This window comes from Zea mays, chromosome 1 (assembly GCF_902167145.1).
Source record: "Zea mays cultivar B73 chromosome 1, Zm-B73-REFERENCE-NAM-5.0, whole genome shotgun sequence".
Taxonomy (NCBI): Eukaryota; Viridiplantae; Streptophyta; class Magnoliopsida; order Poales; family Poaceae; genus Zea; species Zea mays.
Genome location: NC_050096.1, coordinates 52,719,459 through 52,790,384, shown reverse-complemented (window position 1 = coordinate 52,790,384; position 70,926 = coordinate 52,719,459). Strand labels below are relative to the sequence as shown.

Sequence of the window (70,926 nt, the reverse complement as noted above, 5' to 3'; positions counted from 1 at the left end):
CCGCACGTGCTCCTCGTGCTCCCCTCCCGCTGCGCATGTGCGGCTGTCTCGGTCGTCGCGACCGGTCCCAGCCCACACCCACTACCACGGCGGCACCACCAGTCCAGCACCACGGCACGCTTGTCCGCGGTGAAAAGGCGCAGAGTCGTTGATGCCATCGCAGTACTAAGGAATAACGCTGGCTCGGCTCCCAAAGGGTCATCTTGACGTGATTACAGCAGAAAGAAGAAGAAAAAAATGTTTTCCTCTGAAAGCCTCGGTAGTTAAAGTCCAGCATATATTCTGACGTGGTTTTGATATTACTAGCACTAAATAAACTCGTTGACATTTGGACATACTAAACATTTGCTGCAGTCAACTATGCGCGGCGGCAGTACTATCACTACCTGCTGCTACTACAACCCAGCTAGCCAACCAGAAATCAGAGTCAGCTTGCACGACGGGACACCGACGGCCAAGATTCCACAGACGTGCAGCTAGGCGCCTACGCCTATAGCGACTGGCGATGGCGTCCCCTCGGCCTCCGCCCCACTATTTGCATCCAGCGCATAGGTTTCGCTCCGTTACGGTAATCCATATAGGTTAGAGTAGAGTAATTCGGTATACATAGTTTTTAAGCTAAATTCTATACCGACTCATCTCAACCCACCCTTGATAAAAACAAGCTGAAATAGACCCCATCAGCGGAGAGTGAGACGAAACATGATTTTGACAGGTGTTTGACTCTCAACCTCGGTTCGTTAGCAACTCGATTATGATAGCACTGTTTAATTTGGTAAGGAGTCAGGACGCTGGGTGGTACTACGGTACTACTCCTACGTGCGAGGATGAGTACGAAAGCAAAGCCTTTGATACCACAAGTTTTCTGGAAAACGAAACAGGCTGCGGTCAACCCCGGTTTTGGCAGAGGCCCTGGTACGGTGGTACCGTACGTACGTATCATGTCGTGCCGGCCGGGGACCTGGACTCGCTAGGAGGGTCCGGCAGCACACGTCTTGCAAATGCGCCTTGTGCAGCAGGAGTATGCCACGCGCTGCTGGCAACCCCCTGGTGCTGCTGAGCTCCTAATAATCCCTTTCTGAATAGACTGTCAGAAAGACAGCACACCGGGAGACCTATGCAGGGAGGTAAGGTTCTGCTGTACTGTAGCGATATATCCTAAAAAATCTGCCGAGATTTCAGTGCCCTCCGTCAGCTTGCACGGTCAATCGGTCATGGACAACAACGCCGCAGCCGGGAATACTTGTGGAGAACAGCTTTCGAGTGCCACTAGCCTACAGCACATCTGTAACTGCAGGATGCTGATTGCTGAGTGGATAGACATAGATAGTATTTCAGTTTTGCAAGAGTTAATCTTAAGGACCGAATTAGGCCATAAAACCAAATTTTTGTTTGCTCCAAACATTCTTAGATTGCTTTCTTAAATTTTATCCAAGCCCTTAAGATAGTAAAAATGGCAAATGATTAGTTCACGGGCCAAATAGTGTCTGGACATTATTCTCTGTGATTGACCGACCAACACGGTGGAACACTCAAATCAGCAAGAGACTAAGGACAACACCGAAAACCGAAAAATATTGATCTTAACTCCAATCAAGATGAAGAGCACACAAGTAAATATATCTCAAACCAACTGATCGTTTTGGCTGGCGCCTGGCGCGAAGAAAAGAAGAGCGACGAGTGACAAACCACGTGTCCGTATTCTACGTCGATGCAAGAATCGTCAATGTTGAACAGGTCAATCTTACCATGGACTGGCAAAATGTTTTTTTCTTCGCACTTATCCAGCAGGGTCCAGAAAGAAACTATGACGTCCCGACTCGACTCTCTACGCGAGGTACTCCATCTCCATCGGTTTGCATACATACGGAGGGATAATGTAGTTTTTATTATCACGTGATCGCGACAAAAGATCGAAGCTCTGTCGTCAAATCCAACCTTGTTGCTAGGGTTCTTCAGTGCCTCAACGGATGACGCTGACGCCAGCCAGGCGGCGCAATGGCGCAAAAGCACGACTGGAGACGCGCGGCACCGACGAAATAACAGACGGTCAGTGTCCAAGTCGCTTCTGCGTGTGGGCCCCTATTGTTCTGTTTACTGCTCCACCTTTCACCACTAGTAACAGTTAACACCACGTCCACGTGTGAAATATATATAGCCTTGTGTGCCAATTATTGGTCTACAGAGTGGACGATGTTGCCAGTGCCGCGGGACTGACTGCTTGTCAGTGGTTCTCACTCACCGATGCAAAAAAAAAAAAAAAAAACTGATTTAACACAACTATTGGTCGCAACTTCCTTTGGCTCTATAACGATGTACACGCATATAGATGAGTACGAATGGTTGAGCGTCGAACAGACGCTAATACTCGCGGGCCGGGGTGTAACAATAATATGTTCTATAACTTGGTCCGAATTTTAGGTCGAGGCCCGGAAGGACACGCCGCAGCCACACCCACAGCCCCACGCACTCGCGTGGTGGACAAGCCTGCCTGGCCGCTTTCCCCGCCGGCCCGCCCGTCTCCCTCCGGCTGCCTCTGGACCCTCCCCACTGCCCGCGACGCCGAACTCTTTCCTCGGTGTCGGCAGGCCGCGGCAGCTGTTCATTTCGCGTCACTTTTTTCCCATTCCATCTTCCGGTTGACACAACTACAAATGCAAACCTTTCTTCTGAAACCAATTTTTTTCCCTCACGAGGCCATACAAAAATGTTTTTGGTCTCTCAATAGACTCGCAAGCGCATGGACAGATAACAGCGCGCAGTTTCTCATTATAGGCTATCGTCTCTCTCGTAACCATCTTCTTCCTTCTTTCGCAGTACCATCCAGGCCACCGTCCATCTCCCCGCTCGCCGTCTACCACTGCTCGGCCGAACCGATCTTTTTCTGTTTTTTTTTCTTCTACAAATTGCGCTGAGCTACATTGACACAATATATACATTGCAGAATCCCCACTCAGTGGATGAAGTTGGCTATTAAGTAGTCACTCTTACTTAATTGTTGTTTTCTAAGGAAGGAGTTCACCGTTAAAATCATGTAAGGGTGACACTTGCTATCCAATCATGCCCGTGCCACTTAGGCCGTGGATTTGTTCCGATGATGCGTATATCAAACCATTCAAGCCCTTACGAAATTATATTCTGACAATTTGCTTATTTTATATCATATTGTTTAGCCCGTTTTTTTGCTTTATTTTGTATTGTCTATACTTATATAATTATGATAGCTGAATAATATATTTAATTACAAATTCAAACTATACCAAGTTTATGTTATAGCAATAAAAAAATATTAGCTGAATTGCTGGTAAAAATAATGTTTGAATCTTGATACGATATTTGTACCTTACGAAAAATGAACGGGGAAGTAACAATTATTTACCCGGAAGAAACACTTATTTTACCGTGTCTTCTTCCTTGAAGCCGTGAGTTTTTTTATTACCCGGTAATTTATTGGCTAGCTTCCATGGCGCAGCGCCCCAAAGAAAACTCTTTAAATCGTTATCCACTGCTTTGAGATGAAAACTCACATGCCACTTGCCACAATCCTGCCCAAATGGAGCAGGCCAAGTGTGCGGGTTCTCTGAGCAACTGCCAGGCGGTTGCACGTTGTGGCAAAGTGATACCGCTTGGCGTTGGCAGCCGTGCGCCCGTGCTGCTGCCCGGCCGGCTGTCCCCCGCGGATCAGGCAGGCAGGCAGGCACGTGCCCGCATCGGTGGACCGTTCAGTAACGCGGATTCCAGATTCCACTCTCGTTTTTACCACGAATTCACGAAACCCTGGGGGTGGGGGTTCCAGTTTTACTGTCTATCTGGATGGCGTTTCGTCCCGCGGCTCGTCTACGTTCAGTGCTCAGATAAGCTTGGGTTTGCTCAGATAATCCAGTGGAGATCCCATGTTCCCCATGCAGCTTTGCTGACTGGGCGATGGCTCCATGACCACCTTTTTTTTTGGAGTGGCAGTTTTGGTCGGTTCATGCACACACATGCGTCGGAGGTCCAGATCTCATTGTTCACAACCCGGTTATTTTTTTTGGTTGCCCTAAACCGAAGGTGAGTTTCCCGGCTGGCAACCCAACCGACGCTGGGCCGTCGATCTTGGTTCCACAGCGTGTGCACAGCCGTCGACGGCTGGTAACCACTCGCTCGCGTCCTGTGCACTGTTTATTTTTTTTGGGGGGATAGAAATTCACATGCCGCTTGCCGTCATCTTTAAAAGCGCGCGGAGTGCAGGTTAAGTGTGTGTGCAGGTTCTCCGAACACGCAGCGGGAAAAACCGAGCGCGAGCCAACCATTTGCCAATGCCAACTTGGCCGCCGTGCTCCCCGCCGATCGGTCAGGCTGTTTCCTGTGTGTGGACTAGAGCTCGTTTCGTTTAAACAAAACTCTGTGGTTCCAGTTTGCGCGTCCCGGTCCCGGCGTCCCGTGTAGTGCGTCGGGACGACTCCAATCCGCTGCCTGGGCCGTGTCTCCTTGCTCGATCGGCTACGTTTAGGTTCAGAAGAAGAGCTTCAGTCGTTCGAGTGCTGTTGCGGATGATGATCTAGCTAGTGGAGAGATCCGGCCGTGTTCACCGCTTCACGTCTCTAGCTTTGCTGATCAGGACGTGCTTCAAGATCCGATCCATTTTGGCCATTTGAAGGATCAGGTTACACGTTCTCCAAGCAGTGGCCGTCATTGACCTCTTTGGAGCAGTAGAAGTTCCGTCATATGTACACGTGCAAGGGGTCTCATCGAAGCAAAGCATATTCCGTCGCAGCAGATTCGTTCAACATAACCACGGTATGGGGCTTAATAAGAAACTGCAATCGGGTGCGATGTCATCCATCTATCCTTGGTGCTCAACCATAAGCCTCGTTCCCGTTAGCTAGGTCCTCTTTGGAACAGGGCATCTTGTAGTATCTTTGATAAGGCCATCGTGACAGATGTGAGACTAGAGTATACTTTGGCCCTGCAAACGACTTGTCTCGCTCTGCACGGGCCATTCGAGCTCGTCCAAGTGTATAGTGCCGTTTGGTTCACATATTAGTAACGTAACGAGTAACTAATAACGTAAAATTATGTTTGTTTAAGTTCAACCGTAATTAGAGATGTCAATGGGGACCCGATACCCGCCAACCCATGGGGAATTCCCCTATTAGGGTACGGGTATGGGACAAAAATTGTCCCCATGAGTATGGATATGGGACAAAATCTCCACCCATTGGGTAAACGGGTATGGGTTTGGGAAGCAATAATCCGAACCCGATTACCCATGGGTATTTCATATATGTACATCTGTCGGCGTTTCGAGACCGGGGGGGTCTCTGAGCCGACGAGTGAGTGTGCCGCGTGCCCCAGCCCAGATGGGTCGAGCGCGTGGGCGAGCGCGAAGGGGGGAGAGCGAGGTGGCCGGAGACGGGCGTGAGAGAGGTGGAAATCCCGCGGCCTTCGTGTTCGTCCCGCGCCCAGGTCGGGTGCGCTTGCAGTAGGGGGTTACAAGCGTCCACGCGGGTGAGGGAAGCGAGCGGCCCCAAGAGAGCGCCTGTCCCGTCCTCGTCCCCGCGCGGCCAACCTTCTCTAAGAAGGCTCTGGTCCTTCCTTTTATAGGCGTAAGGAGAGGATCCAGGTGTACAATGGGGGTGTAGCAGAGTGCTACGTGTCTAGCGGAGGGAGAGCTAGCGCCCTAAGTACATGCCAATGTGGCAGCCGGAGAGATCTTGGCACTCTGCTGGCGTGATGCCGTGGCTGTCGGAGGAGCAATGGAGCTTGACGGAGGGACAGCTGTCGGAGCGGTCGAGTCCTTGCTGACGTCCTCCTGCTTCCGTAAGAGAGCTGAGAGCCGCCGTCGTCACAGGGCACGCGGGGCGCCATCATTGCCTATCTGGCGGAGCTAGCCAGATGGGACACCGGTCTTGTTCTCTGCGGCCCGAGTCGGCTCGGGGTAGGGTGATGATGGCGCTCCCTGTTGACGTGGCGGGCCCGCGCCCGAGGCCGGGCGACGTGGGGGCTCCTCCGAAGCTAGGGTCGAGTCTGTCTTCCATTGCCGAGGCCGAGCCCGAGCCCCTAGGTCGGGCGAGGCGGAGGTTGTTCGGCAGAGGCCAGAGCGGAGTCCGAGCCCTGGGGTCGGGCGAAGCGGAGTTCGTCGTCTTCCGGGGCTGAGCCTGAGTCCGAGCCCTGGGTCGGACGGAGCGGAGTTCGCCGTCTTCCGGGTCTTAGCCCGAGTCCGAGCCCTGGGTCGGGCGGAGCGGAGTTCGCCGTCTTCCGGGTCTTAGCCCGAGTCCGAGCCCTGGGTCGGGCGGAGCGGAGTTCGCCGTCTTCCGGGTCTTAGCCCGAGTCCGAGCCCTGGGTCGGGCGGAGCGGAGTTCGCCGTCTTCCGGGTCTTAGCCCGAGTCCGAGCCCTGGGTCGGGCGGAGCGGAGTTTCCTATGGCGCCTTTGGCAAGGCCTGACTGCCTGTCAGACTCACTCTGTCGAGTGGCACTGCAGTCGGAGTGGCGCAGGCGCCGCTGTCCTTCTGTCAGACCGGTCAGTGGAGCAGCGAAGTGACGGCGGTCACTTCGGCTCTGCCGGGGGGGGCGCGCGTCAGGATAAAGGTGTCAGGCCACCTTTGCGTTAAATGCCCCTGCGACTCGGTCGGTCGGTGTGGCGATTTAGTCAGGGTTGCTTCTCAGCGAAGGCAAGGCCTCGGGCGAGCCGGAGATATGTCCGCCGTTAAAGGGGGGCCTCGGGCGAGACGGAAATCCCTCGGGGTCGGCTGCCCTTGTCCGAGGCTAGGCTCGGGCGAGGCGTGATCGAGTCACTCGTATGGACTGATCTCTGACTTAATCGCACCCATCAGGCCTTTGCAGCTTTATGCTGATGGGGGTTACCAGCTGAGAATTAGGCGTCTTGAGGGTACCCCTAATTATGGTCCCCGACAGTAGCCCCCGAGCCTCGAAGGGAGTGTTAGCACTCGCTTGGAGGCTTTCGTCGCACTTTTTTGCAAGGGGACCAGCCTTTCTCGGTTGCATTTTGTTCCGGTGGGTGCGTGCGAGCGCACCCGCCAGGTGTAGCCCCCGAGGCCTCAGAGGAGTGGTTTCACTCCTTCGAGGTCTTAATGCCTTGCGTAATGCTTCGGCTGGTCTGGTTGTTCCCTCATGCGAACTGGCCGTAGCCCGGGTGCACGGTCGGGGCCCAAGTTCTCGGGCTGGTATGTTGACGCTGTCAACGGTTCGGCCGGAGCCGGGTTTGCGAGAGCAGCCCCCGAGCCTCCGCACAGGGCGAGAGGGCGATCAGGGACAAACTCGGCTTTTTTACATACGCCCCTACGTCGCCTTTCCGCAAGGAGGAGGGGGGGAGAGCGCCATGTTACCCTCGATGGGCACCGAACATGGTGTCTCCGGTGAGCTGCAAGCGGGTAATCCGAGTGAACGTCCGTGCCCCGTTCGTTGGGGGTCGGCTAGGGGCCCAGAGGCACGCCCAAAAGTACCTGCGGGTGATCTGCCGGACCCGGCCCCCTGGCGACGGGGTCCGAGGGCTCGATGCCTCCCTCCGATGGGATTCCGTTACAAGATCGCTCCCGCTGGTCTCGGAAATGTCCTAGGGTACCTCGGGAGCGCAGCCCGAGCCTTGGTTATGTATCAAACGTACCCCTGGTCATCCCTCGCTCGGCGTCTGAGGCGACTGTGAACCCTTCGGGGGCCAGCCTTCGAACCCCTGATCAGTAATGGGCGCGGAGCCCGAGTAGCCTGAGGCGGCCGTGGAGCCCTTCGGGGGGCCGGCCTTCGAACCTCTGACCAGTAGTGGGTGTAGGGCCCACGCGATCTGAGGCGACTGTTGAACCCCTCGGAGGGCCAGTCTTCGAACCTCTGATCAGTAGGGGGGGCTCGGAGCCCGGTTCCTTCACAGGGAAGGATCCTTTTCGGGGTATCCCCCTTTCCCGGTCCCTGTTGCAAGAGATAGAGAAAGAGGAAAAAAAGGAAAAGGATACGAAATCGAACGACGTGGCGTACCTTTTCTTGGCGCGGTTATTACGGCGAAGGCGAAGCGTCGCCCGCTTCTCCTGCCAGTGGAGCCGCCTGTCCCGCCGCGGAGTTAATGCGACGGGGCGAGTGGTTGGCGGGGCGGCCGTTGCGCGTGCGCGAGCCGTTCGAGGAACGGACCACGGGCGCGTCGTCTTCACGCCGTGAGGGGAGGCTCTCCTGCTGCCCCTGGATGGGACGTGAGTCTGGCTGACGACGTGACCGCTGCTCCCGCCCGCCTGCCACCGTCATTACTGTCGGCCCGCTTTCGGCTGCATTGACCGTCGCGCCAGGCTGGCGCCGCTGGGTCGTGCGCTGGGCTGCCTCGAGTCGCGGTATTGGTTCCGCAACCGAAGAGGCGCGGTGGTGGCGCAAGTGGCGGTTCAGTTGCTTGCATGCAGCATCTGGCGAGCCGGTTGCGTGACACGTGGGCCTGGGCCTCCGTGCAGGCGTGTTGGGAGTCGGAGAAGCGCGTCCACCTGGCGCGGTTGCATGCCGCCTGCATGGCTGCCCGTCCCTTCCGCCCGTTGGTCTGGGCAAAAGTGGGGGGTCGCTTGTAACCGCTGGGCGGTTGTGTGCGCCACGCGCGGCGGTTTGGCTTCTTCTACTCTGAGCCGGTTTGCATGACATGCGGGACCCAGCCCCCGCGCCGCAGGGGAGGGCCTTGGAGCGTGTTGGAGAAGACTCAGCCCGTGACGTTTGAGGGCGCACGTAGGGAGAGTTGCCTTTAAAAGGAGGGTGACCCCTTTCGGAAGGCGACCATGTCTTCTTCCTCCCTTATGCGTCGTGTCTTTCCATCTTCCAAGCCCCCGGATGGAGGGTACCCGCCGTCTTTCCGCCTCATCGTTGGAGGAACGCAACTCCATGGGAGTTGGTACCTTTCAGCCATCGTTCGGCTTCAAGGATTTTCATCATGCAGCCCGGTTGCACCCCTCCACCGGCGGTCACCCAAGATGGCGACCTCCGGCTTGATGGTGGGGGAAAGCGAGCCGGGCTGCGGCCTCTGCCCCTCCCTCAGCCTCAAGGATTTTCATCACCAGGGCTGGGGAGGGGAGTGTGCCGAGTTGAGGTCGGCCCCCGCGTGGGTGGCGGCCCGCTCCTTCACTCAGTGATCGGAGGGAAGGACGGTCGTCGTCCGTGGCGCTGGCAGCTGCACCGTGCCTGGCTCTCGGACGCGAGTGGCTTCGGAGCCGCTCGCGGCGCCGGCGTCCGACACGGCAGCTTGAAGAGGTTCTTCTGCCGGCGAGATAGCCAAGGCCGGCCACGGACCGACCTTCAACTTTGCGGCCTTCTGTCCGTCCTTGCCTCACAAGTTTTGGCATGGGCGGGGGCCTCCTGGCAGCAGCATCCGCCCTGAGGTCAGTGCTGCTGCTGTTCGACCCCCCGGAGCAGAAGTCACCGTCGTCGCCGCTGCTGGAGCAGGTGACGGCGCGCCGTTCGTCGGTCTTCCGTTGCTCCGCAGGCCTTCCCCCATGGAGTGGGGTTGTTCGTACCTGCGGAGGGGGAACCGGAGTTCCGTTTGTAATGGCACTTTGAATGCCAGTGTTTTTGTTCATTGTGGCTGTCGAGGCCTGAACATGTATGTAATTTCGGCACGGAGCCGTGTTTTTTTTCTCATTTTCGAGCACTAAGTCTCGCCTGTTGATTATCTGAACCGCTTCACCAAGCATGAGTCGCCCCGTGTCAAGGTGACGAGTGAGGTATCCGTATCCCGGAGGCGTAGGAGTCCCTCGGCTCGATCGACCTTGTTGTCTGAGGCTCCTCTAGCTTAGTTAAAGGGACCCCTTGGCCGCACTTCGATGAGCCGAGGCCAGGGGTAGCGATATCAGCACGAACAGAGGCGGAGTTGGCTCGAAAATGGAAACCTGGTTGGCCGGAGCCTAGCCGGGTTGTCCGTCAGCGGGACCGACGCCGGAGTTGACCAGCCGAGGCCTCGGGTCGGGTTGGCGCCCTTGGAAGATGATTGGCCGAGGCCCCTGAGGCAACCGGCCGAGCCGCCTGCTCGGGCCGGATTCCCGGAGAAGTCCCTGGACCGCGTCGTCGTCCGAGGCTGGGTCGGTCCTCGCTGAAGGTGTCGTCGATGCCGAGGGTGTTACAGCCCCCCTCCAGCGTGAAGACCCGAGCCTGCAGGATCAGATCGCCTTGTAGCGTGTGCCTTCTGCGGCCGCTGAGGCCAGAAAACACACCCTCGCTGCGTTGTAAAGCTGCGTCTCCTTTCCTCTTATTTCGAGCATCTGGACTTTTTTGTCGGTAACAGGGATGTTTGTGCGAGCGAGAGTTGCTTCTCGCGGAAGGTGATGAGTGAGGTATCCGTATCCCGGAGGCGTGGGAGTCCCTTGGCTCGGTCGGCCTTGCCGCTTATGCGTACTTTCACCCGTCCATGAGGCCCTGTCTCCGACTCAGTCGTGAAGGCTCGAAGGATCCGCTTCGGCAGAAGAGCTTCCGAACGTAAAGACTTGTTCGGTCCGCGGGATCACTTTATCCGAACGCGAGTTACTTATCGCAGAAGGTGATGAGTGAGGTATCCGTATCCCGGAGGCGTAGGAGTCCCTCGGCTCGGTCAGCCTTGGCTGCTTACGTGTACTCCGTCGTTTCCAGGATCCGCTTTTTGAAGTAGTCAAAAAGCACGAAAGAAATTCTGCTAAAAAGAGATCTTTTTTCGAGGAAAATTTCGACGCAGAGGGGGTCTCCCCCCTTTTAGCCCCCGAGGGAGGGTCGGGCTTTGCCGAGGCGAGGCCGACCCTTCCTTGATGACTAAACTTTTGCGTGGGCGCGAGGTATATGAACAACTTGAAAACATCTTAAGGGTAGAAGCGACGTAGCTGTTTGATGTTCCAAGCGTTGCCGTAGATCTCGCCTTGATTGTTGGCCAGCTTGTATGTTCCGGGCTTCAGAACTTTGGCGATGACGAATGGCCCCTCCCAGGGGGGCGTGAGCTTGTGCCTCCCTCGGGCGTCTTGCCGCAGCCGAAGCACCAGGTCGCCCACCCGGAGGTCTCGGGGCCGGACCCCTCGGGCGTGGTAGCGTCGCAGGGACTGCTGGTACCGCGCCGAGTGTAGTAAGGCCTTGTCCCGAGCCTCTTCCAGCTGGTCCAGCGATTCTTCTCGGCTAGCTTGGTTGCTTTGATCGTTGTAGGCCCTCGTCCTCGGGGAGCCGTATTCCAGGTCAGTGGGCAAGATGGCCTCGGCCCCGTAGACCAGGAAGAACGGCGTGAAACCCATGGCTCGGCTTGGCGTTGTCCTCAGGCTCCAGATCACCGAGGGGAGTTCCTTCATCCATCGCTTGCCGAACTTGTTGAGGTCGTTGTAAATCCGGGGCTTGAGCCCTTGTAGAATCATGCCGTTGGCACGCTCTACTTGCCCATTCGACATGGGATGAGCCACGGCGGCCCAGTCCACCCGGATGTGGTGATCCTCGCAAAAATCCAAGAATTTTTTGCCGGTGAACTGGGTACCGTTGTCGGTGATGATGGAGTTTGGGACCCCGAAGCGATGGATGATGTTGGTGAAGAACGCCACCCGCCTGCTCGGACCTGATGCTGTTCAGGGGTCGGACCTCGATCCACTTGGAGAATTTGTCGATGGCGACCAGCAGGTGCGTGTAGCCCCCGGGCGCCTTTTGCAAGGGACCGACGAGGTCCAGACCCCATACAGCAAATGGCCAGGTGATGGGTATCGTCTGCAGAGCCTGAGCGGGCAGGTGGGTCTGCTTCGCATAGAATTGGCACCCTTCGCAGGTGCGGACAATTCTAGTGGCGTCAGCCACCGCCGTTGGCCAGTAGAAGCCTTGCCGGAAAACATTCCCGACAAGGGCTCGAGGCGCTGCATGATGGCCGCAAGCCCCCGAGTGTATTTCTCGCAGGAGTTCCTGTCCTTCGGCGATGGAGATGCATCGCTGGAGCATGCCCGAGGGGTTGCGGTGGTAGAGCTCCTCCTCATCGCCCAGCAAGACGAACGACTTGGCGCGTCGCGCTACCCGCCGAGCCTCGGCTTGGTCGAGGGGTAGCTCTCCTCGGCGGAGATATTGTAGGTACGGGGTCTGCCAATTTCGATCAGGCGTGGCCCCGCTCTCCTCCTCCTCGACGTGCAGTACCTCGCGCTCGGGGGCCGAGGGTGCCTCGGGCTGAACCGAGGGCACCTCGGGCTGTGCCGAGGGTGCCTCGGGCTCGGGCGTGTCGTCGATCTTGACGGAGGGTTGATGCAGATCCCGGGAGAAGACGTCCGGGGGAACCGTTGTTCGCCCCGAGGCTATTTTAGCCAGCTCGTCTGCAGTCTCGTTGTAGCGCCGAGCGATGTGGTTGAGCTCGAGCCCGTAGAACTTGTCTTCCATGCGCCGAACCTCATCGCAGTAGGCCTCCATCTTCGGGTCGCGGCAGTGGGAGTTCTTCATGACTTGGTCGATGACGAGCTGCGAGTCACCGCGGGCGTCGAGGCGTCTGACCCCTAGCTCGATGGCGATCCGCAACCCGTTGACTAGAGCCTCGTACTCAGCCACATTGTTGGACGCCGGGAAGTGGAGGCGTAGCACGTAGCGTAGGTGCTTCCCGAGGGGCGAGATGAAGAGCAGGCCCGCGCCGGCTCTCGTCTTCATCAGCGACCCGTCGAAAAACATGGTCCAGAGCTCCGGTTGGATCGGAGCCGTCGGCAGCTGGGTGTCGACCCATTCGGCTACGAAGTCCGCCAACACCTGGGACTTGATGGCCTTCCGAGGGGCGAACGAGATCGTTTCGCCCATGATTTCCACCGCCCACTTTGCGATCCTGCCCGAGGCCTCTCGGCACTGGATGATCTCCCCCAGGGGGAAGGATGACACCACAGTTACCGGATGAGACTCGAAGTAATGTCGCAACTTCCGCCTCGTCAGGATCACTGCATACAGCAGCTTCTGAACTTGTGGGTAGCGGATCTTGGTCTCGGACAGTACCTCGCTGACGAAGTAGACTAGCCTCTGAACGGGCAATGCATGCCCTTCTTCTTGCCTCTCAACCACAATCGCGGCGCTAACCACCTGAGTGGTCGCGGTGACGTAGACCAAGAGGGCTTCTCCATCAGCTGGGGGCACCAAGATGGGCGCCTTTGTAAGGAGCGCCTTCAGGTTCCCGAGAGCTTCCTCGGCCTCAGGGGTCCAAGCGAAACACTCGGTCTTCCTTAAGAGGCGGTACAGAGGCAGACCTCTTTCGCCGAGGCGTGAAATGAAGCGGCTCAGGGCCGCGAGACATCCCATGACCCTCTGTACGCCTTTTAAGTCCTTGATGGGCCCCATGCTGGTGATAGCTGCGATCTTCTTCGGGTTGGCTTCGATGCCTCGCTCGGAGACGATGAACCCCAGGAGCATGCCCCGGGGCACCCCGAAGACACACTTCTCAGGATTGAGCTTGACTCCTTTCGCCTTGAGACATCGGAATGTCACTTCAAGGTCGGAGAGGAGGTCGGAAGCCTTCCTTGTCTTGACTACGATGTCGTCGACGTAGGCCTCGACTGTGCGACCGATGTGTTCGCCGAACACATGGTTCATGCACCGCTGGTACGTCGCGCCCGCATTCCTCAAACCGAACGGCATGGTGACATAGCAGTACATGCCGAAGGGCGTGATGAAAGAAGTCACGAGCTGGTCGGACTCCTTCATCCGGATTTGGTGATACCCTGAGTAGGCATCGAGGAAGGACAGGGTTTCGCACCCAGCAGTGGAATCCACGATTTGATCGATGCGAGGTAGAGGGTAGGGAACCTTCGGACATGCTTTGTTGAGACCAGTGTAGTCTACACACATCCGTCATTTCCCCCCTTTCTTCCTCACAAGCACAGGGTTGGCAAGCCATTCGGGATGGAATACCTCTTTGATGAACTCTGCTGCCATTAGCTTGTGGATCTCCTCGCCTATCACTCTGCGCTTCTCCTCGTCGAATCGGCGCAGAGGCTGCCTGACGGGTCGGGCTCCGGCCCGAATATCCAGCGAGTGCTCGGCGACATCCCTCGGTATGTCGGGCATGTCCGAGGGACTCCACGCAAAGACGTCGGCGTTTGCGCGGAGAAAGTCGACGAGCACTGCTTCCTATTTGGGGTCGAGCCCGGAACCAATCCGGATCTGCTTGGAGGTGTCGCCACTGGGGTCGAGAGGGACGGCCTTAACCGTCTCCGCTGGCTCGAAGTTGCCGGCATGACGCTTCACGTCTGGCACCTCTTTGGAGAGGTTCTCCAGGTCGGCGATGAGGGCCTCGGACTCGGCGAGGGCCTCGGCGTACTCCACGCACTCCACGTCGCATTCGAACGCGTGTTTGTACGTGGGGCCGACGGTGATGACCCCGTTGGGGCCCGGCATCTTGAGCTTCAGGTAGGTGTAGTTGGGGACGGCCATGGACTTCACGTAGCATGGCCTCCCCAGTACCGCGTGGTAGCTTCCTCGGAACCCGACCACCTCGAACGTCAAGGTCTCCCTTCGGAAGTTGGAGGGCGTTCCGAAGCAGACGGGAAGGTCGAGTCGTCCGAGGGGCTGGACGCGCTTCCCAGGGATGATCCCGTGGAAGGGCGCAGCGCCTGCCCGGACGGAGGACAGATCGACGCGCAAGAGCCTGAGGGTCTCGGCGTAGATGATGTTGAGGCAGCTGCCTCCGTCCATCAGGACCTTGGTGAGCCTGACGTCGCCGACGATGGGGTCGACGACGAGCGGGTATTTCCCCGGGCTCGGCACGTGGTCGGGGTGGTCAGCTTGGTCGAAGGTGATGGGCTTGCCGGACCAGTCTAGGTAGACTGGCGCCGCCACCTTCACCGAGTAGACCTCCCGGCGCTCTTGCTTGCGATGCCGAGCCGAGGCATTCGCCGCATGCCCACCGTAGATCATGAAGCAGTCGCGGACCTCGGGGTACTCTCCTGCTTGGTGATCTTCCTTCTTGTCGTCGTCGCGGGCCCTGCCACCCTCTGCGGGCGGCCCAGCCCTGTGGAAGTGGCGTCGAAGCATGACGCACTCCTCGAGGGTGTGCTTGACGGGCCCCTGATGGTAGGGGCACGGCTCCTTGAGCATCTTGTCGAAGAGGTTAGCACCTCCGGGGAGCTTCCGAGGGTTCTTGTACTCGGCGGCGGCGACAAGGTCCGCGTCGGCGGCATCGCGTTTCGATTGCGACTTCTTCTTGCCTTTCTTCTTGGCGCCGCGCGGAGTAGACGCCTCGGGAGCCTCTTCCGATGGGCGGCCCTGGGGCTGCTTGTCCTTTCGGAAGATAGCCTCGACCGCCTCCTCGCCAGAGGCGAACTTGGTGGCGATGTCCATCAGCTCGCTCGCCCTGGTGGGGGTCTTGCGACCCAACTTACTCACCAGGTCGCGGCAGGTGGTGCCGGCAAGGAACGCGCCGATGACATCCGAGTCGGTGATGTTGGGCAGCTCGGTGCGCTGCTTCGAGAATCGCCGGATGTAGTCCCGGAGCGACTCTCCCGACTGTTGCTGGCAGCTTCGGAGGTCCCAGGAATTCCCGGGGCGCACGTACGTGCCTTGGAAATTGCCGGCGAAGGCTTGGACCAAGTCATCCCAGTTGGAGATCTGCCCCGGAGGCAGGTGCTCCAACCAGGCGCGAGCAGTGTCGGAGAGGAACAGGGGGAGGTTGCGGATGATGAGGTTGTCGTCGTCCGTTCCACCCAGTTGGCAGGCCAGGCGGTAGTCTGCGAGCCACAGTTCCGGCCTCGTTTCCCCCGAGTACTTTGTGATAGTAGTCGGGGGTCAGAACCGGGTCGGGAACGGCGCCCGTCGGATGGCCCGACTGAAGGCCTGCGGACCGGGTGGTTCGGGCGAGGGACTCCGATCCTCCCCGCTGTCGTAGCGCCCCCCACGCCTAGGGTGGTAGCCTCGGCGCACCCTTTCGTCGAGGTGGGCTCGACGGTTGCGACGATGGTGCTCGTTGCCGAGGTGGCCCGGGGCCGCAGGCGCGGTGTTGCGCGTGCGCCCGGTGTAGACCGAGGCTTCCCGCATGAATCGGGAAGTCGCGGCGTGAGGTTCTGAGGGGTATCCCTGCCTTCGGGAGGCAGTGCTCTCGGCCCGTTGGGCCGCAGCGCCTTCCAGGAGATTCTTGAGCTCTCCCTGGATTCGCCGACCCTCGGTGGTTGATGGCTCCGGCATCGTGCGGAGGAGCATCGCGGCGGCTGCCAGGTTCTGACCGACCCCACTGGATGCGGGTGGCGGTCTGACCCTGACGTCATTGGCGACGCGGTGCTGGAAACCCTGGGGCAGGTGACGTATTTCTCCGGCCGGGGGTTGGCCCGCCCATACCTGCCCGACGTCACGGCGGATCGTCTCAAGCGCTCCTGTTCCCTCGTCGAGCCTGGCCTGCGCCCCGCGGACTTGCTCGAGCTGTGGGTCGTGACCCCCCGCCGGAACGGGGACCACAGCTAGCTCCCGCGGGATGTCGGCGCGAGGCACCGGCCTAGGAAGATCACCGTCCTCCGGCATGCCAAGATGGTTGCCTTCGGAGGGATCCCCTAGCTCGACGTGGAAACATTCGCGGCTTGGGCCGCAGTCCTCGTCGTCAAGGCTGCGGCTACCATCGGAACAGTCGGAGAGGCAGTAGTCACATGCGGTCATGAAGTCCCGCATGGCACTGGGGTTGCCAAATCCAGAGAAATCCCAACAGATGCTGGGATCGTCATCTTCCTCGGACCCAGAGGGCCCGTAGGTCGAGACGTCCGTCAATCGGTACCAAGACGACCGCATACGAAACCTCAGTGGGGTTGCACTCGCCTCAATGAGAGCGCCCGCCAAAGCGAGGTCGCTAGGCGGGTTGAGGCCGAGTCGAAATGACGTAGGATGGGAATTAGTCAGTACCTTTTGGTCGACGCGGAGCGACGTAGTCACATCGGGGACTGGTTGCACTGTCGTCTCAGGTACGAGGGCGACGTCCTGCAAGCTCTCCGCGAGTGCGCTGGCGTCGTCCACTTGCTCAGGATTGGCGTGTTGCGGGGGGACGACGCTCGCCTTTGTCTCGAACGCGAGGTCGACGCCCGGCGTGCCCTCCGTTGGGGCGCTGGGGACGTCGATTTGCTCGACAGCCGACGAAGCGCGGCCTCCTGCTTGGCCTTGGTTGCCCCGCCTCCTCCTCCGTTGGCGGGGGAGAGGACGGGGCGAGCTCGAATGTTGTTCTTCCACCACGCGGGGAAGATGTCGTCGATTCCGCCGCCGGCGGTCGGGTTGTCGGCCGCCATTGTCGTTGTCGCGCGACGGTGGAAGGAGTATCATGTCATAGCTGCTGTCGAAGGACATGAACTCAAGACTCCCGAAACGGAGCACCGTCCCGGGCCGGAGAGGTTGCTGGAGACTGCCCATCTGGAGCTTGACGGGAAGCTGTTCGTCAGCACGCAGCAGGCCCCTACCTGGCGCGCCAACTGTCGGCGTTTCGAGACCGAGGGGTCCCTGAGCCGACGAGTGAGTGTGTCGCGTGCCCCAGCCCAGATGGGTCGAGCGCGTGGGCGAGCGCGAAGGGGGGAGAGCGAGGTGGCCGGAGACGGGCGTGAGAGAGGTGGAAATCCCGCGGCCTTCGTGTTCGTCCCACGCCCAGGTCGGGTGCGCTTGCAGTAGGGGGTTACAAGCGTCCACGCGGGTGAAGGAAGCGAGCGGCCCCAAGAGAGCGCCTGTCCCGTCCTCGTCCCCGCGCGGCCAACCTTCTCTAAGAAGGCCCTGGTCCTTCCTTTTATAGGCGTAAGGAGAGGATCCAGGTGTACAATGGGGGTGTAGCAGAGTGCTACGTGTCTAACGGAGGGAGAGCTAGCGCCCTAAGTACATGCCAATGTGGCAGCCGGAGAGATCTTGGCACCCTGCTGGCGTGATGTCGTGGCTGTCGGAGGAGCAACGGAGGTTGTTCGGCAGAGGCCAGAGCGGAGTCCGAGCCCTGGGGTCGGGCGAAGCGGAGTTCGTCGTCTTCCGGGGCTGAGCCTGAGTCCGAGCCCTGGGTCGGACGGAGCGGAGTTCGCCGTCTTCCGGGTCTTAGCCCGAGTCCGAGCCCTGGGTCGGGCGGAGCGGAGTTCGCCGTCTTCCGGGTCTTAGCCCGAGTCCGAGCCCTGGGTCGGGCGGAGCGGAGTTCGCCGTCTTCCGGGTCTTAGCCCGAGTCCGAGCCCTGGGTCGGGCGGAGCGGAGTTTCCTATGGCGCCTTTGGCAAGGCCTGACTGCCTGTCAGACTCACTCTGTCGAGTGGCACTGCAGTCGGAGTGGCGCAGGCGCCGCTGTCCTTCTGTCAGACCGGTCAGTGGAGCAGCGAAGTGACGGCGGTCACTTCGGCTCTGCCGGGGGGGCGCGCGTCAGGATAAAGGTGTCAGGCCACCTTTGCGTTAAATGCCCCTGCGACTCGGTCGGTCGGTGTGGCGATTTAGTCAGGGTTGCTTCTCAGCGAAGGCAAGGCCTCGGGCGAGCCGGAGATATGTCCGCCGTTAAAGGGGGGCCTCGGGCGAGACGGAAATCCCTCGGGGTCGGCTGCCCTTGTCCGAGGCTAGGCTCGGGCGAGGCGTGATCGAGTCACTCGTATGGACTGATCCCTGACTTAATCGCACCCATCAGGCCTTTGCAGCTTTATGCTGATGGGGGTTACCAGCTGAGAATTAGGCGTCTTGAGGGTACCCCTAATTATGGTCCCCGACAACATCTGTCGTGTTTGTATGAATGAGTTGAGGTCGAGCCGACCACCAAGCCCAGCACGACAGTGCACCAGGCCCCAGGTCCTAGCCCAACAAGGCAACTAGCAGACTAGCAAAAAACAAAACCCTAAAATAATCAGCCATATGCTACGCCCTGCCCAGACGACGGTGACGACCATGAATTCTCAGGCGCCAACGAACTCAGATGGTGACCAAGAAAGGTGAGCAAACTCCATTTCTCCATTTCTTATATCGGTCTCGAAGTACTTATTTCTTTTCTGATGGATGGATGAATGGATCATGGTTCATGAATGAGTGCTTGCCGATGTAGTGATGTCTGAAATCTAGATTGTTTGTGCTACATGTTAGTACCTAGTTATCCCTTAATTGGGGATGGGGACCCATTGGGGACCCGAAACCCGAATGGGTATGGGTATGGGATGAGTTTTGTACCCATGATGGGTATGAGGATGGGTATGGGGATGGATCAAACATGACGGGGATGGGTATGAGATGCTATAACCCGGTGGGGAATTCCCCATTGACATCTCTAACCGTAATCGAATACCACACTAGAAATGAATACCGGCCTATTCAAACTTGTTACCGGTATTCGAGTGTGAATCATTACCGTTACCATTTACGTTACATTTCGTAAACCAAACGACACATGTCTTGTCCCGGGATGGCAACATGCCATGAAACCCACTAGCTCAGCAGCCCATGTGATGGAAGGCTAGTACTACTTCGTAAGCGGTTTTCTTCATTTTTTTGAAAAATATTTCTTAAAATAATAACATAGTATTTTTATGTCAAAACTAACTTGTTTGCCTATATTAATCTTACTGACATGGTCAAACAATGCTACAAACTACTCTGCCTGACGAGGAAGACCTACAAGTGTGGCAGATCAGCCATGCGCTATGCACTAGTAGTCTAGTATTGACCACTATCGCACATATAATGTAGGGTGTTATCTCATGCTAAGAGTCCACACATGTATAAATCCTCGAATCTTCTATGCATTTACCTTCAGTTCACGGTCTCGCAACCTATCACATAAATTCACCGTTCGAATAATCCTCAACAATGGTTACACCTCTCTTTTGAGGTACCTTCTCTATAATCATCGCTGTTCTCTTTAGATAATCTGAATCGATGCTATCATTAGTAGCGATCCTTTCTTCCTCATGTTCCTCTCACTCGTCCTGCTCGTATAACCCCACATCAAAGTCATTGTTGACAATGCCTCCTGAACACCACATTGATTCATCAAACCGCCATTGGAGAAGGATGAAGTGGCTCCTATGTCAACTGATTGTCCAATACCATATTGATTGGTATTCTGTCTATATCAACCTTGCATGTCATTCATCAAATCCAACACCATCAAAGGACCACAAATCATCCTCCCTATATCCATTCTTCGCCAAAACGTCAAGCAATATCACATTTGATCCTTGCACTACCATTTTGTAGTGCAATCAATGACCATCATTGTGCAATGGCATTAAATAGAAAGGGAATTTCTGTCTTAGCCCCTCCATTTCTCTGGTCACCGAACCAGCACCATGACTAGTTTGAGAGCGAGAAAAAACGAAGTAGATTGGAAGGATTAAAATTATTTCTTATTCAAAATTGAATAATAAGACAATTTTAGTCTCTCCAATCTAGCTTCGATTTTCTCTCTCCCAAATAGCTTTAAGGCTGAATGCCGGGCCTGCATGCTGTAACGCAACTGCACAACACTGTCACCCCGATTCGGCCTGCTTCCTGTGGATTCGTGACGCGCGAAATACTGTTTGAGTTCGTGGGCCGTGGCCGTGGGGGCGAGGGCTTTGTGACTGGATGGATTGGTTCTAGTGTCCTATACTCTTTTCTTTTGAAAATTTACGATACTATTCGTAGTATCGAATTGAAGGATTGTTCTTACTCGAGATATAATTTTATTTTTACTTGTGTTTTTAAAGTTTGCACGCATGTCCATCACTTTTTGAAATGAATAGACAGTCTACCCATATTTCATTATCAGCACTCGGTGAAAAAAAGACTTTCGTACCTTTATATCGTCTTTTAATCAATCTACTTTCTGTAAATTCGTGCTCACTTTGATATGAAAGTTTTAAATATAAGTATGACAATAATCTGACCATAAATTTATAAATACATATTTGTTAAATCTAAAAATATTTTAAAACCGGCGAAAAATAAACTAGATTTGATATTAAATTTTGAAAAAATAATAATAAAATTTTAGCTATGATTAATTTTTTGTGAATTATATGAAAAACTAAAATCGCATCCATGCACCCGAGGGTGCGGCGGAAGGGTTGAACCAGTCACGTGGTCGTCAATTTAGGCAAAGAACAAACAGGGCAATCAATCAGTTGGAGCAGACGGCAGGCCGACGAACGTAGCCAGCTCATTAGCCTCAAGCTCGACAGCGAGAATCCACCCGCCGGCGAGCCCCACTGGGCGCGGCCAGGACAGCCACGGGCGAGAGACAGGTCACACGACGGTGCCACCAGCGGCCAGTCCCGTATGCAGTACCCTTGCGGCCTTGCGGGCCGTGCCATACGGACACACGCACCCCGGCACCAGCAGAGGAAAAGGAAGCTCGTCGTCGTCGGTCGTCGTCACACGTAGCCCGTGTACGCGCGGCGAGCCGCATGGAGGGAGGGCCTCCAGCCAGCCTGCGTGTCGTAGAAACGGCGCCGGGGCGCGCGAGGCATCAACCGCCGCGTGCCCGCAAGCCGCCTTTCAACGATTTCACGCGTCTCGGCACGTCAGACGCCCGCGCTTTTGCGTCCTGCGGCTGTCGGCCGGGACGTTCGCATCTATCGCCGCTGTGCTGATTTGATGTTTGCCTGGCCTGGGTCCGGGGCCGGCTGGGGGCTGGCGCCGCGATCAGCCAAAAAGGCATTTTCACAGCAACTGGGTACGGACGTTGATGGCATGGACGGGACGCCCGAATTGATTCCATCACCGGCGGAACGCGTGTGTACATTTACACCTGTACAGATGCGCGGCAGCTCTACGGTGCGTGGTGCCGAGAGCGCCGTGCCGCCTACGAGAGTTACAGCAGCAGCGTGGAGAGGATGACGACGAGACAGCCGCGCGAGAGAGCAGCCACCATGTACGGCCGTCTCGAGGCCCCCGGACCGCCGTTCGCGGCCGCCGTTGCCGGTGTGGTCGACGGCGCGTCGGACCCTGCGGTGAGAGATCTTGTCAGTGCCGACATCTTTGGCAGGACGCGCGCGCGTGGGGGAGGGGGTTGATTAGTCCACTGCTTTTGTTACCAGTGCAGCAGTGCACAGTATCGCAAGGTTTCACGACGTACAAATACAATCCAGCCAATATAATGTAGTTTTTATTAGCTACGCCTACAAATACAATACAACCAATAGACAGTATCGCAAGCTTTGAGGTACCGTACCCGAGAGAATCTAGTCTAGGCAGGCAAATCACGCAGAGTTGACAAGATAGTTCCCTAGAGTACCTACGACGCCTTCAAAGTTGTTTATTAATCGGTCGCTAATTCCCACCAGGCAGAGGCAGGCAGCCCACATCATTGTAGAACGCGAGCTTATCGAAAACCGGCAGACCAGAGCGCGCCGTGTAGTGTAAGTACGTACCTGAGTCCATCGGCGCGTCCGCGGCGGCTCCGCCCGGCGGCTCGGCGACGGGCATGCCGAGCGCGGCGCAGAGCCTGGGCGGAGGCGCGTCCACGCGGCAGATGGTGGGCAGCGCGAGCGCGCGCACGGTGTCGACGCGGACGCCGTTCCCGGCCAGGAGCGCGCACAGGCAGGCGGCGTCGTCGCCGCCCACGACGGCCGCGAGCGCCCCGCAGCAGCCCTTCTCCGGGCGCGTCAGCGCGCTGCGGCGCTCCACGTACGTCAGGCACGGCGTCAGGTTCAGCAGCGCGCCCGCGCAGTCCAGCGACGACGACGGCGCGGGGGCGCCCGCCGGCGGTGCTGATATCTGCGCGCTCCCTCGCGGCAGCAGGGCCAGCAGCGCCGCCGCCACGGCGAGGACGACCAGCGCCGCGGGTGGCGCCGTTAGTAGAGCCATGGCGTCGCCGTCGCCGTCGCTGCTTCTTGGGATTCCTGCTTTCCGGAGGAGGCTGTGGTCTGTGCTCTGTTTGACATGTGGGGAAGGGATGGGGAGATCACTGCTCAGCGTGCGCCTGTGTGTCCATTTGTGCGTCAGTGCTCCGCTGGGTATTACTGGCCCAAACCCATACCCGCGAAGAAAAAATACGCCCGCTAAAAAACTCATACCCATAACGGATATAAAATTTTGCCCAAACTCATACCCATGCGGGTTTCGGGTACCCAACGGGTTTCCCATACCCACTAAGATCAACATAAAAAATAATTCATCATGTAAATAACAATTAATACATTAAGAAGCTAGGATAAAAGGAACAAGTAATAACTAATTTTAGCTTAAAATCTGTTACATGAAGTTTATTTCAATTAGAACATATTCAATTAATAATATTATGAGACATATTTATAAGGAATGATGATTTTAAGGCGGGTTTTAAAAACCCATGGGTTTGCGGGTATGAGTAGTGGAAGAACAAACCCATGCCCACGTACCCGTTGGGTTTCCATTTGAACCCATTAACAAACCCATGTATATAGAAATTGACTCAAATCCATACCCTAATAGAGCAAAAACCCACCGGGTTTCGGGTAGCGGGTACTCATTGCCATCTCTAGTCTGTGCTCGTGTGTAGGCCGAGCGAGTGATGGGGATGTCTGGGCAACGCTAAGCTGGGTTGTCGTGACGATAGCGTTCTTGCCTAACGGCCAACGGTTGGGAAATGGTAGGGCCATGACAAGCCGCTCCCTCCAATAAACCTTGCCGCCGTAGCTGTGTCCTAAACAAACATTGCCGTAACGCTTTGCAAACCCAAGTTAATCAATTATGTTCCTTGGGAACACACAAGGGTATGCAAGTCCTCTTTTGAGTCCAGCCATCAGGGAAAAAAACTACACCATTGAGCATAAGGATCGTCAAGGCACGATAGCGCCATGATTGTAGGATCCGATTCCGCTTAGCACGTACACACAAGTAGGGATGAAAACGGTCGGAAACAGTCGGTAAACACTAAAACCATTACCGTTTTCATATTTTTTATCGGAAACAAAATCGAAAACGGTAACTCCGGAAACGGAAACGATATCGGTATTTCGAAAACATCGGAAACGAAAGTTCGGTGCGGAAAATACACCGGTAACGGTCGAAATCTAAAATACGATCGGTAAACATATCAAACTTCACAATAAAACAAAATTGACAAAAGATCATAAATACCACAAGTTCACAATTCATGATATAACAAGTTCACAAGGATCACAAATTTATAATATAAAAAGTTTACAAAGATCACAAGTTCACAATATAACAAGTTCATAAAGATCACAAGTTCACAGACTCAAAGTTCACAATTCACAATATCCACTCGATTTAGTTGACATGGCATGCTTACTCATGAAATATTTTTTCCTCACATAAAGGTTTTTTTCATAGCCTCACAAGAAAACCCTAAAATCTAGTGTGTGAAAAAGACAGACTGTCGGCTCTCTATCATTATATATTACTAATACATAACATATGCATAGAAAATGGTGGATTCGTTCGAGAGACCAAATCGTTAATCTCAACTGCCTTCCAACAACATCTAACCCTAAATAAATCTTAAAGCGTCCAAAAAATACAAAAATAAGTAATCCTTATCCAAAAATGTATAGGCGATGCGAAAAAATCACATGCTGGAAAATTCCGAAAAAAATTCCGAGACACAATTCCGGAAATTTCCGAGAGACAATTCCGGTAATTTCCGACAAAAACAGGTAACCGATGGAAACGGTCGGTAAAACACCACGCCGATTCCGTACCGATTCCGATAGAAAATTCCGAAAACCGATTCCGTTTTCGAAAAATACCGTTACCGGTGAATCCGATCGAAAAATTTCGAAATCGGTTTCCGGAATTCCGAAAAATTCCAAAACCGTTTTCATCCCTACACACAAGGGGCTTGTTTGGCATTCAGCTGCTCTAAAAATAGCTCCGGCTTCGACACTAAAAATAGCTCCACCAGAGCTATTTTTTATAAATCGTTTCGTAAACCAACTCCTCCAATACTTTTTTTATCTAACATATGACTCAAATGTCTAGTGCCTTTGGTAGACATTTGTACGTACACGTCTTATGCATACTGACATACTGTACGCCACTGATGGTGAGCTCGAGCATACTGCACACGTTCTCGTTTGTGGATTTTCCACTTCATCATACAGTGTCATACTGATCCTGGCGAGGGGCGACGTGTGGGAGGTGATGGAGCTATAGTGCCCGTGGATGGCGAGGAGATCATGGGCGAGGGGCAGCGTGTGGGAGGTGACGATATCGGCCCTGTTTGTTTCGGTTTCCAGCAGCTTTTGATGCGGACTGTCAAACGCTCAGCTTTTCAGCCAGCTTTTATAAAATTCGTTGGGAGCAAAAACCATCCAAAATCAATATAAACACATAATCGGTTGAGTCGTTGTAATAGTAGGAATCCGTCACTTTCTAGATCCTAAGCCATATGAACAATTTTATCTTCCTCCACACGTAATTCTAATGATACTCAGATTCACCCCACAGTCAGATTCTCCCCACAATCAGATTTTCAGAAAAACTGTTTAGAAAAAAGCTGAACCAAACAGGCCCGATGGAGCGGCAGACTGCGCTGTGCTCCGACCGGCAGAAGCTCAAGGAACGACAGACGTGTTGCCAAGCGGACACCTGGTGCCGGAGCCATTCGAAGCCATATTTTTGGGCTCTCGCTCTCGCCCTCAAAATGGCTATCGTTCTCATTGAGCTCCTTCACATTCAGCTCCTGTCGTGGAGCCATTTTTTACAGCGCATTTAAGAGGGCTCTAGCAAAACCGAAGCCGCTCAAAAGCCCTCCTAAATGTTCGGTGTACCTGACTATCCGGTGCGTAGGCTGGCGCCTCAACAAACTGACCGCTCTCGGGAAAAACCTTGGGCGTCGCGACTAAAATTCACCAGACTGTACGGTGGGCCAGTCGCGCACCTGGCCAACGGTCGGCCGCCCGATCAACGTACGGCACGTGTGCCTGGCCAACGGTCACCAGGCGGCATCAGACTGTCTAATGCGCCGCTGGACCACTAAATTTGGAGTTCATATGAAAAAATATGAAATAAACAAGTTTTGAAGTTTAAAATATGAAATTAGGTCTAATTTTGTAATTTTTTAAAAGCACAGGGGGCTGTTTAAAAGAAATCAGGGGTCTGCACGCTAAAACTCGGGACAACAGGTTAATTCTCTAAAACCCGAGGGTCTCTTAAGCTAAAGTTACACGCGAAGGGGTACGGGGTGGTCTCGGCCATTGGATCAGCGAGCAACGGCCAGGATTAGATCCGCAGACGCGCGCACAGGCGCGACTGACAGGCAGGGACGGTTGTCAACGACCAGAGGGAAACTGCGGGCTGACTAGTCGGGCCCAGCGCTAGGGGCGCAGGCACTGACTGGCAGGCCTAGGGACAAGGCGCGCAGGTGCGAACCGGTACTCGGTGATCTATACCGCGCGATCAGGATCAGACGGTGGAGATCAACACCGGTAAGGTTTTACGGATGAGGGCAGTGCCGCTCGACTCCGCGGCGAGGTCTCGCCGGAGACGAGGGGGATGGCCACGGCGGGGCTCCAGTGGTTTGGGGAATAGCTCGAGCGTGCTCAGGGTGATCTGGCGAACCCAGCCATGGGCGCAAAACCGGCATGGGGGCAACAGAGGGCACAGAATACGGCGCGGATCAACTCCGGCAAAGAATTTCGCAGGCACTAGGCGGTACTTGGCGCAATAAAGGTATGGGTAGGTTGCTCACCTCGAGGGCGAGCTCCGGAGCGCTTGGGGAACGACGGGGATGCGGTAGAGTCTCAGGTCGACGGCGGCGAACTCCGACTGCACGGGGAAGACTCCGGTGAACGAGGACCAAACAAACCAGAGGGGTTAGGGGCGAACCGAGGGGTGTCCCGAGCTACTGGTGGTGTGGCGGAGCTTACCGAGGAAACGGGTGCGACAAAGGCTCAACGCCGGTCGCGGAACGTGCGGTGAACTTCGGTGAGCGGCGGCAGACGACCTTGTTGCGTGCGCAGGGCGAGAGAGCTCGGCTGGAGGTACAAATGTACGGGGGGGCGAGCGGTGTTGCGGGCTTCTAAAGAGGCACGGGCGTGAGAACGTGGCCAGAGAACGCGCGGTCGTGGGCGCGTCCACGGTGGGGGGGGGGCGTGGGCGAGAGGTTAGGGACGGTCGAGGGGGCTGATGGGTGGGATCCACGGGGCAGCGAGAGGGAAATCCACAAAAGGGCGGTCAACACTGACGGAAAGGGCCCACCACATAGTGGGAAAGAAGGGGCGCAAGCGCAAGAGAATCGGCGCCGACAGGACTGGCCCACCGGGCAGCGGGAGGGAGAGAGGGGAGAGAGCGCTTCCCCGCCGGTCAGCGCGGTCGGGCGCTGGCGCGCGCGGGGGTGGTTGGGTCGGCCTGGGCTAGCTGTGCCGAATTGAGTTTTTATCTTTTTAGGGAATTTCTAATGTCTTTTCTATTTATTTTCTCTAGGGTTTTCAATTCAAATTCAAACTAAGTTTCAAATTCAAACTAAATCAAACATGTGTAACAATTCAAAGAATATTTGAGGCTCAACATGATGCAACACTTCATGACTCATATGGTTTTGACAAAATAAAATAAATAATACTCCACTAATTAAGCTAAGTCTAACAAAAGAAAAAGAGAGAAACTAGAGAGTGAGAGAAGAGTAACACCTGAATTTGGTTGATAATTAGAAAGAAATTTTATACCCCAAATTCAGGGTGTTACAACTTTATATTATGGGTGGAAACATTTTATATCCATAGGTTTAGATGAGTTTGTAGTGATGGTATGCTCCGTGGGCATTTACCCATTCGGGTTCAATTAGTAACTCACCGATCAAGTGTTCACCAAGTCACCAATATGCCTGCTAATGGTGAGACATAGACCAACCGTTCACCGAGAGACCTAGACACAGACGGACAGACCCAAAGGCCAAAGGTCCAGAGCGCTCGACCTAGGCGAGTGGGTGACTGCTTCAACCACGAGCGCAGCGCGGCGGCGACGCCATCTCCCACGGATGTAGCTTCGTCTCCTTCCCGTTCGCTGTCGTCGACGCCATCATCCACGGGCACAGCGCGACGCCGCTCCATACCGAGTCTGTGGGCCTGACACCAGGGGAGTCGCCCTCCAGCCCTCGCCCGGCTGCCCCTGCCTATGCCCCTCGGCTCCGACCACCGAGTTTTGGCCAAGTCGCCAATCGCTCAGCCATTCAGCCATGTAAGCATGCGAGAGATTAAGCTTCCTTTCATCACCTGCTTCTTTAATTTATGGCATCTCGAGTAGTCTGGTAAATTGGCATTTATGCCTAATCTGCTTGCGTCGGACGCCTGATACCTCTGTTGTATGATTTACCCAAACTTCTATGTTGTCTGCTTTAATTAGTGCTTTCAATTCTAGCGTTCTTTTCTCGATCTGTAGTTCTGTTCTTTTTTGGACGAGCTCGAATCTTGCATTATATATAGGAGTAAGTATGGAATAAAGCTAGGTGCCACACATTTTGTTTGTTGCTTATAAGAAATGCTTAATCATGTTTCTAAGTGCATCTGTTTAGCCTCTCATTGGGTATATGCATTTCTTTATTTTACTTACTAGAGCATTAAGATTTCTGCGTAGCTTTTATGCAGTCTAGCATCTAACTAGTTCATCTATGTAATCAATATGTAGTTATTATACAATTTGGCAAGTTCTGATAGATGGCTTATAGTTATATATTGCATACGATGTTGCTTATGGCATGCATTTTAATACCTATATTGTATCAATAGCGGTGAATGAGTATTTTGAATGCCCCTCCGCTTCCTAGCCTTTTTGTATGTTTATCCTTGTTAATTGAATTGTTAACTTTGTTTAGTTTTCTTTTAAACATAGATGGATTTAGGGGTATGTGAGGGTTCAAGTACTAATATCACCTCGGATTACCATTCGGTGCAAATGTCAACCAGAACGACAAAGGTTTGGGAGTATTTTCAACAGGAGTTAGTTGAGGTTGATGGAGTGATGAAGGCTATTTGCAAATACTGTGGGACGAAGCTGACAAGGAAAAGGAATTCATGCACAAATAGCCTTAGAAACCATGTTGCGGATACATGTCCTAAAATTCTAGTTGAGGACCGCAAGCGATTCATTGCTACAATGAGAAAAAAGCCAGGAGAAGGTTCATTTGTGTTTGACCCTCGAAAGACTCATGAGTGCATGGTTAAGTGGTGCATCAGTGCCGAGGTCGCATTCAACAAGTTTGATGATCCGTTCTTTGCCCCGTGGATGGAGTCATTGCAACCATCGTTTAGCGGTGTTGGGCCTTAGACAATGAGAAATGATTGTATTACCATATTCAAGATGATGTGGCAAGAGCTAAGGAATGAGCTACAGAGTCTTAACTCTCAGATTTGCTTGACATCTGATCTTTAGACCTCAAATCAGAAGTTGGGTTATCTTTGCTTGACAACCCACTACATTGATGCAAACTTTATCTTGAAAAAAGAAGACTATTGCATTCAAAGTTGTAAAATATCACCCTCTCGCATACAAGCTTTTAATGAGATTGCTGAGAGGTCTGGATTTCCTTCAAAGGCTGGATTAATTCTTGATGTTCCAAATTGTTGCAATTCGACACACAACATGATTATGGAGGCCATTGAGTACAAAGTTGTCTTGAAGAGATATGCTGAGGAACAACTTGAGCCTTCACCAGATGATGAAGAGTGGACAAATTCTGAGGCGATTGGAGAGTTTCTTGGGGGCATTTGAGGAAGCTACAAAAGTATTCTCAACACATAGAAGTCCAACATCTCATTTGTTTTTGCATAATGTGTTATGTATTGTATCCATCAAGCTCTAAGAAATAAAAATTGGCAAATCAATTGTGTGCTTGAGGATCTAGCACTAGCGATGTATCCAGGTGTTGGTGCTCACTGGAGTAATGGAGTCGAATGCTTTTGGCGCGCTTTTTTCCTATTGCGAATTGTGTTGTTTTACTGTTTGTGAGGTCGTTAAGATTGCAATGCGATGTGGTTTTGATGCTGATTTGTTGTTTATGCGGATGAGAGGTGTTCGGCGAGTCACATAGATGTGCAAATTCAAAATATTTTTCCTTTTTCTTGAGTACAATTTACCCACTGTTCGAAATATTGTTAGTTGAAACGACAAATGGTCAGAAATTCAGAATTGTCGTGTACTGGAACCATTTTTCATTTTTGCCATTCATCGCGTTTCTCCCAACTTGTACAACATGGACTTTTGCTCATTAATTCAATATGTTGTTTTTCTCACATGATGTTTTTCTTTTCACTCCTAGAGAGATTTATGCGTCGTTCGGTGGGCTTCTGATGCTACCTAGATGTGCTCTTCCACTGTTGCTAACTTCGAGCTTGATCAGAGACTCTTTTCACTGCTGCTAGTTTATGTTTCTTACCACAAAAAGATTATTGTTCATTAAGGATCTTTAACAGATGTTTTTTTGTTATTCTCTCGAGACCTATATGTTCATCGACCAAATTTGTCATTGTGTATGCAACTCTGTTTATTATGCCACTGAAGCTACTTGTGAAATTGTCACTGTGTATCAGTGTGTGCAGTTGCCAGTTGGCTTGATGTGAGACAACAATCTTAACCCACAAGTTTTTCATGGGTTCCATCCAATTACGGGTTAGTTTAGGGTCAATAATATTATTGGATGGGTTGGGTTTAATTTTCTTTTTATATTTTTGGGTGTATATGGGATGAATATCAAAGTTACTAGATTTAGGTATGAGTTAGGCATGGGTTTGATTTTTTGCCATTAGCAGGCCTAGTCAAGCCTGTTGCTCTGGCTGATAATATGCAACCTCTCTATGGTTGTCTGGCCTATTAGAGAAGTTTGATTGTTTGGATGAATACTTACTTCCGGAGCTTAAAAGCTATTAAAGTTTATTATATTTTCATGTAATCCGACAATTCATGCATCTATAATTTACCATATCATGCCTCAAACCTTGATCTATTTTTAAGTAAATTAAAATCATTTAACAGACACTAACTACATATTAATACATCATTAGAGTATCTCGCTGAAGACAGCCTTACCAGTTTGTTTGGTTGCTCAAAGCGCACACGCGAGTAAGGGTCAAGAGAAACGAAAACCATCTGCATTTGTCAGGAGCCGTACTCAACAGGGCGACTTGCACACGGTCAGCCTCAGCCAGAACCTGGCGTCCCTGCAGGAAACCTAACGGCTGGTTCATGCACACCACCGGCCAGGATGGTTCCAGAGCACCAAACACGCGCTAATTCTTTCTAGTATAATGATTCCACATTCTCATTTATGCAGCAAGAACTTGTGTAAAAAACGATTTGAACTTTCTTACTTGCAATGGATGAACAAAAGCACATGACAGCATCAAATATGTCAAGTGCTAAATGGTGATATGCTTTGAAATCGTACGGCTCGTGTATGATGTTACAGAAAAGGCCTAGTGAGGTGGATTGGTAGTGATTTAAAAAGGTAAAAATTGTTCCGCCAATACAACATTGTTGGAACACCAATCAGCTAGTTACATCCAAGATGAACAAAGAATCATGGCCCCCATGCTCAAGTAGCTGAAAAAACACTGAAATACAAAACCCTGTAAAGCAGCAACGGCCTGTGTTTTTCCACGGCGCAATGGCAAAACCTGATCAGTCAAAACTGAGACCTGAAATATCTTTAACAAGTCAACATACGCGCGAAGCCGACTGCATAAGTATCTCATGTGCGCTCACAGCAATTGTTTTGGCAGAATTACTCTCCTACGGTCATTCCAAAACCAAACTTGTAGTTCTTCTTACAATGGTCAATCTGCAACGTGAAATTGCAACGTTGATAAATTACAAAGGCCTTACCTCTTGCTCATTCAAAGAGTGCAATGGGGAAAAGAAACAATGTTCCCTGGAACTGATGCTTACCTCAGCAGATAGAAGGAAGTTGACACCCATGTTCAACCTCTCTTCCAAGTATGCGGCAACAACACCATTCGAGTCTATTTTGCCTCTTAGGCGGCACTGCAACAGAATTTATTTCCACAAGAACATTCAATTATACAAATAAAAATGGTGAAAAGATACACTACTTGGAGGAGCTCAATAGCTAATGCAATGCTATCTGAAATGTAAAACATCTATAAACACTGACCTGCCTAAGCAAGTAATCATAACCAAAGCTGGCAGTTACATCTCTTGACATATGGTTATACATGAAGTCAGACGCAAGGGAAACCTGCAAATAAGGGTAACCATAGAGTAAGGCAATAAGCAGCCAACACAGCATGTGAAAGCATATTGCTGTCATGGTGGAAGTCAACCTTCTCGGAAATCTTCTGGACATAACTTAAGGCAACTATTCCAGTGCTTGCGACCTGTAGAGTGCCCACCTGAAATGTTTATAACAGAAAATAGTGATTGTGTTGCATTCTTAAAAGCAACTCAGGTTCTAGGTAGAACAAAAGTGTGCACTTAAGGAAGCCATTCAAGTAAATCTCTGTGAGCTGAACAATGACGAAATGATGTTCTTATGCTCGTGCAGATGGGGTAATACCCCAGTGGTGAAGGTGGCAGGGTCCCTTTCGCCAGGTCACGGGGTCGATCCCTGGCCCTGCACAAAAAAATCCCCTTGTTCCTTGTCCGCTCTCGGGTTACGACTCGACTGTGCACCACCCTCGGGCCTGGATGGGCCTTTGCAGAGTGGGCAGCTTGACCTGGCCGCCCATTAGTGATAGAACGTCATGGTTCGGGGATTTCTCGGCCGGAACCGTTGCCGTGGTCTTCTATAAATATAGTTCCGCAAGGGTGGTCTTACCACCCCCGACGAATTTTTTTTTATGTTCTTATGCTCGTTTCTTGATGTTGAGTTCCATTTTCCAATCAGTTCACTGCCAAGCTAAGGGGGAAAGGTGGACATTAAGGCAATCTACTCATCCTTTGTCACTAAGCATGTGATGCAATGGCATAAGCTAGCCCATGTTTGTGATTGTGACTCTTTGGGTCAACTGGTCAAACCAACAATCAATCATTGTTCAGGTAGGCATGTACTCAGGTCCTTCAGATATGACACTGCTGGCATGAAGGCCGCAGGACATGGGGGCATGGGGCAGCAGCATCCACCCAGGTGGCCCAGGTGCCGTGCAATCACCTTGGTCCACAAGCCATTACTTTGGCAGTTTGTTTCAGGATTGTTACCAGATAAGAGTTAATTGGTTGCTTCGATAAGATTTGTTAGTAGGTTATTGGGTGGCTGGTCTATAGAGGGAGGCAGGCAGCTTTATGCATCGTGTGTCGCAGGCAAGCAGGCTAGGTCCTCTTCTAGTACCATGGGCGGCGCCCCCAGGAGACCATATCAAACACCATAACACCAATCACAATGTTGACATCAAAAGGGAACACCAATTGTGTCATTGTGTCTTCTGGTGTTCAGCGACATGATGACAATAAATTAGTCCTTTGCACTCCTATGTAACTTCAAGAAAAGGCTTCTAGTTGTTTCTAACAGAAGTCTCAAAGATCTCACAAACTTTCAAAACAAAGGCAGCACAGACAAGACACAAATTCAAACAACATATGGGGAAAATGAAGCTAGGTGCTTAACTTAAGTCAATAACAAGTTCAGCCCATGTTGCAAAATTAAAATTAATAGCCAGGCTGGAAATTCTTTTACCAAATATCAAGGTCAACTTGTATAACAAGCAAAACAGCAAGGGGTCCACTAGCTCCATACCATTTTGTCTGTGTTATAGCGAGAGGCAAAACCAATTCCAGACTTCCTTTGGTGACCAAGCCAGAACATTTCAGTTCCCATTGATAGGTTCGGAGTAACACTCTGAAAAGTAAGATTTCATTATCAGAAAAAGCTTAAACAATGACCAACCAATCTTTATAGCCAGAATAAGGCAACTAATTTAACATATAGAAAATGCACATCATTCTAATGGAAGAGAACATGAATTCGCCTGCTCCAATTCAATACAGAGAAAATAACATATAAAGAATTATTTAATGAACGAAAGAGCATAGCACTTAGCAAAGTACGAAATGTAAAAGCATAGCACAAGTCAGTTTTTAACCTAGCATAACCTAAATGCACAAATTTTACCATGGCCTACTCATCTTGGATTTGGCATTGAAGCAAGCTACTCAGTTGTCATCTCTACACATCCTTTAGTCAAATATAATTCGTTCTCAAAACTAAAAGCTTAAACACCCATAGCACAGGCTGAATTAATCATTAGCATATCCACATCATTACATCAACAAGGTACTAAGATAATTAATTGACGACAGCTAAGCATTCAAACAGTAAATAAAAGGGGGCAGACTCAGTAACAGAGGCTCCCACATGAGTGGGGTCTCGAAAAGGGATAAATCGAGGCAAGCCTTCCCCGCAAATGTGGAGAGGCTGCTTCAAACCCACGACCTGGTGAATCAGTGAGACAGCTCTCACCACTGCATCAGGCCTGCTAATTGACAGCAGCTAAGCATTCAAACAGTAAATGCCTACGGAAAAAGATATATACAACTCAAACAGATTTCAAGAAGTACAAATATGAACAGAGGACATAAACCAACGCTACTGAATTCTCCATGGCATTAAACCACCAAATGAGTCATTTTCCCATCTTTCTACAACAACTCATTAACATTAAGATGGAAGTTAGAAAGTAAAATGCATTGCTGAAGTGTTTACCTGAATATAATTTGCACCATAGAATGCATTGTTCCCAATTTGGAATTGTGCTCGATAGTCACTTCCCTGTACAAATAAGTTAAGTGTTGATGCAAGGAACTAATAAATGTATGATAAAAGTACTCCTAGAAGTAAAGTAAAAGTTTGTCTATTAGAAATGCTAATAAAAAATTAATCGTGAAAGTTTGGAAAACTACAATTAACGGGATTGTCAGAAATGACAACCTTGTAGTCGAAGTTAAACATCCCTTGTGAGTAATGTGCCTCTTGGGTAAGCTGGGAAAAGGGCAATGATCAGTAGAATAAGGAAAGGAAAGTATCAACAAAAGAAAGGATGAACCAGTAAACATAAAGTCTTTGATTCATCTACCTGTGCATTTACTTTCAACGTCAGATTGTCTGTCAAATCACATTTCACACGAGCATTAAGCCTTCCATCTGTCATCACCCTTCCAATGAGCATTAACTACATGCAGTTTCATGCAAAGAAGCAAACGAGTTAAGAAATACACCATTATGGAAGATTCCACAATAACAATTGATGGCATGGAAACAAACCTTTGGATCTAAAAAATTGGCGCCAAATTCATAATGTGCAGTTGGAACTTTAATAGTTTCAGATGCCTGGGCTGGAACTTCTAAGGAGCCCATAAAAATGCTGTGGAAGATGTTGTTAGGGCTGGACAAATATAACACAAGATATTTGCTAACATTTATGTATGGTCTCACCTGTGGCTAAGAGAAAACTTCTGATTCAATCCTTTTGTGAAGTCAAACCTCAATCCTTCAAAAAGTTCAGGCTTCAAAGACACTGTAAAAGGAAAAGGAACATGTCAGCAGAGATCACGAAAGCAATACTAATGTTATACAGTAGTGTGCACACACCAAAAAAACAAAACAACAATTGGACCATTTACAGATTTGTTATTACTTTGGTCATACACAAACATTAATGAACGACAGAGCATATATCCCTCAGTTAATTGAAGGGGAACTCAACAAGTGCAGAAAGTTTCAAAATGACATTCTATTGCTGTAATCTCAATTTTGAACATAATTGCAGTTCAATCATTCTATTCAATCATATCATTTAGCTTCCAGTGGTTCTCGTCTTTTTCTGATAGAACAATATTTGATGGAGACTACTTGAACAGCTGAACTAGACTAAGATTAAGAAAGAGAAGCTGAAGATTTAGTTGAAGCTTGGTCATACACAAAAGTCAATGAACAACACAGCATATATCCCTCAGTTAATTGAAGGGAAACTCAACAAGTGCACAATGTTTCAAAATGGCATTCTATTATTGTAATCTAAATTTTGAACATTACTGCAGTTCAATCATTCTATTCAATCATATCATTTAGCTTCCAGTACTTCTCATCTTTTTTTCTGATAGAACAATATTTGATAGAAACTACTTGAACAGCTGAACTTGACTAAGGTTCAGAAAGAAACTGAAGATTTTTATTGAAGCTGGGGAAAACAGAAAGGCAGCTTATGGGATCAAACTATATTTATAGCTAACTGTCAGTTATCAAAGTACAAACAATGCCCATTGTCAAATACATAAGGTTAGAGTAGGACACAAGCAAGTTGCCATGCACATCAGAATCTATAAGAGGTCTGAAAAGGTGCATAAAAGCTCGTGGGTAAGAACTAAACAGCAAAGCAGTTTGGACATGGACGCAAAACAGAGATTACCCCTTCACCTAAATTTTGCTTTGTATAACCAGCTAACTAATAATAGAATACTGATCTCTTAGAATATCAGAAGGTCATGCCAATTATCAAACTGATCGAGAATGGGCTAGTAGCTGGGTAACATGGCCTGTGAAGCAAGCAGCTCGCTTGGGTTCAATCATCACTCATCAGGATTGTTTGAAAGGTGTTCATTGTGGCATGCCCTTAGGCTGTCTCGAGCAGCGTCCTCTAAATTTCGTCCCCTAAAGTAATATCTTTGTACTTTACAACACCCTCTAAAAAATTTTGTTCTCTATATTTTCTCTATCTCCAGCAATGTCCCCTAAATTCAGTTCTCTATCTACAGTGTTGCCAGAATTCATATTCTAGTTTAATTAATTCTATTTAGGCTATAAAAATAGTTTTAATTGTGTATTTCATGAAATTAAAATACTTCTTACAATACATTTTCATTCTATGGAGAAATTGGTCATCATTCATAAAAAGCAAAAGAATGTACGGAAATTTCTAATATATATTATTTCAATATCGCACAAAAAAGAATCTATCGTATAAGCACAAGAGGAAATCGATGTCATTAAACATGTATTTTTCTTTCGCGAGAACTCTCCTCAGCAGGAGCCCAAAGCGGCAGGGAGCGCGGGATATTGACGCCACGTGCGAGCTCCGTGGGCGGAGGGAGCGCGACGGAGAAAATACGAGCGTACAGGAACACTCTATATCTAACGGTCGTCTGTAGCATCCGGTATTTTACCGAATGTGATAGTGCGCGCTGCTGGAGCGTTTACAGGCGACACCGAACGCTAAATCTAGCGAACAGGACGCTTTAGCGTTCCTTGCTGGGGACAGTCTTATAATAATGTCCAAATTAGCCTCTAGGATTTTTGTGACACAAGCCCACAACTCGGGTTTAATCCCTAGGATTGTTTGGTGGGTGTCTCATCATGGCATGCCACCAAAATATTTTCCAGATCAGCCTCCAGCATCTTTGGGCCACAATGGGACGGTGAGGGCTCGTATTCCAAGCCAGGGCTTCATCAAACTCTTCAGGAGGCATATGTGTGCATAGGAGCAATCTAGTGTACTACGTATTAAGAGCATTAATTGATGTGCATGTGGAGTGGGGAGCGTGTTGAGATGTGCATTCAGATACTACAGCTTGTGCCACGAGTGGAGGCCTAAAAATGTCAAGAAGATTTTTCTTACAATTTATGAATGTGCATAAAAAGCATGAGTAATGAACTGGTAAACTGAATAAATAAGTCATAAGTCATCTAGATAGAGGCACAGTAAATATGGATAACTGACATTTGTGATAAGCATTGTTTTTAAAGCGGTATGGTGAGACAAGGCGTTGGACCGCCGCCTGGACGCCTAGGCGAGGTAGGCGTCTAGGCATTGGACCACGGACTGGACGCCTAAGTGACGCCTTTAAAACAGTGGTGAGAAGATATCAATGTTAAATAAATAATTCGGCAAATACCAAATCCTAGAGACAGCAAGGGTAGCGGAATCAAATGTCTTAGAGCAAAACTGCATCTGCAGTAGCAGTTAATATGCTGCACAGTGAACACTGTGCAAAGATACTGAGTGCCATAAAAATGGCCAAGCAATTTCTAAGACACATAATCAGTGCAGCCTACAAATGACAATCAACGAAGCACCAGAATTGTCAGATCCAACTATGAACCCCCGTAAAAGTAAAGCAGCAGCCTAAAATTGATTCAACGAAGCAATTTCTAAGACACATAATCAGTGCAGCCTACAAATGACAATCAACGAAGCACCAGAATTGTCAGATCCAACTATGAACCCCCGTAAAAGTAAAGCAGCAGCCTAAAATTGATTCAACGAAGCAATTTCTAAGACACATAATCAGTGCAAAGATACTTAGTGCCATACAAATGGCCAAGCAATTTCTAAGACACATAATCAGTGCAGCCTACAAATGACAATCAACGAAGCACCAGAATTGTCAGATCCAACTATGAACCCCCGTAAAAGTAAAGCAGCAGCCTAAAATTGATTCACATCAAGCAATTCAATCACTGCCGATAAACCAATTCTACCACAGGTATCAGTGGTGCTGTTTGGTTTGGCTTCGAGAATGGTAACAGCAATGGAATGAATTGCAGGTGGCATATGCTTCGGTGCAATGATTACCTCGAACATGCACGAGCGGAGAGAAAAACGTGCAGGTGTAATTGATTACGCTGGTAGAGCGGTGGTAATGTGGTAACGATGTTGTGAAGGCTTGTATCCGATCCCGTGGGAGGCAATAACATTTTGGCCGAACCAAACAACAACTAACGTTATTTGATAGCGGTGTAAACCGATCACGAAACAATTTACCCGAACCAAACAGCATCATAAGGGCAGTGCATACCGAGTGAAAACTACACAATGCCGCAGCACTGCACACGCGCTAGCTGGTTATGGAGTTAAAACTGGAGGGATAAGGGGACAAACTGAGAGCCTCGCGCTGGATCTCCTCGAAGGGCACGGGGCAGGGGAGGTTGAGGTAGTCCACCTTCTCATCCTTCTTCTCCTCCCCCTTCGACATCTGCGGGAGGATCCCGGCGAGCCCGGGCCCGTAGGGCGGCGCGCCCGCCTGAGGCAGCGCTGATTGAGGAGGAGGTGGTGGCACAGCGGCGGAGGCAACAGATCCCATGGCGATGGCGTAACCCTAGGTCGGGGTTCTGGGGGTTTTTGGTTTTGGGGCGTTCTGGCCTCGTCCTCGTCCCCCACCTCGCAACGCCGCAGCACTTCTTTTCCTAGTGCTCTCTTTTGCGGCAGACGGCAGGGCCTGCACACTGCAGCGCGCGGGGGGGTGAGATTGGAACCAATTCCACTTTTAAGGTTAATAAATATAGTGTGTAGTGGACTTTATATTGTCTGTCACATATAGCCGACTAAAATAAATATTAAGGGCTAGTTTGGGAACCCCATTTTCCCAACGGATTACTATTTTTCCAAGGGAAAATAAACTAATATCCCTTGGGAAAATAGAAATCCCTTGGGAAAATTGGGTTCCCAAACTAGCCCTAAGGGAGGTTAAAAATTTGTAGAGGTAATTCTCTACTATACTTAAATATAGCATCAGTTTCAACTATCAGTCCGTGTCATTTTTTACAAATAACTCCTCACAGCTAGGGCTAGACGTAGGGTTTGAACCTATGCTCTAATGGAAGGAGGGTGAAAGACACTAGGTGAAGTTATCTAACTAGTAGAACATCATGTTCAGATATTTTTAATATTAAATATAAATTGTATATGTATATACGTTTTTGTTTTTTTGTAAAATAAAAAATATAATCGTGTCGGACCGGGTCAGCAATACGGGCTGAGGCTACAGCCCAAGCACGACACATCGTTCTTGGTTTTTGCAAGCATTAGTATCGGCGTTTCGAACCCGGGGGGTCCCTGGACCGACGAGTAAATTGTCGCCGCGTGCCCCAACCCAGATGGGTCGGCGCGAGACGGAGCGCGAAGGGGGGAAGAAGCTGGAGGGAGACAGGCGTAAAAGGGGAAACCCGCGGCCTTCGTGTTTGTCCCGCGCCCAGGTCGGGTGCGCTTGCAGTAGGGGGTTACAAGCGTCCACGCGGGAGGGAGCGAGCGGCTTACGCGAGCGCCATCCCGTCCTTCCTCGCGCGGCCAACCCTCTGTAAGAGGACCCTGGACCTTCCTTTTTATAGGCGTAAGGAAAGGATCCAGGTGTACAATGGGGGGTATAGCAGTGTGCTAACGTGTCTAGCGGAGGAGAGCTAGTGCCCTAAGTACATGCCATCGTGGCAGCCGGAGAGGTTTTGGCACCCGGTTCGTGTGGTGTCGTGGCCGTCGGAGGAGCGCTGGAGCCTGGCGGAAGGACAGCTGTCGGGGCTGTCGAGTCCTTGCTGACGTCCCCTTGCTTCCGTAAGGGGGCTGAGAGCCGCCGTCGTCATAGAGCATGCGGGGCACCATCATTACTTGTTTATCGGGGCGAGCCAGATGGGACGCCGGTCTTGTTCCCCGTAGCCTGAGTTAGCTTGGGGTAGGGTAATGATGGCGCCTCCTGTGACGTGGTCGGTCCGAGCCCTGGGTTGGGCGAGGTGGAGGCTCCTCCGAGGTCGAGGTCGAGTTTGTCTTCCAAGGCCGAGGTCGAGTCCGAGCCCCTGGGTCGGGCGAGGCGGAGACCGTCGGTTGAGGCCAGGGCTGAGTCCGAGCCCTGGGGTCGGGCGAAGCGGAGTTCGTCGTCTTCCGGGGCTGAGCTCGAGTCCGAGCCCTGGGGTCGGGCGATGCGGAGTTCGTCGTCTTCCGGGGCTGAGCCCGAGTCCGAGCCCTGGGGTCGGGCGAAGCAGAGTTCGTCGTCTTCCGGGGCTGAGCCCGAGTCCGAGCCCTAGGGTCGGGCGAAGCGGAGTTCGTCGTCTTCCGGGGCTGAGCCCGAGTCCGAGCCCATCGGGCGATGCAGAGTTCGTCGTCTTCCGGGGCTGAGCCCGAGTCCGAGCCCTTCGGGCGATGCGGAGTTTCCTATGGCGCCTGAGGCCGGACTTGGCTGCTGTCAGCCTCACTCTGTCGAGTGGTACAGCAGTCGAAGCGGCCCTGTCCTCTTGTCAGGCCGGTCAGTGGAGCGACGAAGTGACTACGGTCACTTCGGCTCTGTCGACTGAAGGGCGCGCGTCAGGATAAGGTGTCAGGCCACCTTTGCATTAAATGCTCCTGCGATACGGTCGGTCGGCGTGGCGACTTGGCCAAGGTTGCTTCTTGGTGAAGACTGGGCCTCGGGCGAGCCGAAGGTGTGTCCGTTGCTGGAGGGGGTCCTCGGGCGAGACGTAAATCCTCCGGGGTCGGCTGCCCTTGCCCGAGGTTGGGCTCGGGCGAGGCGAGATCGTGTCCCTTGAGTGGACCGATCCTTGACTTAATCGCACCCATCAGGCCTTTGCAGCTTTGTGCTGATGGGGGTTACCAGCTGAGATTAGGAGTCTTGAGGGTACCCCTAATTTTGGTCCCCGACAGTAGCCCCCGAGCCTCGAAGGGAGTGTTAATACTCGCTTGGAGGCTTTTGTCGCACTTTTTTGCAAGGGGACCAGCCTTTCTCAGTTGCGTTTTGTTCCGGTGGGTGCGCGCGAGCGCACCCGCCGGGTGTAGCCCCCGAGGCCTCGGAGGAGTGGTTTGACTCCTTCGAGGTCTTAATGCGTTTCGCAATGCTTCGGCCGGTCTGGTTGTTCCCTCATGCGAGCTGGCCGTAGCCCGGGTGCACGGTCGGGTCCCAAGTTCTCGGGCTGGTATGTTGACGCTGTCAACAGTTTGGCCGGAGCCGGGTTTGCGAGAGCAGCCCCCAAGCCTTCGCACAGGGCGAGAGGATGGTCAAGGACAGACTCGACTTTTTTACATACGCTCCTGCGTCGCCTTTCCGCAAGGAGGAGGGGGGGAAAGCGCCATGCTGCCCTTGGAGGGCGTCGAACATGGTGTCTCCAGTGAGCTGCTAACGGGTAATCCGAGTGGACGCCCGTGCCCCATTTGTTAGGGGTCGGCTAGAGGCCCGGAGGCGCGCTCCAAAAGTACCTGCGGGTGATCTGCCGGACCCGGTCCCCTTTTGACGGGGTCCGAGGGCTCGATGCCTCCCTCTGATGGGATTCTGTTACAAGATTGTTCCCGCTGGTCTCGGAAATGTCCTAGGGTACCTCGGGAGCGTAACCTGAGCCTTGGTTATGTATCGAACGTACCCAGGGTCATCCCTCGCTCTGTGTCTGAGGCGGCTGTGAACCCTTCGAGGGCCAGCCTACGAACCCCTGATCAGTAGTGGGCGTGGAGCCCGAGTGGCCTGAGGCGGCCGTTGAACCCTTCCGGGGGGCCGGCCTTCGAACCTCTGACCAGTAGTGGGCGCGGAGCCCGAGCGCTCTGAGGCGGCAGTTGAACCCCTCCGAGGGGCCGGCCTTCGAACCTCTGATCAGTAGGGGGGCTCGGGGCCCGTTTCCTTCGCGGAGAAGGATCCCTTTCGGGGTATCCCCTTTCCCGGTCCCTGTTGTAAGTGAAAGTTGCCTAGAGGGGGGGTGAATAGGCAAGTTAAAACTTTTTCAACAAAAACTAGAATCAAACTGGGTAAAACTGAATTGATCTCGAAATTCACCCAGTTAACTTTGGAAATGAGATGTTCTAAATGATCCACAGGGTTCAAAGTAGTAGATCTGAGAAGGGCACTTCTCAAAATCCACACACCAAAAGGATATAAACAAATCTTCCACGAAATGGTGAGAGAACGAAGAACACAAACAAACACAATGAGCAAGAACACAAGAGACACAAGATTTATCCCGAGGTTCGGTCACACCACCAAGGTGCCCTACTTCCTCGTTGAGGCGCCCACAAAGAGCCGGGTCTCTTTCAACCCTAATCCTCCCTTTGCCGACCACAAAGGTCAAGCCCACACAATAATCTTTGCTCAAACGAGCGGGTAATACAAACTTTCTTGTGGTCTTCCACAAGATTTGGAGACTCACAAGCGACACCTAGTCGTCTAGGAGCTAGAAGCTCCAAGAGTAATGAATCCACAAAGAACTCGATGTAGTACCAAAGCTCGAATGAAGAAGAGCAAGAGGGATTTAGAGATGAAGCACCAAAATCGCAGCTCTTCAATCTCACTCAAAGATTTCTCTCCAAAGATTTGAAATGGGAGAGGCAAGAGGTGTGTGAGAGAGAGTGGGAGGTGTTTCTCAGGTTAGAAATGGAGTCCAAGTCGTGCTCTTCTGAGGAGGAGAGAGGTGGGAGTGAGTATATATAGGTGGGGCTCCAAAACTAGCCGTTTTTGACTTTTCTGCCCAAAAACCGGTTGAACCGGTCCCAAAACCGGTTGAACCGGTTTTTCAAAAAGCTGCGCACAGTTTTTTGGCTGACACAGTGTAACACCCACTTTGTAATTGCTAGAAATAATACCAATAGAGAAACAATTTCTCTTTATGTGAGTTTGACCTTTTATGCATCATCACATGTGAACACCATCTTTAAAAACAAATCATAAAAATAAATACCACTAAATCATGCAACATGCTGGAGTTTAATGTTTGTGCATTTAATGAAAAGAGTAATACCACTAATAGAAATAAATTAGTGGCAACAGCAAGGATTTAATACCTAATCTGAGAGTTTGAAAAAAAAAGATATATAAAATATAAAGAAAGTTTATAAATATTTCCAAACTTAGTAACTTAAGGCCACAATATAACTTGAAGAAAAATGTGTCACAAGTTTGAATTTAAATTAGGATTTAAATTTGAATTTGTGAAATAATAGAGAAAGAGGAAAATAAAAGGAAAAGGAAATAAAAATAGGAAAACCGGTACTGGGCCCAAAGTGAACGAAGCTCGGCCTACTACCACTGATCTTCCCTCCACGTGAGCCCAACACCAGGAAAATCGGCGCCGACATGTGGGACCGCGCTGTCATACGCTGGAGTGTGACCATGTTCCACTGCCTTGCGGGCCCCGCTTGTCAGGTTTGGCACCTACCTTGCGTCTACGCTCGCAACCGGACAACAGACTCCGCGGTCGTCGCGCCGCCGTTGTAACGGCCCTCCCGACTATTGCGCACCGCTCGGGGTATAAGAACCGAGGCCCCGCTCCCCATTGCCCTCAACCATCGACGCGACAGAGGATGTGCCAAGAAGCTTCGTCGAATCCGGAGGGAGAGAAAGCTAGCCGCCGCGGCTATTCTAGCCGGAGTCGCGATTGGCTTCCATGGTGTGGGCGCGGAATTCTGTTGGGCTCGGCGTTGGCGTATGGCGCACTCCGTGGGGGCTGGGATGCCTGGACCATCGGCAATTTCACGCCGGAACCCGTGGTGACCGAGCGGGCGAATTGACGACCTCACCATCGCCGGTGGTGCTCGACGCCAAATTGGGGCCTCGGGTGCGGACAGAAGGCTTCGCCCGCGCCCCTGGTCCGTTCCGGTGGCGATTACGGGGCCGGAGGATGATCGGAGCGCGCCCAGTTCGTCACCGCCACCGCGCGTTTGCGACTCGCCGTGGACCGACCGAAGCAGCTCCGTACTTAGGAGCGAGGACACGAGTCATCTGAAGATCATCCTGGTACCTGGAATCTCAAGTCCCAGGCAAGTTGTGCCCTTGATCACTTCTTTTTACCCATCCATGTTCTGATTAATCATAATGATCTGCATAGGTTAATTTTGATGGGACCCAATAGGTTACCCCAGTTTGTCTATCTTTATACCTTGTTTACCACTGAACTTTTGGGTAGTACTTGCTAGTGCTTTATGTGGTTTTGGGTATAAAGATACAATATTCATGATCACACTTTTATTATCAGTTGTTATTTACTGTTCATGATAAGATCATTATGTTAATTGGAACATGGAGCGACCACCCGGGAAAACAGTGCTACCACAAGGGTATAATGGGACGCCCTTGGCTGATTAATTAGGAAAGCTAGTGGAGGACTACCTTACCCGAAAGGGGCAAGGGCAGTAGGGGAGTGGTCAGTGTAGGGAGGCCCTCGGGAGGATTTTGCTGCGATGGCGGTCCTGCAAGGGATTCCTGCATTGGAGCTTCCTATAAACTGTAGCGGGTTTTCTGAAGCTAGTGGAACTTTGTAAAGGCCTCGTAGTGTTACCCTGCCTCGCCTCCTCGGTAGAGGTGTATGGGAAGTCGCGATCCCTTGGCAGATGGGTAACATGACTTGTGGGTAAAGATGCGCCACCTCTGCAGAGTGTAAAACTGGTATACTAGCCGTGCTCACGGTCATGAGCAGCTCGGACCCTCACATGATTAATTTATGGAACTAAATTCAATTTGTCATATGCATTGCATCGCAGGTGATGTCGTTACTTCTGTTCTACTATTTAATTGGGTTGGTATTTACTTATACTTAGTAATTGCTAATAAAATTTTGACCAACTTTAAAAGCAATGCTCAGCTCTAACCATTCTCTTTGGTAAGCCTTACACTTCACATGAACTCCCACCTTTGGCGAGTTCATTCACATTATTCCCCACAACTTGTTGAGCGATGAACGTATGTGAGCTCACTCTTGCTGTCTCACACCCCCCCCACAGGTCAAGATCAGGTACCGTAGGATGAGGCGCATGGAGGATGCTGTGATGTGTTCGTGAGAGGTCTAGGCCGTCGTCTCCCAGTCAACTTTGGGTTGCTGGATCGTTTCCTCATATGATGTAATTATTTAATTATTTTTGTACAGAACTCCTGTTATATAGTAAAGATGTGACATTCGATCCTGTGCCACTATTCATCATATGTGTGAGACTTGGTCCCAGCACACCTGGTGATTATGTTTACGCCCGGGTTTTGGACCCCTAAAACCCGGGTGTTACACACAGCAGACTGGCAGAAAAAAGTGAACAGTGCAAAAACCGGTTGAACCTGTTTTAAAACCGGTTGAACCTGTTTCCACCAGACAAAAACCGGTTGAGTGTCCGGTTGAGTGTCCGGCTGAACCAGTATTTTCAAAAAGGTGAACAGTGCAAAAAACCGGTTGAACCTGTTTTAAAACCGGTTGAACCTGTTTTTCCAAAAAACAATTTTGGCCAAGATAGACTTAAAAAGGTTGTACTACATACTTTCACTAAGGATTAACAAGGGTAAAATGGAAGTTTTAGATCAAGGATTTTGAGCTTTAGTACCAACACCAACCTTCTTTTTGGATCCCCCTTGATAGTACGACGATTCCTATACTCAAGTTAAATAAAATATAATTAAGTAAACTCCTTGAGTCATTGGTGTCTCAAGTGTGATTTCTCCATGATGTTGCTTCATAAGGATCACAAACATCTTTGTCTCACCTTTTGAAGCAAACACAAATCGAGCCTGTGACTTGTGCCATTTCACCATATATGAGTTCAAATCATGGCTTCAAGTCACCTTACTGATGCATCAACATGTTGTAACTCTTCATAGCTGATTAGTTCATCGACTTAGTGCAAGTACTCTCTTCTTCACCTTAGCCATGGTACCTCGGTCTACAAGCCGTCGCTTGGCCTTCACCTTCGCTTAGTTCCTCGAAGCCCTTTCCTTGCTATCTTCACCCTATCAAGCCATTCTTGAGTCACATCCTATTGAGCATCCATTGAGAGAATCATTTCTTCAATATTGTGAACCTTGCTTGAATGTCATCTAGATATAACTGCTAAGATCAATCAAGCTCTAGTTTGATTCTCATATATACATATATGGACTAATAGTAATATGGTCAAGCCAATTCACGATTCCTCATATCTTATTCACTTTGGCTTGACCAATCCTCTTAATCACTTCAACCTCTATTATGATCATATTTATGCATAGTGATTTCTCAGGACTTGTCCATATATTCAAACCAATATAGAGACCATATTATATCCATTTGCATTGTCTCACTGGTTATTTGACCTTGTGTTGAACCTTGTTCACTGATCATTATACACTATTCAAGTATGTTCATCATACTGAATTTCCTGTTCAACACTTAGCAAACTTGTTAGACCTTTAAATGTGTTGTTATCTAAATCACCAAAACTCACAAAAGGGATGAATGCACTTTCAATCTCCCCCTTTTTGGTGATTGATGACAACACATTTAAAGCTTACATAAGATTTGATAAATAAGATTTTGAATCCTATGATATAGTTTCCTCCCCCTAAATATGTGCATTTCAGAAAATACCAATTTTGTACTCAAATGCCAAAACCACATATTTGGGTCAAAGAGTGAAGACAACATATATCATACTATTCATAGGGTGCTTTGTGTCATAAATAAACGTGATGCTCATGACATATTATGCACTCATCAATTTCCTTCATCTTATGTTTTACTTATGATTCAACCCCCCTTTTGTCAATTATTTCTCCCCCTTTTCAAAAGTCTTCTTACACTTAGTTACATAAGACTAAAGGTAAGCTTTAATGCACAATTTCTCCCCCTTTGTCATAAATCTCCAAAAAAATATAAAGAATATAAAGGGTAGAAATTATGATTAATCAAGATTTGAACACACTATCATGAAAAGGGTCCTTATATGGCACAAAGGTAATGGAGAAGTGTCATAAGTGATGTACCTTTGCGTTTTACCTTTTCAAAGGGGTGTTCCACACTTGTGTTGTATTTAGAGTTCATTTTGCAATCTCTTGTTGGCATAATTGTGACATAGGTCCAAGATATCAAATGAATATTGTCATACTAATTGAAAGATAAATCTTGATACCTGGAGTCTAGATGTCACCTAGCATTTTCTTATCATAACAAGAGGCAGCATAAAAATTGCACAAGTATGAATTATACAACTAGTGATCATGTACGAAAAATATCAATTGAAAACCACCAATTGATACAATTTGATAGATAATCAGATCACTAATTGCATATTACACTAAGTTCTCCTCAAGTTTTAGTGCACACATATATATGAATTCAATTGATACCTGTTGAGAGTACTTATTTGCAACTTAAAGTACCATTGGCATAAAAGGAGTATCAATTGAACATAATCATGCAACATAAGAAACATGTGCACTATTTAATCAATTAAGTTCTAGACAGGAGAATCTATAAGCTATGCTACTTCAGATATTTGTAATCCAAAACGATGTGATACATATTTACCAATTTTAGATGACGTTGGAGTAGCATATACAAGAGAAACTCATTCTCTTATGAAATGTATAGAAGATACATTTATTGGAGCAAAGAATCTTTGATACCCATCAAAATTTGCAGTGGAAGCGATTGTCTTTGCTTGAAGATTCTTTTCTAATTTGAGACTACACACATAATAGACTTGAAAATGAAGTTAGTCTCAAAGTTTCAAATTATAGACCATTCTCCCCCTAAATGTATGCATACAAGTGATAAATACTTGTTTTACCTTATGCACTTGGAATTGTGAGGTCAGGGGATTAAGTTCTACAATTTGAACCTTGGTACAAATAAAGTATGAAAATATGAAATTGCACCAATTTGAAGGAATTACTCATAATCAAAAGGTATACTAATAGACATGATATACAATATTTTAAGCCAAGATTCTTGAGAAGTTAGCATGTTTGACTCATACCTCACTAAGATGACTTAAGACAAACTTATGACATCACCACAAGAGGTATTAATCAAATATCTAGAGATTCTATAATCATCACCACTAGTGCAACCTTATGGTGAGACTTAAGATATTGCATATACATGCACACACTAGCATGTAAGAGCCTAGGTACAAAAATTGTAATACCATAGTTCATGGAGTGACACACCTTTGTTCTATGCCATATGGTCTTCATTATAATCATGAATTTCTATCTTAGCTTTTGATAGGCTTGACATTTCAAAGAGAAACTTATCCTCTTTAAATGATCAAGAGAAACTCATTCTCTTCAAAGAACTACAAAAATTCACTAAAAGAAAATGTTAGTCTTTAAGGACACAAGATATAGAGTGAGCTCCCCCTAAATGTATACATCAAGTACTCGAATTACTTGTAACATGCACTTGAATCAATTAAGATTCTTAGAGGAGTTCATCATATATCTTGTCAAGGCATAATATATTTGAAACAATTGAATTTATGCTAGAGAACACATATTGTTCACCAATAGAACTAATCCATGGGGGGACATGTGGTAAATATTTGATCATTTCCTTGGAACCACTCATCCTCATTTGATGTTCTCCAAGGTGTGAGACTACAAAACATGAACTTGAAGAAATCATTAGCCTCACAAGATATAGGCTAAACTCTTCCTCAATTTGTGCATGCAAGAGTACACAAAGTACACTCATGCACATCAACAATACGAGGTTAAAGGTGAAGTTTGCGCTATATCTTGGTTTAACATAACATGCTTTACATAGATGATGAAAATCAAACCAATTGAAAGTTTAAGAACTAAAAGTATATCAATTGAAATCTTAAAGGGTAAACCATGCTAAGATGAACCTCAAACCTCATAATGAAGGATATCATATAAACATGTCACTACATCTTCATTATTTGGTTGACAAAAAGTGTAACTCCCTTCTTGAATGACTGTGCTTTCTTTTCTTTTATGATTTCATCCAACCAAGTGATCTTGAACTTTATTCATCTTTGCTTGGTTCGATCATACTTGATATGAGACCCATTGAAACTCAATGATTGAAAGAACCAAGACTCTTATATCTGTAGATTTTGAATCCATCTTGAAAGCACTTGGAAAGACCTTATTGAAACACTTAGAAAAGAGAGCATTAGAAACACAAGGGAGGGTTTCACAAATGATAATCCTTATATGTGGATGGAAAATGAATAATCATTCTTGAAACCCAAAAGGATAGATTCAATTCCTTTAAATTAGTGCACACATATAGTTGATGTCAAAGTTATATGCACTATTGAACATTTTATATTGCAAGGAAATTTAACCTATACTATGGTACATCCCACTAAGGATAGAATACTAAAACAATAAGGAGAGGAAGTTTTCATACCTTGGCCTCTTATCAACTTCTTCTTACTTTAGTTGAATAGTATCCTTTAAGCTTGTGATTTATACAATTTAAAACAAGCACCATCTCTTAAAATAGATTTTCTATGGATAAACTCAACACAAGAGATGGCATTAGTAGCACAAGCACTAGTTTCTTATTTAGCAACCCTTTATATGTGAAAGGCAAATGAGTTGCTAAAATAGAGAAACATCATAATATGGACTAAATTTCCCTTGAGCCCTCATGCACAATATATTTTGAATGACATGGATAATATGCATGGTTGTTCAATGAAGTCTAAAGGGCTGACTTAATCCATATTATGGTGAGTGTCTAATAAAGAAGAATCAAATCCAAATTAACTAGATAGAGAATACGTCACATAATTTTGGATTGTTCACCATATGATAATATTCATTCATCTTCCAATTAGACCTTTATTTCATAATCAACAACTGATGTATATCCTCAAATGCTTCTTTTTCCTTAGTGGCTACACAAGTCACAAAAAGATAAGATTTGAAAATAATATGCACTTGAGATTCAGTTGTTACCACCCTAGCTACTATCTCCAAAGATGATTTATACATTCATTATTGAGCACCCAACTTGATCCATTGAAGGAGTGATCCTGCAAAACAAGTTTAAGCTTCATATCTTGGTACCCAATTTGAATTGGGTCCTTTGAGATTAGTAGTAAGAGCCTTGAGTACCCACATATACTTGACAACCATCTTACATGGTTTCAAGTCAATATTTAATCACACAGATAAAAGCTAGAGTTAAGAATAGAAGCCTTTTCTCCTTTTTTTTGATACATCATGTGTTGCCTTCTTGATGATGAACCTAGCTTGACCTTGGGTGCACCTAGCTTATCAAGGTTAGTCGCACAAACATTCATATCATAAAGACAAGTTATGCATGGAATTTACAACTTAGTGATCCAGTTGAATGTGAAGCATATGGATACCGATTGAAATAAATTTCTAAGATATCAAAAATATAGGTTTACAAGATTTAGAGAGTATGGATCACTAAATGTACCTTTTACAGTTTAAAAATCATATCCATGTTAGTGCATATGTATGTCATAAATATCAACAAAAAGGATTCTTATGCACTTTTAGATTTAATGATAAGGGAATTTTAAACTGCCTCAAGAGTAGCTATTTAGAAAACAAAGATTACAATCCATATGAATGAGATACAAATTTACCATTCTAGATTGTCTTAGTATAACTTACTCAAGGGAAACTTATTTTCTACTACACAAGATATATAATGTTCTCCCACTAGATATGTGCATCAAGTATTTGAATGACTTGCCACATGCACTTTCAATTCAGTTAAGAGTCTCATGAGGAGTACATTACATATCATGGTCAAGGCATGAAAAATTTGCAATGAATTGACTTATCCTTAAGAATACTTACCACCAAGTAGAGTGTACCATTTGTTGTACTAATTTGAAAGATCTTACTATCGGTGGTGGTGTCACCTTAGTATTCTTCTTTTCATCATTTGTGGAGACTTCCTTCTTTGTTATCTCTTTCCTTTTTAAAACTAGTCGATAAAACACTTTGAAAAGAGGTATTAGTAGTATAAGGAAGTATTTAATGAATGATATATATATATATATGAATGGCAAACAAATCATCATTTATGAGGCGTAAAGGCATAAATTAAATTCCTTTTAAGTTAGTGCACATGGAGGAGTGAATTAACAATATGCACCAATTTACAAATTTAAGCCAAAAGGAATTTAACCTTTATATTGACATTTATTTCCATAGATTAGATTATTACTAATTGAAAGAATGTCACTTGAACGGAACTATTATTGATCACATACCAAATGAAACAATTAGTTCCATACCTTTGCCTTGAGCATTCCTAATCTTTCTTTTAGGTGAAGATTAACCTTTAATACTTGTGATTTTACCAATTGAAAGAGCACAATCTCTACTTATGAATATCATGAAATAGCTTAAAAAAGATTGCATTAGAAACACAAGCAATAGTTTCCTATTTAGCAACCTCTAGTATATGAATGACAAGAAGGTTACTAAAATAACGAGACCTCATGATATGAACTAAATTACCCTTACAAGCATCATGCATAACACCGATTTAAACAAGGTGAAAATAGCATGTTTATTTAATTAAGTTTACATGGCAAGTTTAATTCATAACATGGTGAGTGATTAATGTAGAAGACTCAAAACCAATTTAAACAAGAATGAATACATCACATAGTATTGGTTCGATCTTCTTTGAATGTTGAATGGCACACTCCATTTGGGAAACACATTCTCATGTTGTGAGACTACATAAACACTTGGATAGAAACATTAGTCTCACAACTCTAGTCATATAGAGAATTCCCTTTTGGTAAGTGCTTTAAGAATTTGATTTTCTTACTTAGCACTCTATTCATTTAAGAACATGGGATAATACTCTTTATGTCTAGGTCATGGCAATAATATGATGATTAACTTGAAATATGCCACAAGATACATACAATCAATTTAAAGCATGTAGATTGTCATAATATAAAAATATGAACTTGCAATCTACCATATAATTAGATCCTTTCCAAAGCAAGGTAGAATCTTTTAAGTTCATTCTCAAGTGCTTCATTTTTCCTATGTGGCTACAAAAGACACAAAGGAATATACCAATTAAAAGCAATGTGCACTTAAGAATTAATTGTTACCATCCTTTGGATATCACTTGGTTGTAGGCCTTTTGCTTGATTCCCACAAAGGTTAATCCTTATTCCCTACAACACAAGTTCTTGCTAGAGATGAATATGAAGTTAGTGATATAACAACTCAATTCATCTTTGGGTCCATCTTAAAGGATAGACAATGTAAGATTGATAGCTTGAGATAAAAATTGAGTTAAACCGCTCAAGCACCCCCAAAGCTTCATATCATCTCTCGGTACCTGCAAAACTTATTAAGTACATTTTGGTACCCATTTTTGGATGGGTCCACCAAGGTTAGCTAATAAATACTTAGGCACCCAAATGGCCTTTGTGCTAGTTTTAGGTGAACTACTTACCTTTCTAGCACAAGTGTCATTTTTGGGTCTCCTAAGTGAATATGAATGAATTGACATGGTAGGCTTAAGAGTTTTACCCTTTGGACAAACCTTGAATAGATGACCTTTTTCACGGCAATTGTAGCAAATGCGATGCTTATCCTTGCAATGCATTTGCCTTTTGTTTTCATCCTTTTTGATGGTCATCTTTCTTGATTGTGTAAGATCTTGGTTCTTCATGTGGGGGCATGAATCAATTTCATGACCCTTCTCCTTGCATCCATAGCACCTTCTATCGCTTCTCTTTGATCTTTCTTTGTTGAAGCACATAGGTACATTGTTAGAGCAAATAGTATGAGCATTTATTTTCTTACCATGAATTTTGCTCATGCCCTTCTTGGAAAGCTTGGTATTCTTTTGAAAGGGTTTTGTGCATGCTACGGTTGTCCCCTTCTCAAGCTTTTTCACCATATTATCACGGTTATCTTGAGAAGGTTGAGCATGACACTTTCCCTTCAAAAGAGTTAAGATCCTTCTTAGCCTTCCAACTTCTTCCTTGAGCTCTTTATTTTCTTGTGTCATAGAAATATCATTAATTCCTGAAATTTCTAGCTCAATGGAAGATTGGCTTTCTTGAGAGCAACATTTGTTAGCACATGATAATATAGTTTCTACTTGAGTACATGTGCATATGTGAGGTTGGTATGATTTCAAATTAGTTAACACAACCTCATGAGCCATTTCTAACATGATATGTGAATCCATAAATTTATTATGAGAGCACATAAGCATATCATGTTTTTCTTGCAAAGCTAGATTTTCAATATTTAGCCTTTCTATCGTGTTCTTGAACATAGCATTTTTATTTTCTAATTGAGCAATATATGATGAATGATTAACAACTTTAATTTGCTCAATTGAAATGTCTTCATACCTTTGGACCAAATCATCATGAGAGCACTTTAGCTTCTCATGCTCTTTGGTCAACTTCTCTAAGTCTTCGATTTTTCTGATGAGGAAGTCTTCTTGCTTATGAAGCATTTCTTTTTGTTCTTCCGCTCTTTTCATGAGTTTGAGCAAGCTCATCCGATGTTTCTTGCTTAGCTGAGCGAAGAATTGTTGAAGATCATCCTCATCTTCACTATCACTTTCTTGTTCCTCCTCATCCTCACTTTCGCTTTCACTGTCACTCCCATTAGCAATAAAGCACATATGAGAAGTGGATTTGAAATACGAACCTTGTGAAAAGGTGGATTCGTCGTTTGGTCTCCATCGATCATTTTCTTCTTCAATCTTGTTCTTCGCCTCATCTTCCTTCATTTTGAGGAACATCCTTTCGGCGATTCTCATGGCAAGATCTATTGCCCTAGGATCAACATCTGCACCAAAAGATAAAGTCGAGGCAACCTCAACTTTTTCAAGCTTAGAAGCACTTTCGTTTCTTAATCCCCTCGACATGATCTTTCCTCACGCGGTTAAACGTTAGAACGAGGATTAGGCTCTGATACCAATTGAAAGTTGCCTAGAGGGGGGTGAATAGGCAAGTTAAAACTTTTTCAACAAAAACTAGAATCAAACTGGGTAAAACTGAATTGATCTCGAAATTCACCCAGTTAACTTTGGAAATGAGATGTTCTAAATGATCCACAGGGTTCAAAGTAGTAGATCTGAGAAGGGCACTTCTCAAAATCCACACACCAAAAGGATATAAACAAATCTTCCACGAAATGGTGAGAGAACGAAGAACACAAACAAACACAATGAGCAAGAACACAAGAGACACAAGATTTATCCCGAGGTTCGGTCACACCACCAAGGTGCCCTACTTCCTCGTTGAGGCGCCCACAAAGAGCCGGGTCTCTTTCAACCCTAATCCTCCCTTTGCCGACCACAAAGGTCAAGCCCACACAATAATCTTTGCTCAAACGAGCGGGTAATACAAACTTTCTTGTGGTCTTCCACAAGATTTGGAGACTCACAAGCGACACCTAGTCGTCTAGGAGCTAGAAGCTCCAAGAGTAATGAATCCACAAAGAACTCGATGTAGTACCAAAGCTCGAATGAAGAAGAGCAAGAGGGATTTAGAGATGAAGCACCAAAATCGCAGCTCTTCAATCTCACTCAAAGATTTCTCTCCAAAGATTTGAAATGGGAGAGGCAAGAGGTGTGTGAGAGAGAGTGGGAGGTGTTTCTCAGGTTAGAAATGGAGTCCAAGTCGTGCTCTTCTGAGGAGGAGAGAGGTGGGAGTGAGTATATATAGGTGGGGCTCCAAAACTAGTCGTTTTTGACTTTTCTGCCCAAAAACCGGTTGAACCGGTCCCAAAACCGGTTGAACCGGTTTTTCAAAAAGCTGCGCACAGTTTTTTGGCTGACACAGCAGACTGGCAGAAAAAAGTGAACAGTGCAAAAACCGGTTGAACCTGTTTTAAAACCGGTTGAACCTGTTTCCACCAGACAAAAACCGGTTGAGTGTCCGGTTGAGTGTCCGGCTGAACCAGTATTTTCAAAAAGGTGAACAGTGCAAAAAACCGGTTGAACCTGTTTTAAAACCGGTTGAACCTGTTTTTCCAAAAAACAATTTTGGCCAAGATAGACTTAAAAAGGTTGTACTACATACTTTCACTAAGGATTAACAAGGGTAAAATGGAAGTTTTAGATCAAGGATTTTGAGCTTTAGTACCAACACCAACCTTCTTTTTGGATCCCCCTTGATAGTACGACGATTCCTATACTCAAGTTAAATAAAATATAATTAAGTAAACTCCTTGAGTCATTGGTGTCTCAAGTGTGATTTCTCCATGATGTTGCTTCATAAGGATCACAAACATCTTTGTCTCACCTTTTGAAGCAAACACAAATCGAGCCTGTGACTTGTGCCATTTCACCATATATGAGTTCAAATCATGGCTTCAAGTCACCTTACTGATGCATCAACATGTTGTAACTCTTCATAGCTGATTAGTTCATCGACTTAGTGCAAGTACTCTCTTCTTCACCTTAGCCATGGTACCTCGGTCTACAAGCCGTCGCTTGGCCTTCACCTTCGCTTAGTTCCTCGAAGCCCTTTCCTTGCTATCTTCACCCTATCAAGCCATTCTTGAGTCACATCCTATTGAGCATCCATTGAGAGAATCATTTCTTCAATATTGTGAACCTTGCTTGAATGTCATCTAGATATAACTGCTAAGATCAATCAAGCTCTAGTTTGATTCTCATATATACATATATGGACTAATAGTAATATGGTCAAGCCAATTCACGATTCCTCATATCTTATTCACTTTGGCTTGACCAATCCTCTTAATCACTTCAACCTCTATTATGATCATATTTATGCATAGTGATTTCTCAGGACTTGTCCATATATTCAAACCAATATAGAGACCATATTATATCCATTTGCATTGTCTCACTGGTTATTTGACCTTGTGTTGAACCTTGTTCACTGATCATTATACACTATTCAAGTATGTTCATCATACTGAATTTCCTGTTCAACACTTAGCAAACTTGTTAGACCTTTAAATGTGTTGTTATCTAAATCACCAAAACTCACAAAAGGGATGAATGCACTTTCAGTAAGAGAGAGAAAGAGGAAAAGGATATGAAATCGAAACGACGTGGCACACCATTTTTGACGCGGTCGTTATGGCGAAGGCGAAGCGTCGCCCGCTTCTCCTGCCAAAGGTGTCGCCTGTCCCGCCGCGGAGTTAATGCGACAGGGCGAGTGGTTCGCGGGGCAGCCGTTGCGCGTGCGCGAGCCGTTCGAGGAACGGAACACGGGCGCACCGTCTTCACACCGTGGGAGAGGGTTCTCTCACCGTCCCATGTGGGGACGTGAGCTTGGCTGACGACGTGACCGCTGCTTCCGCCCGCCTGCCACCGCCATTACTGCCGGCCCATTTTTGGCCGCATCGACCATCGCGCCTTCTCCCGAGGCTGACTGGCCCGTGACCGATGCGCCTGGCTGGCACTGTTGGGTCCCTGGCGGGATCACCGCCACCATCCGCGCTCCGGACCTCCGGCTCTTTGTACTTGTCCTCGCCCCTCGAGCGTAGATGTGGGCGAGGGCATTGTTGCAGCGGCGTCCGCCCTGAGGCCATCGCTGCTGCAGTTCGGCCACCCGGAGCGGAGGTCGTTGTCGCTGCTGCTGGAGCGGGCGACGGTGGGCGACCTGGAGCCTTATCGCCCCGCGGGCCCTCCAATGTGGGGGGGTGTTCGTACCCGCGGGGACGGAACCGGAGTTCCGTTTGTAATGGCACCTTGAGTGCCGGTGTCTTGTTCATTGCGGCTGTCGGGGCCTGAACATGTATGTATTTTCGGCACGGAGCCGTGTTTTTTCCTCATTTCGAGCACTAAGACTCGCCTGTCGGCTATCTGAACCGCTTCACCAAGCGTGAGTCGCCTCGTGCGAAGGTGACGAGTGAGGTATCCGTATCCCGGAGGCGTAGGAGTCTCTCGGCTCGGTCGGCCTTGCTGTCCGAGGCTTCTCTTGCTTAGTTAAAGGAACCCTCGGCCGCTCTTCGATGAGCCAAAGCCGGAGGTAGCGGTGTCAGCACGGACGGAGGCAGAGTTGGCTCGAAAAGAAGATTTGGTCGGCCGGAGCCTGGCCGGGTCGTCCACTAGCGGGACCGACGCCGGAGTTGAGTCACCGATGCCACAAGCCGGGCTGATGTCCTCGGGGGACAGCTGGCTGAGGCTTCGGGGTGGCCGGCCGAGCCGAATTCCTGGAGAAGACCCTGGCGGCGATGGCCCGAGCATGGTGTTGATGTCGTCCTTCGGAGTGGAGATCCTCCGACCGCGTCGCCGTCCGAGGCTAGGCCGGACCTCGCCGACGGTGTAGTTGACGCCGAGGGTGCTGCTGCTCCCTTCAACTGTCAAGATCCGAGCCTGCAGGATCGGGTTATCTTGTAGTGTGCGTATGTTTTCTGCGGCCGCTGAGGCCCAAACATACTGTCGTCGTGTTGTAGAGCTGCTGCGTTCCTTTTCCTCTTGTTTCAAGTATCTGGACTTATTTGTCGGTAATAGAATTGTTTGTCCGAGCGAGAGTTACTTTTCACGGAAGGTGATGAGTGAGGTATCCGTATCCCGGAGGCGTAGGAATCCCTCGGCTCGGTCGGCCTTGCCGCTTATGTGCACTCTTACTCGTCCATAGGGTTCTGTCACCGACGTAGTCGAGAAGGCCCGAAAAATCGTTTCGGCAGAGGAGTTTTCGAGCGTGAAGACTTGTTCGGTCCGCGGAGTCACTTATCCGAGCGTGAGTTACTTATCGCAGAAGGTGATGAGTGAGGTATCCGTATCCCGGAGGCGTAGGAGTCCCTCGGCTCGGTCAGCCTTGGCTGCTTACGTGTACTCCGTCGTTTTCAGGATCCACTTTCGAAGTAGTCGAAAAGCACGAAAGACATTCTGGCAGAAAAGATCTTTTTCCGAGGAAAATTTTGACGCAGAGGGGGTTCCCCCCTTTTAGCCCCCGAGGGAGGGTCGGGCTTTGCCGAGGCAAGGCTGACCCTTCCTTGATGACTAGACTTTGTATGTGACCGAGGTGTATGAACGACTTGAAAGCATCTTAAGGGTAGAAGCGACGTAGCTATCGGATGTTCCAAGCGTTGCTGTAGACCTCGCCTTGACTGTTGGCCAGCTTGTACGTTCCGGGCTTCAGAACCTTGGTGACGACGAACGGCCCTTCCCAGGGAGGCGTGAGCTTGTGCCGCCCTCGGGCATCTTGTCACAGTCGAAGCACCAGGTCGCCCACCTGGAGGTCTCGGGACCGAACCCCTCGGGTGTGGTAGCGTTGCAGGGACTGCTGGTACCGCGCCGAGTGTAGTAAGGCCATGTCCCGAGCCTCTTCCAGCTGGTCCAGTGAGTCTTCTCGATTAGATCGATTGCTTTGGTCGGCGTAGGCCCTCGTCCTCGGGGAACCGTATTCTAAGTCTGTGGGCAAGATGGCCTCGGCCCCATAGACTAGAAAGAACGGTGTGAAGCCCGTGGCTCGGCTCGGCGTTGTCCTCAGACTCCAGACCACCGAGGGGAGCTCCTTCATCCATCGCTTGCCGAACTTGTTGAGGTCGTCGTAGATCCGCGGCTTGAGCCCTTGCAGGATCATGCCGTTGGCACGCTCTACTTGCCCATTCATCATGGGGTGAGCCACGGCGGCCCAGTCCACCCGGATGTGGTGATCCTCGCAGAAGTCCAGGAACTTTCTGCCAGTGAACTGGGTGCCGTTGTCGGTGATGATGGAGTTCGGGACCCCAAAGCGATGGATGATGTTGGTGAAGAACGCCACCGCCTGTTCGGACCTGATGCTGTTTAGGGGTCGGACCTCGATCCACTTGGAGAATTTGTCGATGGCGACCAACAGGTGCGTGTAGCCCCCGGGTGCCTTCTGCAAGGGGCCGACGAGGTCCAGACCCCACACAGCAAACGACCATGTGATGGGTATGGTCTGCAGAGCCTGAGCGGGCAGGTGGGTCTGCCTTGCATAGAATTGACACCCTTGGCAGGTGCGGACAATTCTAGTGGCGTCGGCCACCGCGGTCGGCCAGTAGAAGCCTTGTCGGAAGGCGTTTCCAACAAGGGCTCGAGGTGCTGCGTGATGGCCGCAAGCCCCCGAGTGTATCTCTTGTAAGAGCTCCTGGCCTTCGGCGATGGAAATGCATCACTGGAGGATGCCTGAGGGGCTGCGGTGGTAGAGCTCCTTTCCGTCTCCCAGCAAGACGAACGACTTGGCGTGCCGCGCCAACCACCGAGCTTCGGCTCGGTCGAGGGGTAGCTCTCCTCGGTGGAGATATTGCAGGTACGGGGTCTGCCAGTTTCGATTAGGCGTGGCCCCGCTCCGCTCCTCCTCGACGCGCAGTGCCTCACCCTCGGGGGCCGAGGGTACCTCGGGCCGAGCCGAGGGTGCCTCGGGCCGAGCCGAGGGTGCCTCGGGCCGAGCCGAGGGTGCCTCGGGCCGAGCCGAGGGTGCCTCGGACCGAGCCGAGGGTGCCTCGGGCTGGGCCGAGGCCTTCTCGGGCTCGGGTGTGTCGTCGGTCTTGACGGAGGGTTGATGCAGGTCTCGGGAGAAGACGTCCGGGGGAACCGTTGTTCGCCCCGAGGCTATTTTAGCCAGCTCGTCCGCAGTCTCGTTGTAGCGTCGGGCGATGTGGTTGAGCTCGAGCCCGTAGAACTTGTCTTCCAGGCGCCGAACCTCATCGCAGTAGGCTTCCATCTTCGGGTCGCGGCAGTGGGAGTTCTTCATGACTTGGTCGATGATGAGCTGCGAGTCACCACGAGCGTCGAGGCGTCGGACCCCTAGCTCGATGGCGATGCGCAACCCGTTGACCAGAGCCTCGTACTCAGCCACATTGTTGGACGCCGGGAAGTGGAGGCGTAGCACGTAGCGCAGGTGCTTCCCGAGGGGCAAGACGAAGAGCAGGCCCGCGCCTGCCCCTGTCTTCATCAGGGACCTGTCGAAAAACATGGTCCAGAGTTCCGGTTGGATCGGAACTGTTGGGAGTTGGGTATCGACCCATTCAGCCACAAAGTCCGCCAAGACTTGGGACTTGATGGCCTTCCGAGGGGCGAACGAGATTGTCTCGCCCATGATTTCCACCGCTCACTTTGCAATCCTACCCGAGGCCTCTCGGCACTGGATGATCTCCCCCAGGGGGAAGGATGACACCACAGTCACCGGATGAGACTCGAAGTAGTGTCGCAACTTCCGCCGTGTCAGGATCACCGCGTACAGCAGCTTCTGAATTTGTGAGTAGCGGATCTTGGTTTCGGACAGTACCTCACTGATGAAGTAGACTGGCCGCTGGACGGGCAATGCATGCCCCTCTTCTTGTCTCTCGACCACGATCGCGGCGCTGACCACCTGAGTGGTAGCGGCGACGTAGATCAAGAGGGCTTCTCCGGCCGCGGGGGGCACCAAGATGGGCGCGTTTGTGAGGAGCGCCTTCAGGTTCCCGAGGGCTTCCTCGGCCTCAAGGGTCCAAGTGAAGCACTCGACCTTCCTTAAGAGGCGGTACAGAGGCGGGCCTCTTTCGCCGAGGCGCGAGATGAAACGGCTCAGAGCCGCAAGGCATCCCGTGACCCTCTGTACGCCTTTTAAGTCCTTGATGGGCCCCATGTTGGTGATGGCCGCGATTTTCTCCGGGTTGGCCTCGATGCCCCGCTCGGAGACGATGAACCCCAAGAGCATGCCTCGGGGGACCCCGAAGACACACTTCTCGGGATTGAGCTTTACGCCTTTCGCCTTGAGACACCGAAATGTTGTTTCAAGGCCGGAAAGGAGGTCGGAGGCTTTCCTCGTCTTGACTACGATGTCATCAATGTAGGCCTCGACCGTTCGACCAATGTGTTCGCCGAACACGTGGTTCATGCACCGTTGGTACGTTGCACCCGCATTCCTCAAACCAAACGACATGGTAACATAGCAGTACATGCCGAAGGGTGTGATGAAAGAAGTCGCGAGCTGGTCGGACTCTTTCATCCTGATCTAGTGATACCCTGAGTAGGCATCAAGGAAAGACAAGGTTTCACACCCAGCAGTGGAATCCACGATTTGATCGATGTGAGGCAGAGGGTAGGGAACTTTCGGACATGCTTTGTTTAGACCAGTGTAGTCTACACACATCCGCCATTTCCCTCCTTTCTTTCTCACAAGCACAGGGTTGGCAAGCCATTCGGGATGGAATACCTCTTTGATGAACCCTGCCGCCATTAGCTTGTGGATCTCCTCGCCTATGGCTCTGCGCTTTTCTTCGTCGAATCGGCGCAGAGGCTGCTTCACGGGTCGGGCTCCAGCTCGGATATCCAGCGATTGCTCGGCGACATCCCTCGGTATGTCGGGCATGTCCGAGGGACTCCACGCGAAAACGTCGGTGTTTGCGCGGAGAAAGTCGACGAGCACCGCTTCCTATTTGGGGTCGAGCTCGGAGCCGGTCCGGATCTGCTTGGAGGCGTCGTTGCTGGGGTCGAGAGGGACGGATTTAACCGTCTCCGCTCGCTCGAAGTTGCCGGCGTGGCGCTTCACATCTGGCGATGAGGGCCTCGGATTCAGCGAGTGAAAGGGAATTAGGCTTACACCTAGTCCCTAATTAATTTTGGTGGTTGAATTGCCCAACACAAATCTTTGGACTAACTTGTTTGCCCAAGTGTATAGATAATACAGGTGTAAAAGGTTCACACTCAGCAAATAAAAAGAGCAAGTTTTGGATTCAACAAAGGAGAAAAGGGGCAACCGAAGGCACCCCTGGTCTGGCGCACCGGACTGTCCGGTGCGCCACCGGACATGTCCGGTGCACCAGGGGGACTCAGACTCAAACTCACTACCTTCGGGAATTTCCAGAGGCGACTCGGCTATAATTCACCGGACTGTCCGGTGTACACCGGACAGTGTCCGGTGCGCCATAGGAGGTCGGCCTCAGGAACTCGCCAGCTTCGGGAAACTCCAACGGCTAGTCCGCTATAATTCACCGGACTGTCCGGTGTGCACCGGACTGTCCGGTGCGACTCCGGAGCAACGGCTACCTCCGCGCCAACGGCTCTCTGCCGCGCATTTAATGCGCGGTCTGCGCGCGCAGATGGCAGGCGCGCACACTCCGGCACACCGGACAAGAAACAGTAGATGTCCGGTGTGCACCGGACACCCAGGCGGGCCCACAAGTCGGAAGCTTCAACGGTCGAATCCAACGGCAGTGATGACGTGGCATGGGGCACCGGACTGTCCGGTGTGCACCGGACTGTCCGGTGCGCCATCGAACAGACAGCCCAGCCAACGGTCAAGTTTGGTGGTTGGGGCTATAAATACCCCAACCACCCCACCATTCATTGCATCCAAGTTTTCCACTTCCCAACTACTACAAGAGCTCTAGCATTCAATTCTAGACACACCAAAGAGATCGAATCCTCTCCAAAATTCCACACAACGCCATAGTGATTAGAGAGAGAGATTTGCTTGTGTTCTTTCGAGCTCTTGCGCTTGGATTGCTTTCTTCTTTCTTGATCCATTCTTTGCAATCAAACACACTTGTAATTGAGGCAAGAGACACCAATCTTGTGGTGGTCCTTGTGGGAACTTTGTGTTCCAAGTGGTTGAGAAAAGAAAGCTCACTCGATCCGTGGATCGTTTGAGAGAGGGAAGGGTTGAAAGAGACCCGGCCTTTGTGGCCTCCTCAACGGGGAGTAGGTTTGCAAGAACCGAACCTCGGTAAAACAAATCTCCGTGTCTCACTTGCTTATTCGCTTGGGATTTGTTTTGCGCCCTCTCTTGCGGACTCGTTTCTTTATTGCTAACGCTAACCCCGGCTTGTAGTTGTGTTTATATTTGTAAATTTCAGTTTCGCCCTATTCACCCCCCCTCTAGGCGACTTTCAATTGGTATCAGAGCCCGGTGCTTCATTAGAGCTTAACCGCTCGAAGTGATGTCGGGAGATCACGCCAAGAAGGAGATGGAGACCGGCGAAAAGCCCACTACAAGCCAAGGGAGCACTTCATCGGAAGAGTCCCGCACCAAGAGGAAGGAGAAGAAGAAGATCTCCTCCAACAAAGGGAAGGAGAAGAAATCTTCTTCTCACCACAAAGAGAAGAAGGAAAAATCTTCTTCCCACAAGCCGCATCGGAGAAAGGACAAGCAAAAGAGGATGAGGAAAGTGGTCTACTACGAGACCGACACTTCATCAACATCGACCTCCGACTCCGATGCACCCTCCGTAACTTCTAAACGCCAAGAGCGTAAGAAGTTTAGTAAGATCCCCTTACACTATCCTCGTACATCTAGACATACTCCATTACTTTCCGTTCCATTAGGCAAACCGCCAACCTTTGACGGTGAAGATTATGCTAGGTGGAGTGATTTAATGAAATTTCATCTAATCTCACTCCACAAAAGTATATGGAATGTTGTTGAGTTTGGAGCACAGGTACCATCCGTAGGGGATGAGGATTATGATGAGGACGAGGTGACCCAAATCGAGCACTTCAACTCTCAAGCTACAACCATACTCCTTGCCTCTCTAAGCAAGGAGGAGTACAATAAGGTGCAAGGGTTGAAGAATGCAAAGGAGATTTGGGACCTACTCAAGACCGCGCACGAAGGTGATGAACTCACCAAGATTACCAAGCGGGAAACGGTCGAGGGGGAGCTCGGTCGCTTCCGTCTTCGCCAAGGGGAGGAGCCACAAGACATGTACAACCGGCTCAAGACTTTGGTGAACCAAGTGCGCAACCTCGGGAGCAAGAAGTGGGATGACCACGAGGTGGTTAAGGTTATTCTTAGATCACTCATTTTTCTTAACCCCACTCAAGTTCAATTAATTCGTGGTAATCCTAGATATACTCAAATGACCCCCGAGGAAGTTATCGGGAATTTTGTGAGCTTTGAATGCATGATCAAAGGCTCCAAGAAGATCAACGAGCTTGATGAACCCTCCACGTCCGAGGCACAACCGGTGGCATTTAAGGCGACGGAGGAGAAGAAGGAGGAGTCTACACCGAGTAGACAACCAATTGACGCCTCCAAGCTCGACAATGAGGAGATGGCTTTAATCATCAAAAGCTTTCGCCAAATCCTCAAGCAACGGAAGGGGAAGGATTACAAATCCCGTTCCAAGAAGGTTTGCTACAAGTGTGGTAAGCCCGGTCATTTTATTGCAAAATGTCCTTTATCTAGTGACAGTGACCGAGGCGACGACAAGAAGGGAAGAAGAAAGGAGAAGAAGAGGTACTACAAAAAGAAGGGCGGCGATGCTCATGTTTGTCGGGAGTGGGATTCCGACGAAAGCTCAAGCGACTCCTCCGACGACGAGGACGCCGCCAACATCACCGTCACCAAGGGACTTCTCTTCCCCAACGTCGGCCACAAGTGCCTCATGGCAAAGGACGGCAAAAGGAAGAAGGTTAAATCCAACTCCTCCACTAAATATGAGTCTTCTAGTGATGATAATGCTAGTGATGAGGAAGATAATTTGCGTTCCCTTTTTGCCAACCTTAACATAGCTCAAAAGGAAAAATTAAATGAATTAGTTAGTGCTATTCATGAAAAGGATGACCTTTTGGATTCCCAAGAGGATTGTCTAATTAAAGAAAACAAGAAACATGTTAAGGTTAAAAAGGCTTATGCTCTTGAAATTGAAAAATGTGAAAAGTTATCTAGTGAGCTAAGCACTTGCCGTGAGATGATTGACAACCTTAGGAATGAAAATGCTAGTTTAAATGCTAAGGTTGATTCACATGTTTGCAATATTTCAACTTCAAATCCTAAAGATGATAATGTTGATTTACTTGCTAGGATTGATAAGTTGAATGCTTCCCTTGCTAGCCTTAGAATTGAGAATGAAAAATTACTTGCTAAGGCTAATGATTTAGATGTTTGCAATGCTACCATTTCCAATCTTAGAGATAAAAATGATATTCTTCATGCTAAGATTGTTGAACTTAATTCTTGCAAACCCTCTACATCTACCGTTGAGCACACTTCTATTTGCACTAGATGTAGAGATATTAACATTGATGCTATTCATGATCACATGCTTTTGATTAAACAACAAAATGATCATATAGCTAAACTTGATGCTAAAATTGCCGAGCACAACTTAGAAAATGAGAAATTTAAATTTGCTCGTAGCATGCTTTATAGTGGGAGACGCCCAGGCATTAAGGATGGCATTGGCTTCCAAAGGGGAGACAATGTCAAAATTAGTGCCCCTCCTAAAAGATTGACTAACTTTATTAAGGGCAAGGCTCCCATGCCTCAGGATAACGAGGGTTACATTTTATACCCTGCAGGTTATCCTGAGAGCAAAATTAGGAGAATTCATTCTAGGAAGTCTCACTCTGGCCCTAATCATGCTTTTATGCATAAGGGTGAGACATCTAGTTCTAGGCAACCAACCCGTGCCAAGTTGCCTAAGAAAACTCCTACTGCATCAAAAGATCATAACATTTCATTTAAAACTTTTGATGCATCTTATGTTTTAACTAACAAATCCGGCAAAGTAGTTGCCAAATATGTTGGGGGCAAGCACAAGGGGTCAAAGACTTGTGTTTGGGTACCCAAAGTTCTTGTGTCTAATGCCAAAGGACCCAAAACCATTTGGGTACCTAAAGTCAAGAACTAAACTTGTTTTGTAGGTTTATGCATCCGGGGGCTCAAGTTGGATACTCGACAGCGGGTGCACGAACCACATGACTGGGGAGAAAAAGATGTTCTCCTCATATGAGAAAAACCAAGATCCCCAAAGAGCGATCACATTCGGGGATGGAAATCAAGGTATGGTCAAAGGTTTGGGTAAAATTGCTATATCTCCTGACCATTCCATTTCAAATGTTTTTCTTGTTGATTCTTTAGATTACAATTTGCTTTCTGTTTCTCAATTATGTCAAATCGGCTACAACTGTCTATTCACTGATATAGGTGTCACTGTCTTTAGAAGAAGTGATGATTCAATAGCATTTAAGGGAGTGTTAGAGGGTCAGCTATACTTGGTAGATTTTGATAGAGCTGAACTCGACACTTGCTTAATTGCTAAGACTAACATGGGTTGGCTCTGGCACCGCCGACTAGCCCATGTTGGGATGAAGAATCTTCACAAACTTCTAAAGGGAGAACACATTTTAGGATTAACAAATGTTCATTTTGAGAAAGACAGGATTTGTAGCGCATGCCAAGCAGGAAAGCAAGTTGGCACTCATCATCCACATAAGAACATAATGACGACCGACAGGCCACTGGAGCTCCTACACATGGATCTATTCGGCCCGATAGCTTACATAAGCATCGGCGGGAGTAAGTACTGTCTAGTTATTGTGGATGATTATTCTCGCTTCACTTGGGTATTCTTTTTACAGGAAAAATCTCAAACCCAAGAGACCTTAAAGGGATTCTTGAGACGGGCTCAAAATGAGTTCGGCTTAAGGATCAAGAAAATAAGAAGCGACAACGGAACGGAGTTCAAGAACTCTCAAATCGAAAGCTTTCTTGAGGACGAGGGCATCAAGCATGAGTTCTCTTCTCCCTACACACCTCAACAAAATGGTGTAGTGGAGAGGAAGAATAGAACTCTATTAGACATGGCAAGGACCATGCTTGATGAGTACAAGACTTCGGATCGGTTTTGGGCCGAGGCGGTCAACACCGCTTGCTACGCCATCAACCGGTTATATCTACACCGAATCCTCAAGAAGACATCATATGAACTCCTAACCGGTAAAAAGCCCAACATTTCATATTTTAGAGTCTTTGGTAGCAAATGCTTTATTCTTGTTAAAAGAGGTAGAAAATCTAAATTTGCTCCTAAGACTGTAGAAGGCTTTTTACTTGGTTATGACTCAAACACAAGGGCATATAGGGTCTTTAACAAGTCCACTGGACTAGTTGAAGTCTCATGTGACGTTGTGTTTGATGAGACTAACGGCTCTCAAGTAGAGCAAATTGATCTTGATGAGATAGGTGATGAAGAGGCTCCATGCATAGCGCTAAGGAACATGTCCATTGGGGATGTGTGTCCTAAGGAATCCGAAGAGCCTCCAAATGCACAAGATCAACCATCCTCCTCCATGCAAGCATCTCCACCAACTCAAAATGAGGATGAGGCTCAAATTGATGGAGAAGAAGATCAATCAAATGAGCCACCTCAAGATGACGGCATAGATCAAGGGGGAGATGCAAATAATCAAGAAAAGGAGGATGAGCAAGAGCAAAGGCCGCCACACCCAAGAGTCCACCAAGCAATCCAACGAGATCACCCCGTCGACACCATCCTCGGCGACATTCATAAGGGGGTAACTACTCGATCTCGTGTTGCTCATTTTTGTGAACATTACTCTTTTGTTTCCTCTATTGAGCCACACAGGGTAGAGGAAGCACTACAAGATTCGGATTGGGTGGTGGCGATGCAAGAAGAGCTCAACAACTTCACTAGAAATGAGGTATGGCATTTAGTTCCACGTCCTAACCAAAATGTTGTAGGAACCAAATGGGTCTTCCGCAACAAGCAAGATGAGCATGGTGTGGTGACAAGGAACAAAGCTCGACTTGTGGCCAAAGGATACTCCCAAGTCGAAGGTTTGGATTTCGGTGAAACCTATGCACCCGTAGCTAGGCTTGAGTCAATTCGTATATTATTGGCCTATGCTACTTACCATGGCTTTAAGCTTTATCAAATGGACGTGAAAAGTGCCTTCCTCAATGGACCAATCAAGGAAGAGGTCTATGTTGAGCAACCTCCCGGCTTTGAAGACAGTGAGTACCCTAACCATGTCTATAAGCTCTCTAAGGCGCTTTATGGGCTCAAGCAAGCCCCAAGAGCATGGTATGAATGCCTTAGAGATTTCCTTATTGCTAATGGATTCAAAGTCGGTAAAGCCGATCCTACACTCTTTACTAAAACACTTGAAAATGACTTGTTTGTATGCCAAATTTATGTTGATGATATCATATTTGGGTCTACTAACGAGTCTACATGTGAAGAGTTTAGTAGGATCATGACACAGAAATTCGAGATGTCGATGATGGGGGAGTTGAAGTATTTTCTAGGATTCCAAGTCAAACAACTCCAAGAAGGCACCTTCATCAGCCAAACAAAGTACACTCAAGACATTCTAACCAAGTTTGGGATGAAGGATGCCAAGCCCATCAAGACACCCATGGGAACTAATGGGCATCTCGACCTCGACACGGGAGGTAAGTCCGTGGATCAAAAGGTATACCGGTCAATGATAGGCTCATTACTTTATCTTTGTGCATCTCGACCGGATATTATGCTTTCCGTATGCATGTGTGCAAGATTCCAAGCTGACCCTAAGGAAGCCCACCTTACGGCCGTAAAACGAATCTTGAGATATTTAGCTTATACTCCTAAGTTTGGGCTTTGGTACCCTAGGGGATCCACATTTGATTTGATTGGTTATTCGGATGCCGATTGGGCGGGGTGCAAAATCAATAGGAAGAGCACATCGGGGACTTGCCAGTTCTTGGGAAGATCCTTGGTGTCTTGGGCTTCAAAGAAGCAAAATTCAGTCGCTCTTTCTACCGCCGAAGCCGAGTACATTGCCGCAGGCCATTGTTGCGCGCAATTGCTTTGGATGAGGCAAACCCTGCGGGACTATGGTTACAAATTAACCAAAGTCCCTTTGCTATGTGATAATGAGAGTGCAATCAAAATGGCCGACAATCCTGTCGAGCATAGCCGCACTAAACACATAGCCATTCGGTATCACTTTTTGAGGGATCACCAACAAAAGGGAGATATCGAGATTTCTTACATTAATACTAAAGATCAATTAGCCGATATCTTTACCAAGCCTCTTGATGAACAATCCTTTACCAAACTTAGGCATGAGCTCAATATTCTTGATTCTAGGAACTTCTTTTGCTAGATTGCACACATTGCTCTTCTATATACCCTTGATCATATCTCTTTCATATGCTATGACTAATGTGTTTTCAAGTCTATTTCAAACAAAGTCATAGGTATATTGAAAGGGAATTGGAGTCTTCGGCGAAGACAAAGGCTTCCACTTCGTAACTCATACTTCGCCATCACTCCAAGAAACTCTCTATTCTTTGGGGAGAAATGAGCATTAAACAAAAGGACCGGCCTTCATCCTTTGGGGAGAAATGAGCCCAAGACAAAAGGACCGGACTTCGTCTTTGGTATAATCTTAACTCATTTATTTTATGTCCAAAGGGGAAGATAGCACTTCGAGGGCTCTAATGACTCCGTTTTTGGCGATTCATGCCAAAAAGGGGGAGAAGTGAGCCCAAAGCAAAAGGACCGCACCACCACCAATTTCAAAAAACTTAAGTGTTGAATATTTTCAATTGGTATCCTTTTATGTTCAAAAGGGGGAGAAAGTAGTATTTCAAAATGATATATCAAAACCCTCTTGAACACTAAGAGGAGGATTCTTATCTAGGGGGAGTTTTGTTTAGTCAAAGGAAAAGCATTTGAAACAGGGGGAGAAAATTTCAAATCTTAAAAATGCCTCTCAAAATCTTATTCATTTGCCTTTGACTATTTGCAAAAGAACCTTGAAAAAGATTTACAAAAATTTTGCAAAAACAAAACATGTGGTGCAAAAGTGGTCCAAAATGTTATAAGAAAGAAACATTCCATGCATATCTTGTAAGTAGTTATATTGGCTCAATTCCAAGCAACCTTTACACTTACATTATGCAAACTAGTTCAATTATGCACTTCTATATTTGCTTTGGTTTGTGTTGGCATCAATCACCAAAAAGGGGGAGATTGAAAGGGAATTAGGCTTACACCTAGTCCCTAATTAATTTTGGTGGTTGAATTGCCCAACACAAATCTTTGGACTAACTTGTTTGCCCAAGTGTATAGATAATACAGGTGTAAAAGGTTCACACTCAGCAAATAAAAAGAGCAAGTTTTGGATTCAACAAAGGAGAAAAGGGGCAACCGAAGGCACCCCTGGTCTGGCGCACCGGACTGTCCGGTGCGCCACCGGACATGTCCGGTGCACCAGGGGGACTCAGACTCAAACTCACTACCTTCGGGAATTTCCAGAGGCGACTCGGCTATAATTCACCGGACTGTCCGGTGTACACCGGACAGTGTCCGGTGCGCCATAGGAGGTCGGCCTCAGGAACTCGCCAGCTTCGGGAAACTCCAACGGCTAGTCCGCTATAATTCACCGGACTGTCCGGTGTGCACCGGACTGTCCGGTGCGACTCCGGAGCAACGGCTACCTCCGCGCCAACGGCTCTCTGCCGCGCATTTAATGCGCGGTCTGCGCGCGCAGATGGCAGGCGCGCACACTCCGGCACACCGGACAAGAAACAGTAGATGTCCGGTGTGCACCGGACACCCAGGCGGGCCCACAAGTCGGAAGCTTCAACGGTCGAATCCAACGGCAGTGATGACGTGGCATGGGGCACCGGACTGTCCGGTGTGCACCGGACTGTCCGGTGCGCCATCGAACAGACAGCCCAGCCAACGGTCAAGTTTGGTGGTTGGGGCTATAAATACCCCAACCACCCCACCATTCATTGCATCCAAGTTTTCCACTTCCCAACTACTACAAGAGCTCTAGCATTCAATTCTAGACACACCAAAGAGATCGAATCCTCTCCAAAATTCCACACAACGCCATAGTGATTAGAGAGAGAGATTTGCTTGTGTTCTTTCGAGCTCTTGCGCTTGGATTGCTTTCTTCTTTCTTGATCCATTCTTTGCAATCAAACACACTTGTAATTGAGGCAAGAGACACCAATCTTGTGGTGGTCCTTGTGGGAACTTTGTGTTCCAAGTGGTTGAGAAAAGAAAGCTCACTCGATCCGTGGATCGTTTG

The 70,926-nt window shown here is 48.9% G+C and overlaps 3 protein-coding genes across 4 annotated transcripts; 1 reads left to right on the top strand and 2 right to left on the bottom strand.

Annotated features, from left to right (window-relative positions):
• Positions 1 to 21,525: 21,525 nt before the first annotated feature.
• Positions 21,526 to 22,751, bottom strand: LOC100281637 (lipid binding protein). Its single transcript, NM_001154556.2, has 2 exons — positions 22,214 to 22,751; positions 21,526 to 21,788 (listed from the first exon to the last, which is right to left on the bottom strand). The coding sequence occupies exons 1-2, from the start codon at positions 22,647 to 22,649 to the stop codon at positions 21,655 to 21,657; spliced, it is 570 nt and encodes a 189-aa protein (NP_001148028.1). The 5' UTR covers positions 22,650 to 22,751; the 3' UTR covers positions 21,526 to 21,654.
• Positions 22,752 to 27,658: 4,907 nt separating this feature from the next.
• LOC100502493 (uncharacterized) lies at positions 27,659 to 29,372 on the top strand. 2 transcript variants are annotated; one of them, NM_001324018.1, is made up of 2 exons: positions 27,659 to 27,965; positions 28,617 to 29,080. In NM_001324018.1, the coding sequence occupies exons 1-2, from the start codon at positions 27,903 to 27,905 to the stop codon at positions 29,049 to 29,051; spliced, it is 498 nt and encodes a 165-aa protein (NP_001310947.1). In that variant the 5' UTR covers positions 27,659 to 27,902; the 3' UTR covers positions 29,052 to 29,080. The 2 variants fall into 2 exon arrangements, with proteins under 2 accessions (NP_001310947.1, NP_001183900.1); NM_001196971.1 differs by having other exon boundaries at positions 27,674 to 29,372.
• A 1,849-nt stretch (positions 29,373 to 31,221) lies between these two features.
• Positions 31,222 to 38,933, bottom strand: LOC100283111 (Mitochondrial import receptor subunit TOM40-1). The gene is made up of 11 exons (NM_001156013.2): positions 38,609 to 38,933; positions 35,167 to 35,248; positions 34,996 to 35,095; positions 34,808 to 34,903; positions 34,663 to 34,713; positions 34,438 to 34,503; positions 33,472 to 33,573; positions 32,063 to 32,131; positions 31,894 to 31,977; positions 31,668 to 31,763; positions 31,222 to 31,560 (listed from the first exon to the last, which is right to left on the bottom strand). Exons 1-11 carry the CDS (start codon positions 38,808 to 38,810, stop codon positions 31,504 to 31,506), a joined length of 1,005 nt encoding a protein of 334 aa, NP_001149485.1. The 5' UTR covers positions 38,811 to 38,933; the 3' UTR covers positions 31,222 to 31,503.
• Positions 38,934 to 70,926: the final 31,993 nt, after the last annotated feature.

Bases quoted from the DNA above. Each gene is read 5' to 3' on its own strand.
- LOC100281637 (NM_001154556.2), bottom strand. From the start codon at position 22,649: ATGGCTCTACTAACGGCGCCACCCGCGGCGCTGGTCGTCCTCGCCGTG. The intron at 21,789-22,213 runs GTACGTACTTAC...CTCTCACCGCAG, and splicing joins GGACGCGCCGATGGACTCAG to GGTCCGACGCGCCGTCGACC.
- LOC100502493 (NM_001324018.1), top strand. From the start codon at position 27,903: ATGCCCCTCGGCTCCGACCACCGAGTTTTGGCCAAGTCGCCAATCGCT. The intron at 27,966-28,616 runs GTAAGCATGCGA...TTTTAAACATAG, and splicing joins TCGCTCAGCCATTCAGCCAT to ATGGATTTAGGGGTATGTGA.
- LOC100283111 (NM_001156013.2), bottom strand. From the start codon at position 38,810: ATGGGATCTGTTGCCTCCGCCGCTGTGCCACCACCTCCTCCTCAATCA. The intron at 33,574-34,437 runs GTAAACACTTCA...CTTACTTTTCAG, and splicing joins ATGGTGCAAATTATATTCAG to AGTGTTACTCCGAACCTATC. The intron at 32,132-33,471 runs GTATGGAGCTAG...TAAACATTTCAG, and splicing joins GCTATAACACAGACAAAATG to GTGGGCACTCTACAGGTCGC.